The following is a 70,602-nucleotide window of genomic DNA, read 5'->3' as shown; positions in this document are numbered from 1 at the left end:
TTGTATTCACCTCATTTTAATTGAAGGTCCTACAGATGACCAGAAATTTTGCCTCAATTCAATAGAACTTGTAAAATGCAAGACCACCTGCTTCTCTCCTCCTAACCAACTCAACCCATCGCCAAGTCACTGGAGATGTAACCTGGGCCCCTCCGGAGCCTCTGCTCCTATCAATGTCTTACCTGGGCGGGGTGGGGGAGGGCAGTGGCAGGGGTGGGGGCACGGAGCTGCCGAAAAGACCCAAGGGAGAAGCAGCTGCAGTTAAGGCCCTGAGATCAAACTCCTCCCCAGCCCAGCCTCCTCAGAGACGATGTTCCTTCTAATGTTTGTTGTTTGTTTTAACCATATTCTAATTCCTTGAAGTTGCCAACGGCTAACCACACTGCCAACTTGGCTGACATAAACAGATATTAGTGTTGTAAATAAATTGAACTTACCCAACAGTTAATAAGATTTGCAAAATGATATGGAGCATATAGTCATTACTTTGTTTCCTGGTAATTAATCATGGTGGAAATAAATAAGGCCAACCACTGCTTCCCAAGGACTGCATCTCCCAAGCCACAGGCTTCACAGAGGCTTTTCTAATTCCTGGATATTAGCTGTGCTGTCTGGCTTTGTGTTGTCTGTGCAGCTTCCAACTCCTCTTTCCTATTGGATGAGAATCTCCCATTGGATAAGGTCTTGGTAGGTGCCTACTTGGGACACTAAACAGGCCAGGTGCTCCTCTCTGCACCCAGCTGTCCAGGTCATACACCTGAACCCCAGCCTGATTCAATACGCTACTTCTGCCAAGACTTGTCTTGAACAAGTGATGCAAGGCACAGAGGCACTAGAATTCTTTCCCAGTGATGAGGGGTCTGTACCAGGCCATTCTGGCTGAAAAGCTTTTATTTCAAAAGCTCCTGCTGTTTTCTGCCTATTTCCTCCAGGCCCCACCCTATATTTTCTTCCCAATAAATTCCCTTTTTGGCTACAACAGCCAGACACTGTTTCTTTCTCCTGAAAGAAACAGTGTAACCCACCAAAAAGCTGCTCCAAACCTTTCTTGCTAACAGAATCCCAAGTTTTCAATTGTTCGTACATCCATCAGGCCCACATAGATGTATCATGATTGGTCCGTCCCATCCCTTTGTCCAGTGATTGGTTTAAGATTAGACCTGTGACCCAGTTCTGACCAGAGACCCAGAAAGAAGCTACTAGAGCTCTGAGAAAGCTTTTCCTCACTGATTTCACCCTTACCCCTTTTCTTCCTACTTGAGAAGCTGCTACATGAGAATGGAAGCTTGGAGCCACTGCAGCCATCTTGCCGCCATGAGGGAAGACCGCGGCAGCCGTGAAGAAGGCAGAGAGAGAAGGTGGAAGGGCCTGAGTCCTTGATGATCTCTCAGAGATTCCACACCAATCCTGGCATCACCTGTCTCTGACCTGCAGGTTTGCTGTGATTAATCAGCCCGGTCATTTAGTTCTTTATTCCAAGTGTTTTGTTATTTGCAGCTGAAACATCCTGATATACTGATTCATTAAATTTCACTGTTTTCCAAAATAATTACTCACACATTGTTGGAGCTAGAAGAGAAGCTGGCAGATCAACTAGCTTTAAGTCACTTTGTGATAGAAGAACCTGAGGCAGATGTAGAGACAAACCAAAAGGAGAAGCCTGGCCTCCTGGGTCTTGCCCCATAGCAGATTCCCCAACACCCTGAGGAGACTGAGCATCCTGGGCAGGGCAATGGTGAGGAACCAGGGCTCAGAGCCTGGATCCTGGCATCTGAGAGTCATGGGCAAAGGGGCAAAAATGAAGGGCAGAGTGGACTAAGCTTGAGCAGGCTGTGGCCAGAGACACCTGAAACACCAGAGCCTGAGGAAGGGCAAGATGTGTGTCCAGCTCTTTCTGTCAGGGTTCATACACACACACACACACACACACACACACACACTCACACACACACACTCACAGGCACCCATGCACACACACACTCACAGGCACCCATACATACACACACATACACACACACACACTCACACACAGACATACACTCACAGGCACCCATGCATACACACACACAGAGGCACCCATGCATACACATACACACAAACTTTCACAGGCACCCATACACGCACACTCACAGGCACCCACACATACACACACACATACACACCACACACACACACACCCCTTCACCCTGGGCTCCACTTCTCAGCTCCTGGAGCCCAGGGGTCTCTTGTTTCCCCACTGGCCTGGCAATGAGGTCCTCTTCCTCTCACGGATGAGTACTCTTGGTGGTTTCTGGTTGGTTTCATGCCCTGTATTTTGCTCTACTTCACAATTTTTCTTACGGCTGTGCTGGGACCAAAGAGAGCTTGAAGAAAGGCTAGAAATTAACTTTTGTACATACTGTCGGCAAAGCTGGAAAACAGTGAACCAAGCCTAGCAGGAATGTCAGGCAGGGACAGCAGCCAGCTGGCTGAAATGCCAGTGTGCTGTGATTTCTTCACAGGCTTCAGGAATCTGGACCCCTACACCCCACTCAAAATCATATTTCCTTTGCATAGGAAATCAGTGCTGAAATTCCACAATTAGAGTTAAAGTGTAAATATTTCTGGGACGCAAAATGCCCCATTGAAGTCTTCAAGGTGGATGACTTTTTTATGATCCTTTCAAGAGGGCAGACATTGAGAGGAGTATGAGTGGGGTGATGGTTAATTTTATGAGTCAACTTGGCTCAGCCACACGATGCCCAGATATCTGATCAAACATTATTCTGGGTGTTTCTGTGAGGGTGTTGTTTTACTGAGTTGAACATATTAATTGGTAGACTTTGAGCAAAGCAGATTGCTCTTCATAATGTGGGTGGGCCTCATCCAATCAGTTGAAGGCCTGAATAGAGCAAAAGACCAGCCTCTCTCAAGTAAGAGAGAATTCTCCCACTGACGGCCTTTGGAATTCATCTGCAGCATTGGCTTATCCTGATTCTATAGCAGATGGCCTTCAGAATGGATCCAGCATTGGTGCTCCTGGGTCTTCAGCCTGCCAGCTCAGCAGATTTCTGAGTTGCCAGCTTCCATAATTGCATGAGCCAATTCATGTATATATACATACATTCTATATATAAATCTGTTCCTCTGGAGAACCTTGACTGAGTAGACCAGTGTATTGGTGGGTTGAGGGTAGCATCAAAAGATTCCTTTATTTATTTATTTTTTTTGCCTAGGATAGTCTCTACAATCTGTTCTGTTGACAGAGCATACCCTGGGGAGCAAGAGGGTGGTGGGGACAGTGATGTCCCATCCGAGGGGAAGAGTTGGGAGAGGGAAAGGACAGGGAGGAGGGGGGTGGGGTGCATCAGGCCATAGTGTGGAGGACCTGAACCGTCAGGGTGAGGAGTGTGTAGTTACATTAGTAGTGGTCACTGGGGAGTCACCGGAGGTTCCTGAGGAAGAGAGTGACATAATCCAAAAGCTAAATCTGGTGGCTCTGTGGAGAGGGATTGAACAGGAGCGCTGATGTCAGGGGGCCCAGGGAAAACATAACGAAAGGCTGAACTTGGGCATGAGGAGATGGTAGAAAGTTCACACGAGGAAAGAACAGAATAGAATCCAGGTGACCAGACCACCGAGGACATGTAGGAGGAATGCTAACTCCAGTAAGGGAACTAGAAAGTGAGGCCAGGGAGCTGGTTTGTGGGCAAGCAATACTGAGTGTAAGGTACTCGTAGGTCGTCCAAGTAGAGATTTTATTGGAATTATTATTGACTGACACATATTGAGAACATACTCCCTTCTGGGTACCATGTTAAGCCCTTCAAACTCATGATCTCATTGAATCCTCACAGCATCCCATTGGGTAGATATTATTACCCCCCTTTGTAAGATGAGGAAACTGAGACTCTGAGAAGTTAAGTACTTCCCAAGTTCCCACAGCTAGTAAGAGCCCAGGCTCGTTACTCCAAAGCTCCCAACCGCCTCTAGGCTCCGGCAATTGGACAAGAGGTTAGAAGCTAGTTTACGGCCACAGAGATGACGGGGGGGGGGGGGGTCTTAGGAATGTCCTGGGACCTCCAGGAAATTTGGAGGAGGAGAGGGAGAGAAGAACTAGTCTTTATCGAATACCCTTAGACAAGTCACTTCACTGTCACCATCCATCAGGTAGCCTTTACTCAGACCTCAGTTCAGCAGGATGTGAGTGGGGTTTGGAGTTGGTATTGATGTCCCACTACAGCTCACTAGCCACAGTGCCATTAGCTGAATGTGAAAGAGATCCCTTGCTCCTTCCACTTTCCAACTCAAATTCCCAACTTCTTTTTCTTTTCTAATCAATACTTCTTTTCTGGTTGTGAGTGGCGGGCAGAACTTTGAAGCAAAATCTGGACAGCAGATGCAGAGGTGGAGCCAGGGCCGGGGAAGCAATTTTGGCGGTCGCTGTACTTTTCAGTTATTCCTCGGGAGCTTCAGAGGTAGTCTGGGATGGAGAGGCACTGAAGAGATAAGAGGGTAGAGAGGATGGCCAGAGGAAGAGGGGAGATCCTGGAGACAGAGAAACCGGGAAGGAAGGCTCGAGGGAGCTGGGGCCAAGGAAGCATTTCATTTACCCTTTCTCCGTCCTCACTTTTATCCCGCAGTATCCTCACACTGGGCTTCTTGACTCCCTTTTCATCTTCTAAAAGAAAAGAAACTCAAGAAAACAAACTGAAACCAAGTTGATCTTCTCCCCTTCCAAGGCAGTTCTATGGCCGCAGCTGTCAGTGGTACCTTCTCTTGGTCCCCCGGGCACTATCTTCCATGCTTCCTCCTTCCTCATCCCACATCCCTTCAGGAGCCAAGTTCAGCACAATTAACCTCAAACACTTCTCCTTCATCAGGCCTTTCCTGTGACCCCATGAGAAAGGGGGTGAGCCTCGGGAGCCTGGAGGAAAGCTCTGACTCATCCACCCCCCGCCACTCAGAGCCTGATGAGGAGAGGGGGTGATGGGTGGGAGGTCACCCACCTTCAGTCCTTCCCCCCTTCAAGTCTGTCTTCCTCAGCCGGGCCTGTGCTCCCAGGGCCAAGCACATTCTGGGTTCCTGACTAGTGTTTGCAGAATGAATAAATATAAATGAAGGAACATGAAACGAAAGGTGCTGAGAGCAGAGGCTGCTGGATGGAAGAGCCTCCAGTCGCACCGGCTGCCACGGCAGTGAGCCACACGGGGCTCTCAGTGAGTCACACGGCTCTCCACACCTCCAAGGCAAAGCTCTGAAAACCATTAGCAGGCCATTAGCTCTGATTCAAGCCCAGCTGGCACGGAGCAGGCTTCAGTCACCCAGCTGCAGAGCTCACACACTGGGTGCCCATCCCTTGGACCAGCAGCCTCAACCTCCTGAACCCAATGCCCCCAGCCGGGTCCAGTCTCAGACCTCCTGCCATTGCCCCGTTTGGGCAAGACTGTGGGGTAGAAGCTCCTAGCAGGTGGGGTCTTTGTCTCACGGCCTGTGTACCTTCAGGAACAGGCTCACCAAAGGAAGGAAGATGGGGTTATTCACTGCTCATTAGGTGCCAGCAGCTCGAACACACCCATGTCATTCAGCCCGCCCAGCAGCCCTAGGAGGCGGGTCCTCCTCAGCTCTTTGCAAAGGAGGAAACAAATGCAGGCGAAGACGTTGCGACTTCCTTAGACCACAGCTATTTCGGTAGCAGAGACCCAGCGTTGCTTCAGATGACGGCGTTTTGCTCTCAAGCCCCTGTTCCCTCCAGCAACCATAAAAACAAATGGATCTTGGGCTTGGAGGAGGGAACCCTGGCATCCTGAAGTCCGTGCAGTTAGTGCCCCTTTCCTCCCCGACCCAGGCTGAGTGGGGGAGAGCAGCACCTCCATCTGAGCCTCTCGAGATGGCTCGCTACTGGGGTGTTGCTATGGCTGGGTCTCTGCAGCCTCTCAGATGCCCAAGATAGGGAAGGGAGGACTCCTTCTGAGACCTGCAGGGCCTGGTATGTGCTGCTTGCCAAGTGACGGCCTACTGGTTCTACCACAAACCCTGAGGACCTCCTCCTTTTGCTGGGAGCCTTGGAGCCCAGAGCAGACAGCCAGAGGTGAGGACACATGCCACACTCTTAGAAGGACAAAGTGTCCTGTGGGTGAGAAGAGAGGCAGAGCCAATGAGCCTGGTAAGGGCGAGATGATTCGGCCTTTGACCCCAGAGCAGACTCAGCTGGCTAAGAGAGTGTGCTCGCGATGGGAATTCAGACGGGACAGAAGCCGTCAGAGGGCAGGGCCCGAGGCAGGTTCACAGGGGCCCACCCAGCCTCGGCCAAGCATGCTCAGGTGACTGAGAGGCAGCTTGAAAGGGCCCCCATCATAGTCAGCCGGCACCAGCTGCCTGTACTCTGCCTTCCAGAGCTCTGTGCCCTCAGCAATCAGTGGACCTCTCCGAGAGCCCCTTCCTCCTGATCGTCACACACTTCAGAAGGCTAGGATGAGTATCAAATGAGACGGTGCATGTGAGCAAAGCACTGTCCAACGGAGCATATGGAAGCAATGGAGAGAAGACATTCAATTTACGTTTGTTAAATGGAACTCTTCTTACTACTAGCTGGATGTTGGGCTTGCAGCTTTTGCTTGATAGGGTTTGGGTTCACATTCCCCCATATCTTGTCATTCTCCCTTTTGATTTGTACTTGGATGGCTGGGGAGTCCCCGTGAACATGAATTGCAGGTCTAGTATATGCGAGATTAGTCCTTCTCAAAGTTTGGTCCTGGGACAGACTGTAGCAGCATCTCGTGAAATGCAAATTAGAAATGCACACTCTTGAGCCTCACCCCAGATATACTGATTCAGAAACTCAGGGTGGAGCCCGGTTACTAGTATTTTAATAAGTTCTCTGGTGTTGTTAATACATACTAAATCCAGTGTACTAAGCGTTTCACATGAATACCTCATTTAATTCCACAAAGCCTAAGGAATTGGGAGCTAAGATGTCTGACTCACAGGTGAGAGACAGGGGTTTGGAGAAGTTAGTGACTTGCCCCAGGTCCTCACCCGGCAAGTGAACTCTGGGTCTGCGGGATCCCCTGCATTATTGCCTCCCCCTCACCACTGCAACTGCAGTGCCTCTCAGAAGTGGGATGTGTTTGTTCCCAGAGGGCTTCCCTCGGGCAGACGTGGGAGGCAGAAGTAAATGGTGAAGACGGAGCATTCCCCTGGGCTGGTGAACAGATTAGCCAGCTGTTCCTATGTGGTTTGCAAGACCAACTGGACTGTTATCTTTTATGAGAATAGGCAAATATTTAGCCCTGGGGCTATCCCACTATTAAGCTGGCACTAAGAAGGCATTCCTAGTGGTTTGCACCCCGAACACCTGCCGTCTGCCAAGCCTGAGTCTCAGCAGCATTGAGACCTGTTGGGGTGACTGAGGATTATGGCACCATCAATGACACGTTGAGCTCCCACCGCTTGCAGGAGGTGGAGGCTTCTAGAGGCTTCGCGATTTATCTTCCACCAGGTATGATTATGCCCCTTTAACAGATGGGAAAACTGAGGCCCCAAGAGGCTCAGGGACAAAAGCTCCTAAGCAAGGGGGGCAGGGCTCTGGCCCGCCCAGCTCTAATGATCATTCCTTCCAATATGCTACGCTCTGAGAAGCCAGTTCTCAGAGCCAAGCAAATCTGGTCCCGGCCTCGGCAGGCAGGCCCACTTTCCCTCTCGGCTCCCTGCCCCAGAAGACAGCCAACTGAAACCCACCAGCACAGGTGGGTAGAGCGCGGGAGAGCGGAGCCAGAGGAGCCCCAGAGGCACCTGTCAGCGGCCACACGATGGCGCTGTGGTTCAGGAGACTCTGGGTCCTGCCTGACACGGTCTCCGAGGACCGAGGGTCAGGACCCGGGACCCTTGCGGGACGGGACCCACCAGGATAAGAGAGCTGCCTCGCGAACGACTCGACCCCAAGGAGGAAGAAAGAGGTTGTTGAGGACGCTCTCCCAAGCCCACCCGACCGGGATGCCCCTCCCCTCCGTCCTCCTTCCCGCCTGTGACACGGAGGCCGCATCAGGGAGCGCAGGATGCAGAGGCAAGCCTGGGACTCCGCAGCGACACGCAGGCAGCCCCCAGGAGAGCTGCTTCTCCCTCCCGGCCCTCCCTTCCTCTTTGCCCCTCAGCTCCTCCCCTTCCCAGCCAGCCAGCCAGTCCCAGCCCACTGCTCTCGCACTGTATAATTTTTTTATAATTGAAATATAGTTGATTTTAAATATCGTGTTTGTTTCAGGTGTACGGCAAAGTGATTCATATATATAGAGAGAATTATTACAAGATACTGAATATATAATTTAAAACCATGCTCACAAGTTGAGGATTTTAAATATTGCAAAACTAAACATCAGAAACGATCTCTCGACTGTTAAGGCATGCTCCTACTTTAAAACTCAGCCATTGAATTTCCCTGTCTATATCAAAAATAAGTAACAGAAATGGGAGTCAGGGCTTCCCTGGTGGCGCAGTGGTTGAGAGTCCGCCTGCCGATGCATGGGACACGGGTTCGTGCCCCGGTCCGGGAAGATCCCACATGCCGCGGAGCGGCTGGGCTCGTGAGCCATGGCCGCTGGGCCTGAGCGTCCGGAGCCTGTGCTCCGCAACGGGAGAGGTCACGGCAGTGAGAGGCCTGCGTACCACACACACACACACACACACACACACACACAGACACACACACACACACACAGAAAAGAAAAAAGAAAAAAAAAAGTCAGAGTCCTGTGCCTTCTGTTACCTCTCCTTCCCAGAGTCCTTTCCCATCTCTTAAGAAAAACACGCTTGTGGGAGTGATATTTTGAGTTCAAATCCTGGATCTACCATTAAAAATCATGTGACACCAAGTGAATTCTTTAACCTCCTTGAGCCTCACTTTTCTCATCAATAAAATGAGAATACTACTAGTACCCACCTTACGGGTTGTTGGAAAAATTAAGTATATATAAACCATTTAGAATAGCGCTCTGACACATGGGAAGAGCTCAATAAATGTTACCATTATTATTTCTTTTCCTCTGATACACTGCGCACATCAGCCATTTGGCATTGAATGCAGACAGCCTTGTGCTTTTGGTTGACTCTTCATATAGGATGTCCCAAGGCCAGAGAGCTGTCTTATATATCTCTGTGCTCCAAAACGCCCAGCACAGGCCCTCTCCTGGTGCATGATAATTACAGTGGGTCACAGTGGTCACCGCAAACCACAGCCTCCAGCTACAATTCTGCATTCATGTTGTCTTCTCCAGGTGGTGGGTTCTTACACAGATCTGCTGATGCAACTGCTGAGTGCTCCCCTTCTCTGCTGTGGGATGCGTGGTGCCCAGTTTTGAGTGATGAGAGCCTTTTACTCTCCTCAAGGCAGGAAGCCCCTCCTGCTTCCTGGGGCTGGGGGGATGCCTAGAGCGGGTGAGCGGTAGTGCCAAACTTGTTTTGTTTCCACTTAGGATTGGAGATACTGTGTGCTCCATATAAAGGCCTGCTTGGGCAGAGAGGAAGAAGCCGCCTCTAGACCCTTAGCCAGATTAAGACAGTGGGGAACACTTACCTCTGCTGGGCATGACCACACAGGTTAACAAGTCAGGTTGCAGATGTTTGCGTCTGGAGTTCTTTGTGGCTTCCGTTTATATTTTTCCTGACTTCTCCATCTCTAGGAGTCAGGGTCAGGTCTTTCTTTAACATCTGTCTCGGTCTTGCACTAACCAGTGCTTGGCAAAAGGACTTGCTAGCAGTGCACGATCACTCCACGTGTATTGACTGACTTTCTGACAAATTGGCTCGGCGGGGGGGGCTCAACCAAACTGGGTGTCGAGCAGAGCTTTTTAAAAGCTGCAATCCAACTCATTGCATTCCATTAGTGGACCCTGCTGAAGCTATTCACAGATCACTCAGCTGTCAATAAAATCTAATGGCATATGCAAATGAGGGTGTTGGAGGTGTGAGCGGGACCTGGGGTGGAAATGGCTTCTAGTTCATCTAGGAAGTCTTCCTGGTTATTGGGGTAGGAGATAAAGCTGTGAGTAAAATGGAGGCAGTTTGACAAAGTGAGAGGAGAGTGTGGTTTTAGGCCATAACCCACCCTTTCCTGGTTCAGGTCCTCACTTGGGTCATTCCAGGGTTCCCCTGCCAGCCCCTGAGAACATTCCAGTGTATGACATCTTTCAGGAAGCTAGCTGAGTTTCCTGGAGAACATCACCCACAGAGAGCCAGTCCACCACCTCCACCCCCCAGATCTTTCTTAGAAATCCTACCTGTCTGCAGCTAGAAATGGACGGAATAGAGGTGGAGGATTAAGCAATAACCAAATAGTGGGTTTGGGGTGCCGTGTTTACTATCTGGTTTCTTGTCAGGGCCCCTCGATGGCATCTACTCTCTGGGACAGGACACATTCAAATGAGAAATGTGAGTTGAGCCCAGGGGAAGGATGTCTGAGGGGCTCTTGGACACTCTGATCTCTCGCTCAGCTGGTGGAGTGGGGCTGGCACAGCCAGGAGCTCCTCAAATCCTCACCTTCCTGTTTCTCTCTTGGGACTTTGAGAGAGAAATCTAAAGCGTGTGTCTCTGATTCATTTACTATGAACTCATCAAGCTGGTGCTTGGCAAGAGTCCTTGGATGTCTCAGAAAGGGCTTTTGGTTTGGTTTCATTTGTTTTTTGTGGTGCTTTTCCTTTGAAATAGGAAGTCTGTTTTTGCCAAGAGTACAGTGAAACACTAGATTTGAGGTTGGATCAGAGCACAAGAAGAAATTAAGATTTTCTCCTTTGTGCTTCCCAGTTTTTAACTGTGCAAAACAAGTGATAGATAACATTTAATTTTGCAAATTGGGTCCTATTATTATCCTCATTTTACAAATGAGAAAACTAAACCAGAGAAGTTAAGTAAATTGCCCAGTCCACATAGCTAGCAAGCAGCAGTCTTATATACCTGCCGAGTACCAAGTACTACAGAATTTTGGGAGACTTACAAAAATGCTGCAATTTTTTTTTAATCAGAAGAAAACAATTAATTTTAGGTCTGAAGAAGATGTTTTGACATATGATATTAATATATTTGACTTATACCAACATGGCCGTAAAAGTTTGAATTATTTTAGAAGCTGGCACTGTGTTAGGTACCAGGCAGAATTAGAGCATAACGGTGGCAGTTATTTGGTGCCACTGCCCTAGTGTAGGCTGACCATTAAGTGCAAAGTGATTCAGACACCACGTTATCCCCTCCCTGGGGGAGCCAGGCCCGCATCCTAACTCAGAGCAGCCTGTGCTTGACATAGTGCTACAAGGTTTGGACTAGGTAGCTTACAAGAGGCTTCATGGAGTTGGGAGTTGAGAAGAAAGAGGGTTAAACCCTCTTTAAGGAGGGAGACCAGACAGTGGAGGCATTTTGAGGAATGGGGAATTCACTGGTATGGGGGAGACAGAGGCAGCTGATAGAGATGTTGTGTCAGTTATCAGTTAAAACTCTGTTCCATCATGACTTCTGAAGTTTTTTCTTCTACATTTCACATGAAGGAGCCACATTTAACTGTGACATTCCATCAGTAATATTTAAGACCAAATTGTTACTTAAACTCACAATGATTATCTTTTATAATAGAAGAGTTAATAAGACTTTTATTTTTTTTGGTACACGGGCCTCTCACTGTTGTGGCCTCTCCCGTCACGGAGCACAGGCTCTGGACGCGCAGGTTCAGCGGCCATGGCTCACAAGCCCAGCCGCTCCGCGTCATGTGGACTCTTCCGGGACCGGGGCACGAACCCGTGTCCCCTGCATCGGCAGGTGGATTCTCAACCACTGCGCCACCAGGCAAACCCCAAGACTTGTTTTCGTTCACAGTTCTTTTCTGTTAGATACTAGTGAATTCTTTAGCATTTCATTCTTTAGCATTCCACCACTAGTTAGCAAATTGTCCAAAAGGTCATAAGAAACCATCTCACTTCCTTATTTTTTGCATCAAAATGACATACTAAGTATTGCAGCATGTTTTCCATGGAGCAGACTGGTGGTTTACAAACAGGGATCCCCAGAGCTAAGGCTTGGTAAGGATGCCTCAAAAAAAGGGAACGGCCAGGGCCTGGGTGCTCCGGGTCCTTCTCCTGCTTTAACTGAGCAAGATATATATATACACATATATATGGATATATATATATATATATACACATACATATGTATATATATATATATATATACACGTATATTATATATCGTTTTATTTTTTATTGCGCTTCACAGATATTGTGTTTTTTACAAACTGAAGGTTTGTGGCAACCTGGCATCAAGCAAGTCTATTGGTGCCATTTTTCCAATAGCATTTGCTCGCTTCATGTCTCTGTGTCACATTTTGGTAATTCTTGTAATATTTCAAACTTTTTTGTTATTATTACACTATGGTGATCTGTGATCAGTGATCTTTGATGTTACTATTGTAATTATTTTGGCACTTTTTAGTGATAAAATATTTTTAATAAATTTTTATTTTCTCTCTCTCTCTATTTTTAAATAAATTTGTTTATTTACTTATGGCTGCATTGGGTCTTCTTTGCTGCTTGAGGGCTTTCTCTAGTTGCGGCGAGCAGGGGCTACTCTTCATTGCGGCGGGCAGGCTTCTCATTGCGGTGGCTTCTCTTGTTGCGGAGCACGGACTCTAGGCGCGTGGGTTTCAGTACTTGTGGCACGTGGACTCAGTAGTTGTGGCTCGCGGGCTCTAGAGCACAGGCTCAGTTGTTGTGGCACACGGGCTCAGCTGCTCAGCGGCATGTGGGATCTTCCTGGACCAGGGCTCGAACCCGTGTTCCCTGCATTTGCAGGCAGATTCTTAACTATTGCACCACCAGGGAAGCCCCTTATATATTTTTAATACATTTTTTTAGACATACTACTTTGGCTTAATAGACTGCAGTACAGTGTAAACATAACTTTTCTATACACTGGGGAACGCCCAAAATTGTGAGACTCGATTTATTGCAATATTCACCTTATTCTGGTGATCTGGAACCGAGCCCACAATACCCGAGGTATATATAATATATGTAGAGCTTCTATGAAATCTTTCTTTCTTTTTAAATTTATTTATTTTTGTGTGTGTGTGCGGTACGCGGGCCTCTCACTGCCGTGGCCTCTCCCGTTGCGGAGCACAGGCTCCGGACGTGCTGGCTCAGCGGCCATGGCTCACGGGCCCAGCCGCTCCGCGGCATGTGGGATCTTCCCGGACCGGGGCACGAACCCGTGTCCCATGCATCGGCAGGCGGACTCTCAACCACTGCACCACCAGGGAAGCCCGAAATATTTCATTTTTGAAGAAGGATTTCTCGGGGGCTTCCGTGGTGGCTCAGTGGTTAACAATCCGCCTGCCGATGCAGGGGACACGGGTCCGAGCCCTGGTTCAGGAAGACCCCACATGCCGTGGAGCAGCTAAACCCGTGCGCCACAACTTCTGAAGCCCAAACGCCTAGAACCCATGCTCCGCAACAAGAGAAGCCACCACAATGAGAAGCCTGCGCACCACAACAAAGAGGAGCCCCCGCTCGCCGCAACTAGAGAAAGCCTGTGAGCAGCAGTGAAGACTCAATGCAGCCAAAAATTTAAACAAAAATTTTTTTAAAGGATTTCTCGGAACTTCCCTGGCAGTGCAGTGGTTAAGACTTTGCCTTCCAGTGCAGGGCGTGTGGGTATGATCCCTGGTCGGGGAGCTAAGATCCCACATGCGTCATGGCCAAAAATCCAAAACATAAAGCAGAAGCAATATTGTCACAGATTCAATAAAGACTTTAAAAACGGCCCACATCGGGTTTCCCTGATGGCGCAGTGGTTGAGAATCGCCTGCTAATGCAGGGGACACGGGTTCGAGCCCCGGTCTGGGAGGATCCCGCATGCCGCGGAGCGGCTGGGTCCGTGAGCCACAATTACTGAGCCTGCGCGTCTGGAGCCTGTGCTCCGCAACAGGAGAGGCCGCGATAGTGAGAGGCCCGCGCACCGCGATGAAGAGTGGCCCCCGCTTGCCAAACTAGAGAAAGCCCTCGCACAGAAACGAAGACCCAACACAGCAAAAATAAATAAAATAAATTAATAAACTCCTGCACCCAACATCTTCTTTAAGAAAAAGGTGCACATCAAAAAAAAAAAAAAAAAAAAAAAAAGCGGAGGTGGGGGATTTCTCTGAAAAAAATGTTTGAAAATCACTGCTGTAAAAACTTGAAGAAAGGTAAACGAGAACTCCAGGAACAAGTTTATTTATTTATACTCTGCCTATTCCAAGAGCAACCTAAAGTGACTTACAAGACTAGATATGACACAACAAGGGTTTTTTGCTTGTTTGTTTGTTTGTTTGTTTTGTTTCAGTAAAGAAGGAACACGAAAGAGGGGAAAGTCGTGGTGGGAAAAGTCAGATGTTGCCAGGGTAAGGTTTAGGCACCAGTGCCTGGGCTGAGGGGCTGCTGGCGGGTTGGGAAGCAGAGGCTGCAGCTGGTGGGCATGGTGCCCCAGAAGGGTCATGTAGACACAGCCATTCTCCACCTGCAAGAGGAGATGACACCTTGGGCAGGGCCCCGAGCTCCTCATGGATGTTCCTAGAAAATTCGTTAGAGTCCTTTAAAGGAACTTTAAGACCCTGGACAAGCACATCCTCCTCCCTCCTGGCAAGCAGCCTTATCCTCCCCTTCCCTGACAACCCACAGACCAGGGCAAAGGCAGGGCTCTGCCTGCCCACATGGGTGTATTCAGTCCTCTGCCGCCACAACCCCCCTCACACTACCATACACAGGCCAGCCACCTCCCCAAAAATTATCGCAGAGGGACAAAACCCAGAACGTCATACCCAAGGATCTCTGCTAAATAAGAATAGCAGGGACTTCCCCGGTGATCCAGTGGGTAAGATTCCACGCTCCCAATGCAGGGGGCCGTGGTTCGATCCCCGGTCGGGGAACTGGATCCCACATGCGTGCTGCAGCTAAAAGTCCACGTGCCACAACTAAAGATCCCGCGTGCCACAACAAAGATACCGACGCGGTGCAGCCAAAATAAATAAATAATTTTTTATTTTTTTTTAAAGAATAGTGTGTTGACTTCATGCCAGACACTGTTCTGACCCCTTTGTATGTGTTAACTTCTCTGATTCTCACAACAACACTATGATTATTTCCATCTGACAGATCAAGGAACAGACATGCAGCGAGGTTAAGGTCACTTTCCCAAGGGGATATGAATGGTGACAGTGCTGAGATTTGAACCCGGTTTGGCCCTATGCTCGTAACTACTCATCATGCAACCTCTCAGTCCGCCAACCCGTTCCAGCCAGCTGGCTGGGGGTAGAAAGTGAGTGATGCTCTCTGTCCCTGAGGTTGCACTTCTGACGTTTACCCTCAAGTGGACCTCTCAGCCTCATTCTGTTCTATCCTGTTTGGTGGCCACAGATGGCACTTTGCCCTCTGTCCAGCCATTCACTGGTGCTGTCGATTCCAAGGAAAACCCAAGGTTTGAGGGAGTGAGGGAGCTCAGGGCAGGCCTTCCTCACAGTGGAAGGCTAAATGTGAAAGACAGCATCATGGTTGGTCCGCGGTTCCATCCTATTGACAATAATAATTGTGACAGATGCCACTGACAGCAGGTGCTGCTCCAGACATCTTATATGCATTCTGTCATTTAATCCTCCAAGCAACTGAGCTGGCAGTTGCTGTGGGATTTCGCTGTGGGATGTGGGGATGGGGGTGGGAATTAAAGCCTAGAGAGGTTAAGTAACTCCCTAGAGGACACAGCGAATTCCCCTCTGCTTCCCCCCGCCCCCTAGGGCTGCAGCACCTCTGCTCTCTCCACGGTCACCGCCCCGTGCCCTTGTGCTTCCTAAACCCATTTGCACAGAAGTTCCTTCATGATTTCTCAGGATCTTTCTTTGCTTCTCCTCCTGCCTCAGACTGTCAGTTCCTCAAAAACCAGGGCTGTATTTACCAGTTCTCTTTATGGCCTCTCCTCTCCAACGCCAAGGGCCCCACGTGAAGCTTTTCATAAGGTGGACCCTAGTGAGATGCTCCAGCTTCTAATGCAGCTATCACTGCATTAGCAGCTGGCACCACTGGTAGAAATGCACAAATTAAGAAACAGCCAAAAATCTGCTCATCACTCCAAAGAACTCTTCACTTGCCTAGATAGGCATAAAGCATGTGTCTGTCTAAACCTTTCAGAAAAACGCCTACCCATGAGTGTCTAAGACCCAACCATGTAAATCATGATGCAAATGAGGCAGTAGCCACGGGGCTGGTTGCCAGTCCACACAGCCAATTGCATCTGCTCATACCCAGAGACACCACAATACTGGCAGGAAAACCCCACTCCTCCAAGCTCGTCCCTGCCCTGATGACTCAGAGATAACCGTGCAGCACTTTACTTGGCAGCCTCTCAAAGCAGCCTCTTAGCTTCCCTGCCAATCCTCCTGCATCCCCACCCCGACCCGGCACAGGCGGGGAGAGGTGATCACAGAAGAGCTGTTTCTGGCTGTCCTTGCAGGACAGCAACAGTGACTGCCCAGCCTTGCTCAGGAAAACACATTCATGTAACCCCGAGCAACCCCTGGGCAAGCAGCAGCGATAGAAGGAAACAGGTGTGAGCCTGGCTTAGGTTTGGGGAAAGCATCATTAACTTGAACAGTGCACAGACTTTGTGACAACGTAGTGATGGGACCAGAGTTTACTTTTGTACAGTGAGGAAACTAATTTCTTAGCAAACTAATCCAATTCTTTGTTCATTTGTTCAATGCATAGATAAGAACACACTCAAGGAGGGTTAGAAAGCGCCCTAAAAATGGCCAAGAAAAAAAAAAATGGATAAGAGAATCCGTCATAGCACCCTGGTCTATGGGTGAGAATCAGGCATTTTCAAGCTGTTTCGAAGCCCTCACATGTAGCAGGAAAACAGACCTGTGAATCTTAGTGCTTCCCTCTTTGTTGCGGCAGAGTCACAGGACCCTCTTTTTTAGCCCTCTGTCACTCCACTCCATGATAATACGTATCCTTGAAAGAAATAAAAGCCCTTGTGCTTTACAATATTTAAATAATTTATTTTTAATTTTATTTATTTTTGAGGATGTATCTTTTAAAAATATTTATTTACTTATTTATGTATTTTTGGCTGCATCGGGTCTTAGTTGCAGCACACGGGATCTTTGGTTACGGCGTGTGGACCTCTCTCTAGTTATGGTGTGCGGGCTCCAGAGCACATGGGCCCTGTAGTTGCAACACGCGGTCTCACTAGTTGTGGCGTGCGGGCTTAGTCGCCCCGCGGCACGTGGGATCTTTAGTTCCCAAATCAGGGATCAAACCTGCGTCCCCTGCATTGGAAGGCGGATTCTCAACCACTGGACCACCAGGGCAGTCCCAGTAATTTATTTTTAATTCTGTTTGCTCTCTCTACCTATGAGATGACCCCAAAGAATGACTTTTTAAAAGTCACTTTGGCTTTGGAATGTCCTAAGTCTTTGCCAATCAAAGTCTGGTCCACAGACTAGCAGCACTGGCATCACGTGGGAGCTTGTTAGAGATGCACACTTTCATCATCCAGATATCCTGGGTCAGGGTCTGCGGTTCAGCAAGATCCTCTGATGCTTCCAATGCAAATTAAAGTTTGAGAAGCACCTTGTTGGATATTATCTTCATGGGCAGTGACTTTCCTTGCAGAATTTTGCTTTGCTCCCAAGGATGCTAACAGGGGCTCGTCTTCTCTGAGCGTATGCCTTGTTCTGGGGACAGCCAGCCCTGGGCAGAGTTGAGGGCGGGAGGAGCAGAGAGAAAACAACCCAAGGACTGCAAGGACAGATCACGTAGGGAGTGTGTGCATGTCATGACCTTGGCAACTGGCCTCTAGATCAAGAGGAGCAAATGAGGGGAAAGAAGCCCAGAAAGCAGGCTCTCCCGGGAGGGCAGCAGCGGGGTGAGAAGAAGCACCTGTCTTGATGCAGGTGGGAGGAAGGAAGAGAGAAGCCCTTCAGGCTCAGCACAGTGACCCACAGGGTCTCTATTTCAGCCCAGCCCACAGGGTAGGTGGGCTAGGGGCCGAAGAATGGTCAAAGGCAAGGAGCCAGCCTGAGAACTGGACCCAGACCTTATCCAGATGTCCTGGCCTGTCCGCCCCTGACTTGTGCTGAGCATATGAGAGAAACAGGTTGTGATTCATGGGCAAAGAGGTCAAAGCTGGCCTTGCCTCCAGCTGACAGACCAGAGGAAGCCAGTGGGAGGGGGAGGGGGGTGTAGATGGCACCGACTTAGAGCCAACTGCTGCACGGGAAAACTTGTGTAATTTTCTCTGGAAAAATCCTGAGCCCACAGGATGAGCACAGCAGGAGCCACACCACTTTATACCCTTAAGAGATCATTCTAGTATTTCTTTCCTCCTCGGTGTTTCCTAGACAGAAGTCAGACCCCTGACTGTAGGGACGTATACTGAGCCCTTTGAGTTACCTGTTGAAGAAAGTCTTTCTTGACCTTAACGGGTGGGGGAAGCCCTCCCAAATCCCTTCACAATCTCTTCCCTCTCCACCCTTTTATATCCTCAGCTTAGCTGAGAGGTTTCAATGATCATGTGACAAGCTCTCAGCTACTTTTGTGGTACATTTTGCATACAGGCTAGCACTGCCTTTGGAATGTGGCATCTACTGTAAATTGATAGCTGAGTCAAAACTTCAACATTATACCTTGTGGTATGGGAAACAGAAAAAAAAAACCTGGGAAAACCCTAAGTGCTTATCAATATTGGTTCAGTACACTGTAGAATACATGCAGTGGTTAAAAAGAACAAGGCCCCTTTTGATGTATGAACATGAGATGGTAACCAAGCTATATTATGGGCAAAAGCAAGCATCTTGTATTGTCTTAGTTATGTCTAAAAGGAGAGGGAAAGACATTCACATCTTGTCTTTATATGCATAGAATATTTCTGAATGTACATACTAGAAACTGGATTGTCCACTACTTCTAAGTAAGGGGCCTTAAAGGTCAGAGTTCAGGGGAAGAGTTAGCTCTTACTGTGTAGGGGGTCTCCGAAGTTTGTTTGTTTGTTTGTTTGTTTTTTTACTGTAAGTATAGATTACATTTTCAATTCCCAAAAGATTATAGAGTCATTTAAAATGGTGATTATGAAAATTAATGAAGCAATATGGAAAATTTTATGATGTAATGTTAAATGAAAAAAGCAAGATTCAAAGTCATTAGGTACGTTCTGATTTCAGTCATGCAAAGGTAAGCAAACGAATGAAGACATGACGGACATGAACAAACTTTAAGAGTAGTTTTGTTATGGTTGCTGAGATTTTCCAACCTTATAAAAATTAACTTTATTGAAGTATATACACAAAAACACACCCATTTTAAGTATACATTTGGATGAATTCTGACAAATTCATACACCCATGTAATCAAGTTACAGAACATTTCCATCATTCCCCAAAGTTCCTTTTTGCCCCATCCCATTCAGTCCTGACCTGCAATCAGTAATGTCACTAGAAATTAGATTTGGCTTTTCCAGAGTTTCCGATAAATGGAATCATACAGTGTGTACCCTTTTTGTGTCTTGGCTTTTTTGCCTCAGCATAATGTTTGTATCCATCCTCCTCTTCTTCCTCAGTAAATCCTGGGCAATGTACCTAGCTAAAAGATTACACTTCCCTGCATTCCTTGCAACTAGATGTGGTCATATGATACAATGATGGCCAAAGAAACATAACTAGAAGGGTCATGTGGGACTTCTGGAAGGCTCTGTAAAAGTGAGAGGCAGACCACCTTTCTCTTTCCTTCCCCTTTCTCTTGCTGATGGCCTGGAATATGGACTTGATGAATGGGGCTCCAGCAGCCATCTTGGAATATGAAGTGACCCTAAGGATAACCAGGAAAAGACAATGAGCCTAGGTCTCTGATGACACAGTGGAGCTGCCATACCAGCTTGACTCCCTCCCTTTCAGACTGCTTTTAAATGAGACTACATATATATCTTGTTTAAGTGCAAATCTTTGGCGTTCCAAATTATCTGTAGTTGAAACTAATGCTACTTACTCCATCAGCCTTCTAGCACTATCTGATGATTTTAAATTATGTATAAGTTTGATTAAAAAATAAATTTTAATTAAAAACAAGCTTTTATATCAATTCTGGCAAAAACAGTTCAAGAAAAACATCACAGCCCGACATCGTTCATAAATACAGATACAAAAATTCCTGACAAAATTCTGGCCAGTTGAATCCAGCAATATGTTCAAATAATGCACCATGACCACATGGGGTTTCCCAGGAGTGAATGGCCAACTCAGCATCTAAACAACAATCAGTGTACTTGACCACATTAACAGAATGAAGGATTAAAAATCAAGTAATCAGGGCGTCCCTGGTGGCGCAGTGGTTGAGAGTACGCCTGCCGATGCAGGGGACGCGGGTTCGTGTCCCGGTCCGGGAAGATCCCACATGCCGCGAAGCGGCTGGGCCCGTGGGCCATGGCCGCTGAGCCTGCGCGTCCGGAGCCTGTGCTCCGCAATAGGAGAGGCCACAGCGGTGAGAGGTCCGCGTACCGAAAAAAAAAAAAAAAAAAAAATCAAGTATTCAGCTCAATAGATGCAGAAAAAGCATTTGAAAAACACCAATAATCCTTCACGATAAAAATGCCAGAAAACTAAAACTAGAAGTGAATTTCTTAAACTTGACAAAAGTCAATTCTGAAATAAAACTACAGCTAACAACATACTGTATGGTGAAAGATTGAAGATTTCCCCTGAGAGAGGGAACAATGAAAAGATAACTGCTCTTAACCCATCTATTCAATTCTAGGCTGGAGCCTTTAGCTAATGCATAAAGAAAGAACATGAAATAAAAGTCACACAGTTTGGAAAGGAAAAAGTAAAACTTTCTTTACAGGCAGCATCATTGTCTACAGAGAAAATTCCAAGAAATCCTTAAAAAAAAAACAAACAAAAAAACACCAAAACTAGAATTAGTAAGTGAATTTAGCAAGGTGAAAGGACACATGATCAACACACAAAAACCAATAAACCAGCACGAACAACTGGAAAATTACAATCTTACAAATCCCATTGACAATAATATCAGAAAGCATCAAATATTTAGGGATAAATTTACTGGAAGATGTGCAACACATCTACAGTGAATTTTTATAATACATTGTATAAGCCGAGAGATATTTAAAATGTTTAAATAAAAGACTAGATAGTATCACCTGCATGGATTAGAAGGTTTAAGATTATCAAATGTCAATTCTCCCCAAATTGACCTATAAATTTAATGCAACCATATTTGAAGACAACTGTGGTTTCTAGACAATGACAAGATAATTCTAAATTAATATGAAATTTTAAAAATAATACAGTAAATTTAAAATTGAATAAAATAAGATTAATGCTGTAAAAGAGACACATATGAGATTGTACAATAGCACAGAGGAAGGAAGAATAGGTTCGATTAGGTAATTCAGGGGAGGCTCCTCAAAGGAGGTACCATTTGAACGGGCAGTTGAAAGATGACTGAGGACTTCCCACGTGGGCATTGATTTACTTAGGCTTTGCTGAGCATAAAAAACTACAACCCATCTCACTCAGTCAGGTAAGGGGCTTGCACGTGCAACTGTCCAGGAGAGAAGTCTCATAGAAATCTCTGGTGAGGACTTCCCTGGTGGCACAGTGATTAAGAACCCACCCGCCAATGCAGGGGACATGGGGTTCGATCCCTGGTCGGGGAAGATCCCACACGCCGTGGAGCAACTCAGCCCGTGCACCACACCTACTGAGCCTGCGCTCTAGAGCCCAGGAGCCACAACTACTGAGCCCACGCGCCACAATGACTGAAGCCCACCTACCCTAGAACCCGCGTGCTGCAACTACTGAAGCATGCACACCTAGAGCCCGTGCTCTGCCACAAGAGAAGCCACCACAATGAGAAGCCTGCACACCACAACGAAGGGTAGCCCCCGCCTGCCGCAACTAGAAAAAGCCTTCGTGCACCAACAAAGACCCAACGCAGTGGAAAAAACAAAAAAAAACAAGAAGAGAAATCTTTGGTGAGACCTCACGGTTTCTGGGCTTGGAGGGCAGTTCTGGATCTGAGGTTCCTTTCCTGATCTTAGCAGCCAGAACCCCTAAATAGTTAATGTAGTCTTCTGTCTGTCTCTATCTTTTCTTGCCTCCTCCTACCAATTTTTAATGTTATTATTAAAAATCACCATCGATGTTTACTGAGATTTTATGAAAGGACAGACTAAGGATCGCCACTGCCAGCTCTACGTTATTCGATACAATTAAACCATGGGCTTAAATGGTTCAAATTTAGCCCATCATCATACATTCCTATAGATTTCATCCAGTAGCTAGATCTGGGGGAGGAAAAGAAAAAGGACCCACACAAAATTTTCCCAGTTGAAGACATTTTTATTCTAGTAGCCACCTCAGTCGCTGGCAGGATGGGCCTGTCCTCCGCGGGGGCAATAGCGCGTTTGGGAGAGGATGGGGGCCCTGCACTGGGCGGGCAGGGCGGGGCAGCTGGGGGATGAGGCAAAGAGCTATGTGACAGTGATAGGTCACAAAGGGCATCAGAGGATAAATAGGCTGTGCCAGGGCCTTTGGCCGAGAAAGTGGTTACTTCTCTCACTAGGACTGACGTTCACAGCCGCTTGGGGAGATAAAAACCCAGAAGCGGAAGTGAGCTGAGGCCGAGGGGGAGCCTACCATACCTCTCTACACACTTGAAGAGATTCAGCCTGGGGTCCAGCCGCCCTACAGAGTCCCCGCTGTGACCATCGGTGCCCCTACCCACACCCCTGCCTCTGGGAGACCCTGAGGCAAAGGTGGGGGCCTGTAGGCTGGGCTTGGAAGACCTGCCATAAGGCCGCCTGCGTGACGCAGGAGCACTACAGCTCGCTCTGCTCTTCGGCCCATTAGGCCGAGGGAGGGAAGAGCCAGGGGCCCGCCTTAACCACGCTGCCTGGCAGTGATCGAAGACAGCCATGAGTGGGGACTCTCTGCTCCCGTATCACACGGCCCAGAGCAGCACCGGGCTGGGCCTGTTCAAAAGCACCTTGGGGGAGCTGCAGCAGCAACTGCACAACGGCGAATACGACATATTCAAGTACGCGCCGATATTCGAGAGCGACTTTATCCAGATCACGAAGAGGGGACACGTGATTGACGTGCACAACTGTGACTGCACGGTGACCGTGGGCATCGCATCCACCAGCCCCGTCCTCCCACTCCCAGACATCATGCTGCTGGCCCGACGGGCCACCGGCTGTGAACAGCACGCTGAGCACAGCCAGCTCACCAAGGGGAAGAGCCACAAGGTTGCCAAGACCTTAGAGCTCACCAGGCTCCTTCCCTTGAAGTTTGTGAGGATCTCCACGCACGATCGTGACAAACGACAGCTGCGCGTGAAGTTTGCCACTGGCCGCTCCTTCTACCTGCAGCTGTGTGCCCCTCTGGACGCGCAGGAAGACCTCTTCGCCTACTGGGAAGAGCTGATTTACCTCCTGCGACCACCATTGGACGGTCACAGCCGCACCTACGCTGTTCCAGCCGGGGACATGATCTGCAGGACTCTGTTCGAGGAGGAGGAGGAGGACGGGAGGAGCCCGGCAGTGGAGGATTTCCAAGGAGAGTGGGATGAGGACCAGGTGAGCATCAGGAGCCTCCACACGCCCTCTGAGGTGGCCGCGGTCAGGTCTGCAGCTTTTGCTGGCGGGGAGGGGATCCAACTGGACTCCCACAAGCCCGATACCATGTCCGATGTGGCCACTGCCAAAGCAAAACCTACAGTGCTTGACAAAGAGTCAGCATCGCGGGCAACGACAAAGGTGGAGACAGCAGGGGTGGCAGGGGGCACCGCAGCGGGTGCTTTGAGCGTGGCAGAGATCAACTCTCCTGCCCCCGAAGAGCAGAGCACGGCCATAGCAGACACAGCCAGCAACGGTCCAGGAGCAAGTAAAACCAACACAGCCACTGGGGGCACTGCGGGGAACAAGACCATCCAAAAAGCAGCCGGCCCGGGCTCAGGCAGCCGGAGAGCCACTAGAGACGACCAAAAGGAGAAAGGCCACGGCAGCCCGGGGGACAACAAGCAGGGCACTGCTCACAAAGCCATCAGCCGTGCTCCCATCACCAACGAGTCCAGGACCTCGCACAAATCGGGCAGGAGCTTACCTACAGCAAGTTCAGGTTCCATCACCAAGAGACTCAGCAGGATCGGCTCTTTCTTCAGGAATGTCAGAGCCAAGCTTACGACAAAGACAGTGTGGCCTCATCACGCGAGGAATATGTGAGCATCCCGCCGAAGGCAGTGGAAGGGACCCGAATGGAGGCCATCACAGAGACAGCAGAGAGTGGCCAGGGCCTGGAAATCACTGGTGGTGTGACATCTGAGACCACGGAGCCAGCGACCGTTGAAGGACCTAGAGCTGGGAGCTGCAAAGGGAACCAGGGCTCAGGGAAATACCCCTCGAGAGCCCATTGCAGCTTCCTACGGAAATTGAAATAAAAATCTGAGAATGCATGCCGTGTTCTGTCTGACTTTCTAGGTCCCGAAGCCCAGACGGAGCCTCACAGTGGATTCTGGGAGGTCAGCTGCGCCACAGTCTGAGACCCAGTGTCCAGTCAAGCGCAGCCCCACCTCACACACATGCTCAGCGCCAACAGCGGTGCTCCATCTGGCCTCCACTCCTTTCTGGCTTTGCCCCCCCGCCCCACAGCCATGGTGGAAAGTCAGACTATGGCCTGGGAAGCTCTCCTTCACTATGCCCGGATTGTTTTTTATAAATGCTTATTCCCTCTGAAGGCCTGTAAACAAAGCAAGAACAGGGACTCATGTCCCCTCGGGCTATTCAGTGGACAGAAATAAGGGCAGCAGTAGTGGCTAGCAATCAGAACAGCAAGCACTCTCACCTAGACTTAGCCGTTCCCTTCCCAGGTATATACCCTGGAGAAACACACATGTTCTAAGGAACAACTGTGAGAATGTGTATAGCAAAAATAACTTAACAGCAAAACACAGGAAACAGCCCAAATTTCCATCAACAGAATTAATACAGCAGACTATGAAGTGAGTGCAATATTCAATAGTGAAAAATAAATGAGCTACACACATTAGCATAGATCAACTTCTCCTGGTTTTTAAAAACATCAAAAGAATGGGATACAATTCCACTCACGGAACCATTCTGAAACAAGCTCAAACAATGTATTGCATAGGGTACATGTTTTAAAAACAACTGTAGCTAAACGTGAGGGAAGAGTAAACACAAAATTCGGGACAGTTTTCTCTAGGGTGGAAAGGCTAGGTCAAGGAGGTTGACACAAGGCTGTCAGTGCTGCTGGGAATCGCTCCGTCTCTTAGGCAAGATGGTAGGTACACAGGTGGTGTATTTTTCACATTTTACTAACTCTGAAATCAGCATCGCGGCACTTGTGATGAAGTTATTGCCAATGCCTTTCTCTATTTTTCACTTTTCTTTATGCACAAAGGTTATGTCAGAAAGGTTTGGCATCTTTAAATTACATTTATTTAAGGTAAAGTACAAGAACGCTGGTTTGGTTATTAGGAAAAGAAGGAACGATATGCCTACTTTCCAGATAAGAACACTGAGGCTCAGAGAAGGTAACCTGCTCCAGTCGCACATGGGATCTTTGCAGAACAGTCATCCACCAGCCCACTTCTTTACGCAAAGCCCTGTCCGGGGCACGGGAAGGAGGCAAGCAAACAAGCCTGAGATAGGACCGGCACAAGAACCCGAGGCACCAGCATTCTTACCATCATGTTCCAAAACTACAGAGATGAGCATCAATTTTACTAGACTGAGCGGAGGGAGGGGTGGGGGCTGGGAGCCGGTTATCGGACTTCAGTGAGCTCACAGCTCTTAGCTGGCCTTCTCTCGAGAGCATCCAGACCACCCCTGAGCTGCGTCTGGCTCCCTGGCTTCTACCTCTAGCCTCTGGCATGACCCGCGCTGCAGCCATAAACACGCTCCCACCTGGAATTCCAGCCTTCACTCCTGGAACACCCAGCGTCCAGTCCTCCTGCAGCCACTAATTAAACTTTCGAATGCCCTACTCAGAAGGGTTTCTCCATACCAAATCTGATGGTGGTTCCTCTTCTTGGTGATTAAGAAATTCAGAGGGAGAAGGCTCAGGACGATAGCGATGGCGGTGAGGGCCGAGGGTCCTAGAAGCTGGAGACAAAGGGCAGGATGTCACGAGACAATTCCAGAAGCCCAGCTGTCATTACGGGGGTGGGGGGAGGCTCAGACTTGGGCCCTAAGGCAGGGAGGTGTCAGAGAGTCCAATGAGGGCAGCTACCAGGTTATAGAGACCAGGACTCATGGGCTCCTCAGATGGAAATACCTGTGGAAGATGGAGTCCATCTCCGTTAGGGATGGGAGAGAGGGGGAATGATGCACCTCACAAAATGGAATGGGGGCAGGGTCACAGTCAAGACGGGTCATGCATGTAGATGGGCCGCGCCTGGCTAGAACGGTGAAGACAGACTCTGGAATCGGGATCTGGGTTCAAATGCTGACTTTACACACACTGGTGTGGCCTTGGGCAAGTTACTGACCCTCCCTAAGCTGCAGTTGCTCACATTAAATGGAAATAGAGCTATTCCCAGTCTGCCTGTAGTGAGTGCTGGTGTCATACAATCAATGATTATCCCCTGACAAGGGTTGCCAGATTTAGCAAATAAATATATTAAACTGCCTGCCCAGTGACATTTTCATTTCAGATAAACAGCAAATAAGTTTTTAATATAAGTATATCCCATGTCATGTTTGGGATATACTTATAATAAAAATTCTTCTGTTTATCTGAAATTCATCTTTAACTGGACATCCTGTATTTTGTCTGGCAGCCCTACCCCCCAGCTCTGTGACTTGGGACATTTATCTTCCCTCCCTCTTTCATTTCTCTATCTGGAAAATGTGGAGGTGGACAGTAGGGTAAATGATTTTTAAGTGGCTGTAATGTGAGATTCCTCCTGACGTCATTTGGGTCCATTCTCTAGACGAGCCCCACCCCCCTCTTCAGTCTGTGGGCCTCATTTTCAGCTCTCAGCCCCTAAGAATGTTTAGTTTCTAATCTTGACACCCTAGCAAGCCAGTGTTTCATTTATGCCGCAACTGCGCCCCCCAGTGGCCAAATGGAGAGGTGCCCAGAAGGCAAACACCTGCCTACAGCTGGGGCTGGGAGAATAGTCAAAGGAATGTGAACAGAAGGTTAAATACACTCTCTCTGGCAAAAATGCTACAAATGTTAACGGTAGCAACCCCAATTCCTACCGCTCCCCCTTTACCAGGGTCTCATGGTGACTTTCTGATGTTAGGACCACCTGCCAAGAGTCAGGGAAAGTGATGGGTGTGTTGTCTGCAGTTTCACTTGAGTCACGGGTCGGCCTGTTTAACTGCCCTGCATTTTCCCCAGTGTCCTTCCTCCCTTTCTCTCTAATAATAACAGCCAACAGTTATGCACTTGCTGAGCACCCTCTGTATGCTAGGTCCTAGACTGCAAGGTAGCAAGTCCAAAAGTGTCCAGGCCCCAAGCCCTTATTGTGGGGACACTGGAGCAGTAGCAGAGGTACAATAATGATGATAACACACAGCTGGTATTCTGGAGCATTCCACACTCACTCACAATCAATATGCCGTTGATACACTCACCCAGGGGCCTGTGAAACACAGCACATGGGCCAGATCTCTCCACCTGTTTACATGCCGACCTCAAGCCATGCAAAGATTGTTTATCGTTCTTACATTTTAAAATGATTGAAGAAAATCAAACGAAGATGATTTCATGATATGTGTAAATTACATGAAATTCAAACTTCAGTGTCCATAAGCAATTTTATTGGAACACCACCAGGCCTGTTTGATTAGTATTGCCTGTGGCTGCTTGTGCACTAGAAGGGAAGAGTTAAATAGTTTTGAGAGAGACCCTATGGCCCCTAACATCTAAAATATCTACAATCTGCTCCTTTACAGAAAAGTCTGTGAGCCTGGAACCAGCCCTCATGGAGCAGAGCTGAAGAAGATCTTCAGATGAACTGCCCCACCCCCATGCATAACCAACAAGACAATTAAACACCTATAGGGTATAGCTGTGTCCCAGATGCTATCTAAGTGCTTCACAGGTATTAGCTCATTTAATTCCTCAGCAACTCAAGGGCTGGGGCACTTCAGTTAATTACAGTCCTCACTTTGCCAATGAGGAAATGACGCACGGAGAGGCTAAGTTACTTACTGGAAGGTTTTACAACTAGCAAGTGCTGAAAGCAGGTTTCGAACCCAGGCAGTCCCACTACAAAGTCTGTGATTTTAATTAAAAAGAAAAAAGAAAATCCTGCACCACAAAACAGATATAAGAAAGTTAGAAAAAGTTCTGATTTTTTTTTTTTTGGCCTGGTTGGCTTCTTAATGCTTTTAGAAAACCAAGTAGTAAATTCTTTCCCCTAAATTTTCTTTCCCTTTTTTTTGTTGTTGGTAGTGGTGGTGGTGATGGTGCCCTACCATTACTGGTAACTTCAAAACATGCCTAATCTGCTCACTTGTTACCCCGATATCACACCCAAAAAGTGCCAATGTCATCACCATCATCATCATACAGATGAGGAAACTGAGGCCCTGAGAGGTGAGCATCCAGCCCAAGGTGAAGTGAAGGTCATCCTCGTCTAAGACTTTGCCCATTACATCAGCCCGCAGTGTGCAGATGGAGATAGGATTGAGGAGGAGGAGTGGGTGGAGGAGAGGAAGGAGGAGGAGGAGGAGGAGGGGGAGAACGAGGAGGAGGAGGGGGAGGGGGGGTGAGGAAGATTCAACTCAAATCCCAGCTCTCTCTGCCCCAGAACACCTGCCAGAGGTAGAGAAAGCAGATGATGATCCAGATGAGCGGCAGCCACAGCCCGTTGAGGTAGGTGATGCTCTCAGTCAGCCGCTGCACATCCACAGACACCAGGTTGACCACGTCCCCCACTGCGCCGGCCTTTCTGGAGCTGCTGGACAGAGCCAGGACCTGGGAGGGGCAGAAGATGGAGACCTGAATCAGGAGGGAGGGAAGGAGGGGGTGAGGGGCAGTTAGGGAGGACCACGAGGGAGGAAGGGCCCAGGAGGGAGGGAGGCCCACGGCTTGGACCGAGCAAGAGAACAGCCACCCAGCAGGCCGGGGTCTAAGCTGTGCTGCCCCTGCTGGCTGAGGCAGATTTCTTTACCATCTGAGCCTCAGTTCACTCATCTGCAAAGTGGGCTAATAAAATCTCCTCAGCTAACCTCCCATTGTGAGACTCCAGGGAGAAGACAAAAATGAAAATACCCTGAAACCCCTAAAGCACTGGACTAATAACAATTAATAACATACTACTAGCGAGTGGTGAAAGCAATAGTTGATAATGGTGATAATGCTGATAATGGTGGTCATCTGCTGAGCGCTACAGCCTAGGCACTGTGCTCAATAAACTAACAGTTTCACCATTTTCCGTGATGGGGCACATCAGACAACTGTATGGAGCAGGTACTGCCATATTTCATTCAATCTAAAACACTGTGGATAAAGTACTCTCTACTTTTGTATCACTATGGGAAAAAACATCAATGCCAACTAAATTAAAACATCTTGATTTCAGAAGTTAAAAAGAGAAAAAAAAGTGAGACTAGAATCAGTGAGATGCAGAATTATTAACCCCATTTCACAGCTAAGGAAACTGAGGCACAGAGAAATTGACCAATTTGCCCAAAGCCAGAGGGCTCCTAAGTGACTGGGCCAGGATTGGAATCCAGGATGACAGAGGCACGACATGGGCTAGACAGGGTGTTAGACTGACCCCTGCAGGCATTCAGTGTGCCTCTCAGACACCAAGCTGGTTTTCTGGCAGCCCCAAATTTGCCCTAACTCTGGGGTCACAGTGGACCCCTTCCAACCTGTTGAATGCTACGTTCTACTTGCAGTCCCCTCTCTCTCTCTGCTGAGTGTGTCAGGGAAGAAGTGAGGGGGTGAAGTGGTGAGCTGGCAATGATTGAGTGTAGAAATCTGAAAAAAAAATCTTCAAATCTTTACCGAGCACCTGCTCTGGGCCTCACTCTGAGGTGAGTACTGTGATCAAGAGGCAGGGCACTTGCTCTCTTCGGAGTGGAGTTTGAGCTGGGGGACAAAATTAAATAAAGATGTACATAGTTCATCCTTTAATAGTAATTATGATGAGTGCCATGAAGAAGTGTTTTCAAATATAGGTTTTTATCATTATTCAGGCACGGCAAGCCCACAGATCAGAGAAGACTGCCCTTGACAAGAGGGTTTATTATACTCACAGATCTCAAGAGGAGGGGGCACCCCACGCTATGAGGGGGCCACTGGGGAAGCACCAGGATGCTGCAGGGTTGGGGGGACCACAGGCAAGAGCTTGTTGTGGTTTTCATGGGAAGGTCAGGCAGGGTAAGCAGGTTTAGGATTGGCTAGTTTGAATAATTCCACCGGGCTCTAGGCATAGGAGCTGGGCCTCATTGTCTGGTACCCTGCCCCGGGGCGATTAAGGCAGGGGATAGTGGCCTAGAGTGTTAGGGCCCAAAAAGGAGGCAGTTGGGGTGTGAGCTCTGGATTGGTTGGCTTGCATGTGAAAGAGATGCTTTCAGATGAGTCTCTTAGCATCTCTGGGAACTGGCTGATCCTGGGAGGGACAGAGGGGCAGTCCCTCCAGGGTCAGCAAGACCCCAGATGTCAAAGCACCAGATACAGAAAGTAAGAAGACACAGTTAAAACAGAAGCAGCCCAGAGGGCAGAGTGGAGGGGTATGACCTCATCAGGTGATGAAGGCGGCTGCCCCAAGGGTGGGGATGGGAAGAGCAAAGCCTTCGGGTCATCTTCCTGCAGCTCCATGTGTGGACTCCCGAGACCGGACAGGCCACACCAGCTCCAGTGTGCTCAGGGGGATGTGGCCTGAAATTCAGGAGCTACACGGCCACCCAGGAGCTGATCCCTTTGCCCCCTTCTTTCCCAAGTGACAGCTCAGGTGTGAGAGAAAGGGGCTTACACAGGACTGCCTTGCTCAGATGCTCCAGACCCCAGAGGGGCCAACATCTCTTAGAGCAGCAGCCTCACAGGTTTCGGTTCCAAGGTCCCCCAAGGGGACAAGAATCACTGCAGAGAGAAGCCCAAGCCCAATGCTATGGCTTACCTCCGGGTATCATAGTTCATTGGCAGAACTTTCAGCCCAGATGCAATTTACCAAGGGGTCAGGGGTCATTTTAATTGTAAGCAGTGTTACCGGGTAAAATAGCTGACAGTCCACCTTTATCCAGTTTCCACAGAGCCCGTAGGTTAGCCCTTTATCCTCAGGGGGGTGAGTGTTCACTACATGAAGAGTTGTGGAAAGGGTGCCCAGGCAGTGGGAACAGCAAGTGCAAAGGCCCTGAGGTGGGAGATTGTTTGGCGTGCTTGAGGAACTGAAAGAAGACCTGTGGGGCCGGAGGAAAGTGAAAGAAGTGTGAAGGAAGTGTGTGACGTAATCAGCTAGAAGAGGTGCCAGGGTCAGATCACGCAAGCCTTACAGAAATAGCCAAGAAGGTGAGGGTGTGGTGTGGGCAAACATGAGTAAAGTGATGAATGAGTGTGGTTTTAGGCACTGATGACAGTAACGGTTCAGGAACATTCCACTTCTTGGCTGGAACATTTGTCTGTGAATTGGGACAGGATGGAGAGAGAGGAAAGGCCACGCCTCTCCCCTGCGGCTCACCTTTCTGTACACCAGGCCCATGATGGCCATTCGCAGCCTCATCTGTAGCACCTTGAGTCTGTACATGTGCTGCTGCTCGAACAGTGTTTGCAGGCAGGCAGAGAGGAACATCAGCATGGCGAGAAGACAGCCCTTCCAGGCCGGGGTCTTGGGGTCACCAATAAACTCCAGGAAGAGGCTGGTGAGAAAGGGCACCCATGGCTATTGCCTCTGCCTAAGCCTGGCCAGGTCTGGAGGACCAGACAGTATGGGGTTCTTTTTTGTTTTCTACAAAAATGGTTGCAATCATTTCCCCCACTGTCCACACTCATTTTCAGCGTGACTTGCGTCTCCACCAATCAACAGGTGAAGTTTTTACCGCCACCTGTTAGGGGCTGAACTGTGTCCTCACAAAATTTATATGTTAAAGTCCAAACCCCCAGTACCTCAGAATACGACTGTGTATTTGAAAATAGGACCTTTAAAGAGGTGATTCAGTTAAAATGAGGCCGTTAGGATGGGCCTTAATCCAATACAACTGGTGTCCCTGTAAGAAGAGGAAATTTGGACACATAAGGAGACACCAGGGGTGCATGTGCTCAGAGGAAAAACCACGTGAGGACACAGCGACAAGGCAGCTGTCTGGGCAAGGAGAGAGGCCTCAGAAGAAACAACACTGATCTTGGACATCTAGCCTCCAGTAACGTGAGGACAAAAACTTCTGTTGTTTAAATGGGACCTAATTAAACTTAAAATCTTTTGCACAGCAAAGGAGACCATAAACACAACGAAAAGACAACCTACAGAATGGGAGAAAATATTTGCAAACGATGTGACCGAGAAGGGATTAATCTCCAAAACATACAAACAGCTCATACAGCTCAATATCAAAAAAACAACCCAATTGAAAAATGGGCAGAGATCTAAATAGACATTTCTTCAAAGAAGACATACAGATGGCCAAAACGCACATGAAAAGATGCTCAATATCGCTAATTATTAGAGGAATGCAAATCAAAACTGTAATGAGGTATCACCTCACACCGGTCAGAATAGCCATCATCAGAAAGTCTACAAATAATAAATGCTGGAGAGGGTGTGGAGAAAAGGGAACCCTCCTACACTGTTGGTGGAAATGTAAATGGGGGCAGCCACTATGGAGAACAGTATACGGAGGTTCCTTAAACAACTAAAAATGGAGTTGACCTATGATCCAGCAATCCCACTCCTGGGCATATATCTGGAGAAAACTCTAATTTGAAAAGAAACGTGCATCCAAGTGTTTACTGCAGCTCTATTTACAATAATAGCCAAGACATGGAAGCAACCTCCAGGTCCACTGAATGGATAAAGAAGATGTGGTATAGGTATGCAATGGAATATTACTCAGCCATAAAAAAGAATGAAATAGTGCCATTTGCAGCAACATGGATGGACCTAGATATTATCATACTAAATGAAGTAAGTCAGAGAAAGACAAATATCATATGATGTCACTTATATGTGAAATCTAAAAAAAATGATACAAATGAACTTATATACAAAACAGAAATAGACCCATAGACATAGAAGAGAAACTCATGGTTACCAAAGAGAAAAGGGGTGGGGATAAATTAGTTTGGGATTAACATATATACACTACTATTATAAAATAGATAACCAACAAGGACCTACTGTATAGCACAGGGAACTTTACTCAATATTTTGTAATAAGCTATAAGGGAAAAGAACCTGAAAAAGAATATATTGACATATGTATGTACAATATAACTGAATCGCTTTGCTGTATACCTGAAACTGACACAACATTGTAAATCAACTGTACTTCAATTAAAAAAGAAAAGAAAGAACAGTAGAAAAGATAAGCACCAGAAAAAAATTTCTGTTGTTTAAAGTCACCCAGTTTGTAGTGCTTTGTTATGGCAGCCCTAACACACTAACATGCCACCTCTTGAATCTGGGCTGGCTGTGCAACCAGCTTTGGCCTCACGAGAAAATGCAACTTTTGCTTTGTCTTGGAATCCTGCCAAATGGCCCCGTGCACAAGCCGGATTTAGCCTTTTGAGGATGAGAGACCACCGAAGCAGAGACAAGATATCCCAGCTGGGACTGTCTTGGACCAGCCAGTCCCCAGCCAGCCCCACAGGTGACTGCAGACAGATGAGTGAACCCAGCCAAGAAAAGAAGAATCACCCAGCTGAAGCCAGCTTGAATTGCTGACCCACAGGATCATGAGCTAAAGAAGTGGCTTTAAGTCCCTCACTTTTTTTTTTTTTTTTTTTTGAGATATGCAGGCCTCTCACTGCTGTGGCCTCTCCCGTTGCAGAGCACAGGCTCCGGACGCGCAGGCTCAGTGGCCACGGCTCACGGGCCCAGCCGCTCCGCGGCATGTGGGATCTTCCCGGACCGGGGCACGAACCCCTGTCCCCTGCATCGGCAGGCGGACTCTCAACCACTGCGCCACCAGGGAAGCCCTAAGCCCCTCACTTTTGAGGGGCTTTGTTGTATAGCAAAAGCAAACGGATAGAGTCAGGCTAGAATTCACTCGTTTTCCCTCCCCAAGGTCACTCACTTTCTTGTTTAATTGGTCCTTCCTGAGTATCCTTTTCACCCACCCTCAGTGCCCTGAGCACCAGAGGTCTAGGCAGAGGCAGGAGGAGGGCTGAAGGTCCCCTGGCCCTGGAAGGACGCCGTTAATGGGACCACCAGCCTCAGCGAGGCACCCAAGGCCTGGACCCACCTGAGGAGCTTGGGCACCGTGAACCTGAAGACATCACTGATGATGAGGCTGAGGGTCCCCAGGAGGAAGGTGGAGCGGCCCACCTGCCAGATGGCCCTCAGCAGTGGGCCCCTCTTGCCCCCTTGTTGCTGCAGGAGGGTCTCCGTCTCTGGGGTCTCCGCACCGTGGTTTCCTTTCCTTTTAAATGGTGTCGCCTTGGTGTGCCTTAGGGGAGAGGAGAAATCAGCTCTGGGTCCTTGTAAAAGATTGAATGTTTAGGTCTCCCCCACCCCCCCCCCACCACCACCACCCAAATTCATGTTGAAACTAATCGCCAGTGTGATGGTATTAGGAGGTGAGACCTTTGGGAGGTGATTAGGTCATGCAGGTGCAGCCCTCAGGAATGGGATTAGTGCCCCTATCAGAAAAACCCTGGAGAAGTGCCCTCAGGTGTAACCCCATTTCATACATGAGGAAACTGAGGTTCAGAAGGTCAACTTGTCCAAGGGCACACAGCTGAGAAGTGTAAGAACTGGGATTTGATCCCAACCTTCAGAGCCCAGAACTTTTTGATCCCTTACGCAGCCCTCCCCTTCTTCCACAACCAGCCAGCCCTGAGGTAGTTTAGAACTGGTTCAGAATGGGTTTAGAATCACAGATGAGGTCTGTGGGCCTGGCACACCTGGTCTGAGTGAAACCACAGATGGAAGCTCAGGCAGCCATGATGCCTAAGATCCCTCCCTGGCCCATGATCATCATCAGAGGCCACAGGGAGAGGAAGGGGGAAGGAGGGAGGGGAGGAAGCCAGAGGGCCTTTCTGGAAGCAGGCTGGTTCTAGGCCATAGGGAGAGGCTGGCAGTGATGCAGCTACTGACAGTGCAGTTGCTGTGTGGCCTTGGGCAGGCTGCTCCCCTCTCTGTCTTCACATGCAAAAGGATGGGGCTGGCCCCACTCTCTGAGTCCCTTCCAGCTCTGACAACTTACAGGGTTATCAGAATTTCAGTGCTGTTTTCAGAGCTGGGACCCAGGGCCAGGCACTGGGATCAGCCCTTTACACACACAAGCTCATCAACTCCTCTCAACCTCCCTGCCCCATGGGTGTCATGGGGTCCCCATTTTACCTTGGAGGAGACTGAGGCTCTGAGAGGTGTGACAGGTGCCCGAGGTCACACATAGAGGACAGAGCAGGGATTTAAGCCCAGATCTTGACTCACGATTCACAGACAGCCTCTTTGTGAGCCCCAAGCCCCCCACCCAAAAATTAAAAAGAAAGGAAAAAGGAAAAAAAAAAACCCTTGATGAGTGCAGGTACCCAGACCCTCATTAACAAGGTCAAGGTCTTGCCCCTCACCCCTTGACCCGGCTTGTTGTTTAGTTTGGCATCTCTGGAGAGTTGTGACTTGGCCTCCTTCGTGAGCTGGGCATGCCTGCCGCTCACGTCTTGCTATTTGGGTCTTGAATGCCAAAAGGATGCTACCTTCTTATAAAGGCTACCCCTGACCACCCCTCCCCATCGTATCACACCATTTAATTCATTGCCTTCATAGCCATGTTCACTGTCTCCAACTCTCTCCTTTTCTTATCTGTTCTGTTAGACCTCCAGGTGGGTGGACTTTTTTTTTTTTCTTCTCCCATAAAACCCTTCAATGGTTTTATAAAAACTCTCCATTCCTAGACACAGTCTTGCACGGCCTGGCCCCTGCCCACCGCCCCACTTCATCCTGGTCCTCTCTGGTTTTCTTTTTTCTTTGTCTGTTTTTAAATTTATCTATTTATTTATTTATTTTTGGCTGCGTTGTCTTCCTTGCGGTGCGCAGGCTTCTCATGGCGGTGGCTTCTCTTGTTGCGGAGCACGGGCTCTAGGTGCACGGGCTTCAGAAGTTGTGGCACTCGGGCTCGGCAGTTGTGGCACACAGGCTTAGTTGCTCTGCGGCACGTGGGGTCTTCCCAGACCAGGGCTCGAACCCGTGTCCCCTGCATTGGCGGGCGGATTCTTAACCACTGCACCACCAGGGAAGTCCCTCTCTGGTTTTCTTTCAGCTCCTTGACACATCCACAACTTACCTTTCTCAGGACTTCAGCACAGACTCTCCATGGTCTGGAATGTCTCTGCCCCGCTCTTCCCAAGGCTTGACTTCAATTTCAACATCACCTCCTCAAAGACACTTTCCCTGCAGGCTACAACTAAAGGAGCTCTGGTCCTCTATCCCAGTCCCTTGTTTTTTGTCCCAGCATTTACTTCAACTTGCAATTATCTGTCTTCTCCACCAAAAAGCAGCTTTCTGGAACAAGAGGCCACGGCTGTCTTGTTTACTGCTGTATCCCCAGCATCAGAACAGGGCCTGGCACAGATCAGGCACTGAATCAAGCACTCACTACCTGGGAATAGACTGAACTTTTCAAGATCTCCTCGTGACACTGGACTTAACCTGTTGGTTGCTTTCACTAGGACCAGGTGCAACTAGTCTCTTGGCCCAGTTTAAACAGATACAAGTTTCCTGTTGTCCAGCAAAGCAAACCGCCTAGTCCCACTCCACCTGAACTAGCTGAAGGATCGGTGGTGTGCCTGGGCCTCCTTTTTCAGAGAGGTGGGTTGAGACCCCGGAAGTCAGCCTTTTTACCCCCAAGGCCCAGCCAGCAGTGTGAATACCCCTCCACCACAAGCCAGATGTCCAGTCCCTCCCTCCCTTCCCCTCAAGAATCCTCTCAGCATCTCCTCAGGATGGAGGGGAGGGACAAATCTCAGCAGGCAGTCCAAAGGAAAAGTGGTATTTTTAGCACAAGAGGCTATAAGGAACCAGTCTTTACCACCCGGTTTGCTAAGAAATAGGCAAATGTTAACTTTCTACCCCTGTCTTGAAGCCTACCCCCACCCCCCAGCCTCCCCTTCCGGGATTTGCAATTCAGCCATTTTTCTAACCCTGCGCTCACCTCTCTCCCTTGTCACCTCCGTAGCCCTGAGATGTGGCCTCTCCTTGGCACCCACAATTTGCCCGGGGTCGGTCCGGGTCGGAGGCAAGGCCAGCGCGGCGTCCGCACCGTGCCTCGATGCCCGATGTTGGGTGCTGGTCCTGGCTCAGCTGCTGCTGCACACCCACTGGGCTGGGCAAGTGCCAACCAGGGCCAACCCCGCCGCCCCGCCCCGCCCCGCCCCGCCCCCGCCGCCTCCGGCCCCGCCTAAAGTGGGACCCAGGTGGGTAGGCTTCCTGCTTGTATTTTCTTTTTACTCGTATTTCCCCCAGCACCGAGTTCAGCACCTGAATGCATAAGTGGCTCAATAAATACTTGTCCAGTGAATGGGAAAAAACAGAGGGAGTGATGTGTGCAAAGGGCCTACTGCTTGCTATTAATAAAGATTTGTGGAAGGAAGCAAAGGAAGGAAGGAAATGATTTGGTTTGGTTGATAGAACCTGGCCTTTGAGCAGGAAAACCGAGGTCCAAATGCCCTTCCCTCTGAGCCTCGGTGTTCCCATCCATAAAATGGGGTGGGTGAAGAGGCCACTGTGAAAGCCTCTTTCCCGCTGGATGTTTTGCTCTGTTCTGTTCTAGCTGCTCACACCAAAATTCTGAGTCACTGTGTTCAGCCTGCAGGCTTGGGAACAAACTTCTTCCTTTCTAGCTGGTCTCACTTTCCATCAGGGAAGGTCTCTAGACTGGTGGCTGGTCTTTGGTCTGTGGCCCCAAAGCCATTTAGTGCAGGACCCAAAAATGACCACAGGCCAAGGCAGGGGGCGTGAGTGAGTGGCCAGGTGCAAGCTGGGGGATATCAAAGGGAGTGGTGGCGACTGCAGCTCACATGCCCTGTTCAATGGGGAAGCTGCTACCCAGATCCACCCTCCTGTTGCCATGCAGGGATGTGGCCCAGTACTGCCATTCTACTGTAAGAGAGGCCAAAATTCCACATTTTCCTGTGACATCTCCAACATTTTAAATGTTGGTGACTTCTCCAAAAACAAAACAAAGAAAAAAACCTTAAACAACAAGACACCATGCTGGCCAAACACACCTGTGACCCTGACTTGGCCAGCAGACAGATTGGTCTGTGACCTCTTAAGACGACATCCTCTCCCTTCCCCCAAAGGCTGCAAAATAGTTTAGAAATAAAACCAAAGTTCTCTTGGTGTGTAATGAGTCAGCTTAGAAAATGCCTGAACCAGATCTCTCTACAACCCTGCCATCCTCCTCTCTTTCTGTCAGTTGTTCACGGATTCTCAAACTGTTCTGGAGAGTGTTTCTATGTGCTAGCTCTAACACTGGGTGACTATCATTCCCAGGCTGGCAGGGGAGGCCAGAGCTGGGAGAGGGTGGACAAGACCTCCAGGGTCCTTTGGAATTAATTCTGCCACTCAAAAGTCACTTCAGCTGTACTTAAACTCACCGTACAGCAAGATATGCCCGGGGTGAGAGCGAGAGCTGCTCTTTTGATTTGCTCATATTACTTACCCCTTTTGCAAAACATACTCCCTTCCTTTGGGGAGCAGCTCTTCCCCTCCCTGTGTGGCTCTGAAGGGACGACCAATTATGGGGCCTGCTCTCCAGCCATGGGATTGGCCCCTGAGAGGCACAGGATTCAAGCCAGCTAACAAATGGCCTTCCTTGGGATTGTCTATGTGGATGGTAGTAGGGGTTGCTGAGTTGGCATGATACAGGACAGGCATTTATAGAGAGACCAGTGCCCAGACAACAGCTAAGCTGAGAGATGGAGGGAAAGAATTTGGACGTCATTCAAGTCCTGGATCCAGCCACACCTGAAGCCAGACCTACCTTCTCAGCTATGGGAGCCAGCAGACTCGGTCTCTCTCTGGCTCCTTCTAATTTGTGGGATTTAGCCACCTATAACAATCACCACAAAATAATAGAGTATGCAGGGGAACCCTGTAACTTTCCACAGAGCTACTTTTGTCTGTGCCCTGAAACACCTGGCTCCGGGGAGGTCAAGCGACTTGTCCAAGGTCATCAACTACTCGATGGCAGGGCTGTGTTTAACCCGGGTTTAATTAATCCTATTAGAGAGCTTATTTCTCTAGACCAAAGTTTCACAAACCAGGTTCCTCAGGCTCTGAGCACTTCACAGAAGTTTCCAGAGATGCCAGAGAGGGCAAGAGTGAGGCAAGTGGGCAGGACTAGAAAGAGACTGAAATCCTATGGGTAACTGATATTGCTGGAAATTTTACCATTTTTAAGAAATTCGCTAAGTTCTTTTCTATAAATCTTTTTTTTTTTTCTCATCTCACACAAGCTATGAGGAGCTAGGGCTAATGGCATCCCCCCCCCACCCCTTGAACAGATAAGAAAACTAAAAGCCAGGAAACTAATCACTCAGGTTAAGTAGTAAGTGAGTAGTTGCCTGCATGTTATGGACCATACCTACCTCTCCACCCCCAGTCTTAAAATAGTCCTTCTGTTCCCTGCCTCCATCCCACCATCCGAGCTTCCTTCTGGGAGCCTGGAGAGGTTCCCCCTCTGTCAATATCCTTTTGGAACCTGCAAAGCATCTGGGAGGAAAAGCATCTTGAGCCCGACCTGCTAATGCTTAGTGAGGTCAGCTGACAGGGAGGGGACTGTGGCGGTGGAGCCTGGAGTAGGGGCGTGGTTGTATTTGGGGTCCAGTGATTTGCTGACCCAGCTTTGGGCTGAGCGCCCATCTTCCACACACTCACCGCTGGGCTGCGCTGCGGTTCCTTGTCCATTCCTTTTCAAGCTGGGAAACAAGTTCTTCTGAGGAGTTTTCTCTCCCAAGCGACCAGAGGTCTTTTGGTCCCAGCGGCTTCCATCCATTAGCCCCTCCAAACTAACCTGTAAAAGAGGATCACCAGAGCAAGCTCCTCCTGTGTCCATCCCTGAAGGGTCTTGGCTTGGTAGCTGTGTGATCCTAGTAAGTCACTTCACCTCTCTGCACCTCTGCTGGCCCCTCGGCACAAGGAAAGCAATTTACCTAACTGCGCTAACACTGGAGGGCACTTCTTGGTCTACAAAGAACATCTCATTTAATTCTCATGTGAGCCTATACAGTAGATTACTATTGATCCATTTTACAGAAAAGAAAGAAAACAGAGGCTCAGAGAGATTAAGTGACTTAACCAAAGGGTGACGTGTGACAGGGGAAATAAACCTCCCTAGGAGTCAGAAGTCCAGAGTTGAAGAAAACTATTGCTGTGGAGGAAACCTGAACTCCTTCCTCCCTCAGCTTTAAATGTACCCATTCTCCTCCTCCGTCACTGCGCCAGCCACCTGGCCTCGGGACCTTTGCACATGCACGTCACTCTGCTTAAAACATTTTCCCTGCCACTTCTTACTTGTCCTTCACCTCTAGCCTACATGTGATTTCCTTAAGAGCCCACTTGATGACCCCCCCACACCCAAGTCCAGGTAGATTCTCCCATTGCAAGATCCTCTAGTTTCCTGAGCTTTTTCTTTATAATGCTTGCTGCAATTATCATTATTTAATTTTTCAGTCTGATTATTTATTTAGTCCTTCTCCTCCACTGGACAGTAAGCTCCATAGGGGCAAAGAAAGTACTTGCCTTCATTCTCCCTCTTCTGGATCCTCACATCCTGGCTCGGGGCACAGGATTTGTCAAATAAAAGTCACTACTTTTCAGCCCTGTGACCTTGGGCAAGTCACTCACTGCCCAGCAATGGACCTCAATTTTCTCACCTTAAAATAATAGCGTTTCCCAGTGCTTGGGACTGGTATATGAGATGACTGTAGTGGGTGCATTGTTGGAAGAGGTCACCGAGAGGATGTGACCACTTGTGGACCTGTGACCTGGACCCAGGCAATCTGAGGCTCCTCCCTCCCCTGTCCTTGCAATGTACATTCCACCCACTGTTCTCACACTAGGAGCTACTTCAAGGATGCAGCAGTTAAGTGTTATACCATCTGGACGGTGTATATGTGTCTGAATCCTGTTAAGGCCTCTCTGTAAACTGTTGAGATTCTGGTGGGCAAGTGCAGAGATGTACTCATATTGCAGCACTCAAGACAAGCCTCATATGTAAGTTCTCTTGCGCTTTAACCCTGCCTCCTACCAGTCTGGAGTGGCTGCCTCTTTCTTCCGTCTCTCCAAGCCTACCGTCTATTGGGGCCAGTTTTCAAACCAACACGCACGCACAAGAAATTAACGACTGCAGACTTCCACAGCAGGAGTGTTCTTATCTTTTTAGGTCTCTTTCTTCTCCTGACACCAAGGAGAAGGTCTTGTTTGGAGCTGGTCTTGAGCTCCTCTTTGAGACTTTCCAGTTCCCTTTTCTAATGCAGAGCAAACTCAGGCAAGCAACAGTTTGGATCCAGAAATTATTCACAGTACTTGGTTTTCACTAAAATTATTTCTGGTGTTCTACATGGCAAGGGATTCTAGATTTTTCTGATTTTGGTAGCGATAGAAAGTTTCCTTTTTTATTTTATTTTATTTTATTTTTTTACAGTACGCGGGCCTCTCAGTGTTGTGGGGAAATAAACGCCTTTGCCTTAACGATGGTGGGGGAGAGAGTGAGTTTGGGGTGCGAGGTCTAGGAGGGGCAGGACAGTCTGGAAAGGAGTCTTCGAAGAAAGCAGGACTTCACGGGGTCATTGAGAAGGTTGGGTTTGGTGGATAGATGGAAACTGAGCTGTCACACACAGCCATGGCTCCACCTGGGCAAGGCTGTGCTGTGCTCCGCAACGGGAGACGCCACAATGGTGGAAGGCCCGCGTACCACCAAAAAAAAAAAAAAAAAAATCCAGGCCATTACCTCAGCAGACTCCGTGGCTTCATCCTCTCCAGAAGAAGGAACAGCCGGCACAGGAGTCTCAAGGCTGACTAGACTGGCACCAGGACCCAATTTCACTTCAACGAACATCGCAGGAGGCCGGCGCTGACTGGACCAACCGCCCACGCACACGGTTTCCGCCGTTCTGGGCAGCGGTGACTGTGCGCACGCGCATCACTGGCTGTCCGCCCTCTTTTTTCTTTTTTTCTTTTTGCGGTACGCGGGCCTCTCACTGTTGTGGCCTCTCCCTGAGCCTCTCTCCTGAGCCTGGCTCCGGATGCGCAGGCTCAGAGGCCATGGCTCACGGGCCCAGCCGCTCCGCGGCATGTGGGATCTTCCCGGACCGGGGCATGAACCCGTGTCCCCTGCATCGGCAGGCGGACTCTCAACCACTGTGCCACCAGGGAAGGCCCTGTCCGCACTCTTGCCCCATCCTTTCCTCCATCCCAGACCCAGGTCCTTGCATTCAGGGCTGATGAAACAGGGCTGTGTAAACTTGTATTCACCTCATTTTAATTGAAGGTCCTACAGATGACCAGAAATTTTGCCTCAATTCAATAGAACTTGTAAAATGCAAGACCACCTGCTTCTCTCCTCCTAACCAACTCAACCCATCGCCAAGTCACTGGAGATGTAACCTGGGCCCCTCCGGAGCCTCTGCTCCTATCAATGTCTTACCTGGGCGGGGTGGGGGAGGGCAGTGGCAGGGGTGGGGGCACGGAGCTGCCGAAAAGACCCAAGGGAGAAGCAGCTGCAGTTAAGGCCCTGAGATCAAACTCCTCCCCAGCCCAGCCTCCTCAGAGACGATGTTCCTTCTAATGTTTGTTGTTTGTTTTAACCATATTCTAATTCCTTGAAGTTGCCAACGGCTAACCACACTGCCAACTTGGCTGACATAAACAGATATTAGTGTTGTAAATAAATTGAACTTACCCAACAGTTAATAAGATTTGCAAAATGATATGGAGCATATAGTCATTACTTTGTTTCCTGGTAATTAATCATGGTGGAAATAAATAAGGCCAACCACTGCTTCCCAAGGACTGCATCTCCCAAGCCACAGGCTTCACAGAGGCTTTTCTAATTCCTGGATATTAGCTGTGCTGTCTGGCTTTGTGTTGTCTGTGCAGCTTCCAACTCCTCTTTCCTATTGGATGAGAATCTCCCATTGGATAAGGTCTTGGTAGGTGCCTACTTGGGACACTAAACAGGCCAGGTGCTCCTCTCTGCACCCAGCTGTCCAGGTCATACACCTGAACCCCAGCCTGATTCAATACGCTACTTCTGCCAAGACTTGTCTTGAACAAGTGATGCAAGGCACAGAGGCACTAGAATTCTTTCCCAGTGATGAGGGGTCTGTACCAGGCCATTCTGGCTGAAAAGCTTTTATTTCAAAAGCTCCTGCTGTTTTCTGCCTATTTCCTCCAGGCCCCACCCTATATTTTCTTCCCAATAAATTCCCTTTTTGGCTACAACAGCCAGACACTGTTTCTTTCTCCTGAAAGAAACAGTGTAACCCACCAAAAAGCTGCTCCAAACCTTTCTTGCTAACAGAATCCCAAGTTTTCAATTGTTCGTACATCCATCAGGCCCACATAGATGTATCATGATTGGTCCGTCCCATCCCTTTGTCCAGTGATTGGTTTAAGATTAGACCTGTGACCCAGTTCTGACCAGAGACCCAGAAAGAAGCTACTAGAGCTCTGAGAAAGCTTTTCCTCACTGATTTCACCCTTACCCATTTTCTTCCTACTTGAGAAGCTGCTACATGAGAATGGAAGCTTGGAGCCACTGCAGCCATCTTGCCGCCATGAGGGAAGACCGCGGCAGCCGTGAAGAAGGCAGAGAGAGAAGGTGGAAGGGCCTGAGTCCTTGATGATCTCTCAGAGATTCCACACCAATCCTGGCATCACCTGTCTCTGACCTGCAGGTTTGCTGTGATTAATCAGCCCGGTCATTTAGTTCTTTATTCCAAGTGTTTTGTTATTTGCAGCTGAAACATCCTGATATACTGATTCATTAAATTTCACTGTTTTCCAAAATAATTACTCACACATTGTTGGAGCTAGAAGAGAAGCTGGCAGATCAACTAGCTTTAAGTCACTTTGTGATAGAAGAACCTGAGGCAGATGTAGAGACAAACCAAAAGGAGAAGCCTGGCCTCCTGGGTCTTGCCCCATAGCAGATTCCCCAACACCCTGAGGAGACTGAGCATCCTGGGCAGGGCAATGGTGAGGAACCAGGGCTCAGAGCCTGGATCCTGGCATCTGAGAGTCATGGGCAAAGGGGCAAAAATGAAGGGCAGAGTGGACTAAGCTTGAGCAGGCTGTGGCCAGAGACACCTGAAACACCAGAGCCTGAGGAAGGGCAAGATGTGTGTCCAGCTCTTTCTGTCAGGGTTCATACACACACACACACACACACACACACACACACACTCACACACACACACTCACAGGCACCCATGCACACACACACTCACAGGCACCCATACATACACACACATACACACACACACACTCACACACAGACATACACTCACAGGCACCCATGCATACACACACACAGAGGCACCCATGCATACACATACACACAAACTTTCACAGGCACCCATACACACACACTCACAGGCACCCACACATACACACACACATACACACCACACACACACACACCCCTTCACCCTGGGCTCCACTTCTCAGCTCCTGGAGCCCAGGGGTCTCTTGTTTCCCCACTGGCCTGGCAATGAGGTCCTCTTCCTCTCACGGATGAGTACTCTTGGTGGTTTCTGGTTGGTTTCATGCCCTTTATTTTGCTCTACTTCACAATTTTTCTTACGGCTGTGCTGGGACCAAAGAGAGCTTGAAGAAAGGCTAGAAATTAACTTTTGTACATACTGTCGGCAAAGCTGGAAAACAGTGAACCAAGCCTAGCAGGAATGTCAGGCAGGGACAGCAGCCAGCTGGCTGAAATGCCAGTGTGCTGTGATTTCTTCACAGGCTTCAGGAATCTGGACCCCTACACCCCACTCAAAATCATATTTCCTTTGCATAGGAAATCAGTGCTGAAATTCCACAATTAGAGTTAAAGTGTAAATATTTCTGGGACGCAAAATGCCCCATTGAAGTCTTCAAGGTGGATGACTTTTTTATGATCCTTTCAAGAGGGCAGACATTGAGAGGAGTATGAGTGGGGTGATGGTTAATTTTATGAGTCAACTTGGCTCAGCCACACGATGCCCAGATATCTGATCAAACATTATTCTGGGTGTTTCTGTGAGGGTGTTGTTTTACTGAGTTGAACATATTAATTGGTAGACTTTGAGCAAAGCAGATTGCTCTTCATAATGTGGGTGGGCCTCATCCAATCAGTTGAAGGCCTGAATAGAGCAAAAGACCAGCCTCTCTCAAGTAAGAGAGAATTCTCCAACTGACGGCCTTTGGAATTCATCTGCAGCATTGGCTTATCCTGATTCTATAGCAGATGGCCTTCAGAATGGATCCAGCATTGGTGCTCCTGGGTCTTCAGCCTGCCAGCTCAGCAGATTTCTGAGTTGCCAGCTTCCATAATTGCATGAGCCAATTCATGTATATATACATACATTCTATATATAAATCTGTTCCTCTGGAGAACCTTGACTGAGTAGACCAGTGTATTGGTGGGTTGAGGGTAGCATCAAAAGATTCCTTTATTTATTTTTTTTTTTTGCCTAGGATAGTCTCTACAATCTGTTCTGTTGACAGAGCATACCCTGGGGAGCAAGAGGGTGGTGGGGACAGTGATGTCCCATCCGAGGGGAAGAGTTGGGAGAGGGAAAGGACAGGGAGGAGGGGGGTGGGGTGCATCAGGCCATAGTGTGGAGGACCTGAACCGTCAGGGTGAGGAGTGTGTAGTTACATTAGTAGTGGTCACTGGGGAGTCACCGGAGGTTCCTGAGGAAGAGAGTGACATAATCCAAAAGCTAAATCTGGTGGCTCTGTGGAGAGGGATTGAACAGGAGCGCTGATGTCAGGGGGCCCAGGGAAAACATAACGAAAGGCTGAACTTGGGCATGAGGAGATGGTAGAAAGTTCACACGAGGAAAGAACAGAATAGAATCCAGGTGACCAGACCACCGAGGACATGTAGGAGGAATGCTAACTCCAGTAAGGGAACTAGAAAGTGAGGCCAGGGAGCTGGTTTGTGGGCAAGCAATACTGAGTGTAAGGTACTCGTAGGTCGTCCAAGTAGAGATTTTATTGGAATTATTATTGACTGACACATATTGAGAACATACTCCCTTCTGGGTACCATGTTAAGCCCTTCAAACTCATGATCTCATTGAATCCTCACAGCATCCCATTGGGTAGATATTATTACCCCCCTTTGTAAGATGAGGAAACTGAGACTCTGAGAAGTTAAGTACTTCCCAAGTTCCCACAGCTAGTAAGAGCCCAGGCTCGTTACTCCAAAGCTCCCAACCGCCTCTAGGCTCCGGCAATTGGACAAGAGGTTAGAAACTAGTTTACGGCCACAGAGATGACGGGGGGGGGGGGGTCTTAGGAATGTCCTGGGACCTCCAGGAAATTTGGAGGAGGAGAGGGAGAGAAGAACTAGTCTTTATCGAATACCCTTAGACAAGTCACTTCACTGTCACCATCCATCAGGTAGCCTTTACTCAGACCTCAGTTCAGCAGGATGTGAGTGGGGTTTGGAGTTGGTATTGATGTCCCACTACAGCTCACTAGCCACAGTGCCATTAGCTGAATGTGAAAGAGATCCCTTGCTCCTTCCACTTTCCAACTCAAATTCCCAACTTCTTTTTCTTTTCTAATCAATACTTCTTTTCTGGTTGTGAGTGGCGGGCAGAACTTTGAAGCAAAATCTGGACAGCAGATGCAGAGGTGGAGCCAGGGCCGGGGAAGCAATTTTGGCGGTCGCTGTACTTTTCAGTTATTCCTCGGGAGCTTCAGAGGTAGTCTGGGATGGAGAGGCACTGAAGAGACAAGAGGGTAGAGAGGATGGCCAGAGGAAGAGGGGAGATGCTGGAGACAGAGAAACCGGGAAGGAAGGCTCGAGGGAGCTGGGGCCAAGGAAGCATTTCATTTACCCTTTCTCCGTCCTCACTTTTATCCCGCAGTATCCTCACACTGGGCTTCTTGACTCCCTTTTCATCTTCTAAAAGAAAAGAAACTCAAGAAAACAAACTGAAACCAAGTTGATCTTCTCCCCTTCCAAGGCAGTTCTATGGCCGCAGCTGTCAGTGGTACCTTCTCTTGGTCCCCCGGGCACTATCTTCCATGCTTCCTCCTTCCTCATCCCACATCCCTTCAGGAGCCAAGTTCAGCACAATTAACCTCAAACACTTCTCCTTCATCAGGCCTTTCCTGTGACCCCATGAGAAAGGGGGTGAGCCTCGGGAGCCTGGAGGAAAGCTCTGACTCATCCACCCCCCGCCACTCAGAGCCTGATGAGGAGAGGGGGTGATGGGTGGGAGGTCACCCACCTTCAGTCCTTCCCCCCTTCAAGTCTGTCTTCCTCAGCCGGGCCTGTGCTCCCAGGGCCAAGCACATTCTGGGTTCCTGACTAGTGTTTGCAGAATGAATAAATATAAATGAAGGAACATGAAACGAAAGGTGCTGAGAGCAGAGGCTGCTGGATGGAAGAGCCTCCAGTCGCACCGGCTGCCACGGCAGTGAGCCACACGGGGCTCTCAGTGAGTCACACGGCTCTCCACACCTCCAAGGCAAAGCTCTGAAAACCATTAGCAGGCCATTAGCTCTGATTCAAGCCCAGCTGGCACGGAGCAGGCTTCAGTCACCCAGCTGCAGAGCTCACACACTGGGTGCCCATCCCTTGGACCAGCAGCCTCAACCTCCTGAACCCAATGCCCCCAGCCGGGTCCAGTCTCAGACCTCCTGCCATTGCCCCGTTTGGGCAAGACTGTGGGGTAGAAGCTCCTAGCAGGTGGGGTCTTTGTCTCACGGCCTGTGTACCTTCAGGAACAGGCTCACCAAAGGAAGGAAGATGGGGTTATTCACTGCTCATTAGGTGCCAGCAGCTCAAACACACCCATGTCATTCAGCCCGCCCAGCGGCCCTAGGAGGCGGGTCCTCCTCAGCTCTTTGCAAAGGAGGAAACAAATGCAGGCGAAGACGTTGTGACTTCCTTAGACCACACAGCTATTTCGGTAGCAGAGACCCAGCGTTGGTTCAGATGACGGCCTTTTGCTCTCAAGCCCCTGTTCCCTCCAGCAACCATAAAAACAAATGGATCTTGGGCCTGGAGGAGGGAACCCTGGCATCCTGAAGTCCGTGCAGTTAGTGCCCCTTCCCTCCCCGACCCAGGCTGAGTGGGGGAGAGCAGCACCTCCATCTGAGCCTCTCGAGGTGGCTCGCTCCTGGGGTGTTGCTATGGCTGGGTCTCTGCAGCCTCTCAGATGCCCAAGATAGGGAAGGGAGGACTCCCTCTGAGACCTGCAGGGCCTGGTATGTGCTGCTTGCCAAGGGACGGCCTACTGGTGCTACCCCAAACCCTGAGGACCTCCTCCTTTTGCTGGGAGCCTTGGAGCCCAGAGCAAACAGCCAGAGGTGAGGACACATGCCACACTCTTAGAAGGACAAAGTGTCCTGTGGGTGAGAAGAGAGGCAGAGCCAATGAGCCTGGCAAGGGCGAGATGATTCGGCCCTTGGCCCCACAGCAGACTCAGCTGGCTAAGAGAGTGTGCTCACGATGGGAATTCAGACGGGACAGAAGCCGTCAGAGGGCAGGGCCCGAGGCAGGTTCACAGGGGCCCACCCAGCCTCGGCCAAGCATGCTCAGGTGTCTGAGAGGCAGCTTGAAAGGGCCCCCATCATAGTCAGCCGGCTCCAGCTGCCTGTGCTCTGCCTTCCAGAGCTCTGTGCCCTCAGCAATCACTGGACCTCTCCGAGAGCCCCTTCCTCCTGATCGTCACACACTTCAGAAGGCTAGGATGAGTATCAAATGAGACGGTGCATGTGAGCAAAGCACTGTCCAACGGAGCATATGGAAGCAATGGAGAGAAGACATTCAATTTACGTTTGTTAAATGGAACTCTTCTTACTACTAGCTGGATGTTGGGCTTGCAGCTTTTGCTTGATAGGGTTTGGGTTCACATTCCCCCATATCTTGTCATTCTCCCTTTTGATTTGTACTTGGATGGCTGGGGAGTCCCCGTGAACTTGAATTGCAGGTCTAGTATATGCGAGATTAGTCCTTCTCAAAGTTTGGTCCTGGGACAGACTGTAGCAGCATCTCGTGAAATGCAAATTAGAAATGCACACTCTTGAGCCTCACCCCAGATATACTGATTCAGAAACTCAGGGTGGAGCCCGGTTACTAGTATTTTAATAAGTTCTCTGGTGTTGTTAATACATACTAAATCCAGTGTACTAAGCGTTTCACATGAATACCTCATTTAATTCCACAAAGCCTAAGGAATTAGGAGCTAAGATGTCTGACTCACAGGTGAGAGACAGGGGTTTGGAGAAGTTAGTGACTTGCCCCAGGTCCTCACCTGGCAAGTGAACTCTGGGTCTGCGGGATACCCTGTATTATTGCCTCCCCCTCACCACTGCAACTGCAGTGCCTCTCAGAAGTGAGATGTGTTTGTTCCCAGAGGGCTTCCCTCGGGCAGACGTGGGAGGCAGAAGTAAATGGTGAAGACGGAGCATTCCCCTGGGCTGGTGAACAGATTAGCCAGCTGTTCCTATGTGGTTTGCAAGACCAACTGGACTGTTATCTTTTATGAGAATAGGCAAATATTTAGCCCTGGGGCTATCCCACTATTAAGCTGGCACTAAGAAGGCATTCCTAGTGGTTTGCACCCCGAACACCTGCCGTCTGCCAAGCCTGAGTCTCAGCAGCATTGAGACCTGTTGGGGTGACTGAGGATTATGGCACCATCAATGACACGTTGAGCTCCCACCGCTTGCAGGAGGTGGAGGCTTCTAGAGGCTTCGCGATTTATCTTCCACCAGGTATGATTATGCCCCTTTAACAGATGGGAAAACTGAGGGCCCAAGAGGCTCAGGGACAAAAGCTCCTAAGCAAGGGGGGCAGGGCTCTGGTCTGCCCAGCTCTAATGATCATTCCTTCCAATATGCTACGCTCTGAGAAGCCAGTTCTCAGAGCCAGGCAAATCTGCTCCCGGCCTCGGCAGGCAGGCCCACTTTCCCTCTCGGCTCCCTGCCCCAGAAGACAGCCAACTGAAACCCACCAGCACAGGTGGGTAGAGCGCGGGAGAGCGGAGCCAGAGGAGCCCCAGAGGCACCTGTCAGCGGCCACACGATGGCGCTGTGGTTCAGGAGACTCTGGGTCCTGCCTGACACGGTCTCCGAGGACCGAGGGTCAGGACCCGGGACCCTTGCGGGACGGGACCCACCAGGATAAGAGAGCTGCCTCGCGAACGACTCGACCCCAAGGAGGAAGAAAGAGGTTGTTGAGGACGCTCTCCCACGCCCACCCGACCGGGATGCCCCTCCCCTCCGTCCTCCTTCCCGCCTGTGACACGGAGGCCGCATCAGGGAGCGCAGGATGCAGAGGCAAGCCTGGGACTCCGCAGCGACACGCAGGCAGCCCCCAGGAGAGCTGCTTTTCCCTCCCGGCCCTCCCTTCCTCTTTGCCCCTCAGCTCCTCCCCTTCCCCGCCAGCCAGCCAGTCCCAGCCCACTGCTCTCGCACTGTATAATTTTTTTATAATTGAAATATAGTTGATTTTAAATATCGTGTTTGTTTCAGGTGTACAGCAAAGTGATTCATATATATAGAGAGAATTATTACAAGATACTGAATATATAATTTAAAACCATGCTCACAAGTTGAGGATTTTAAATATTGCAAAACTAAACATCAGAAACGATCTCTCGACTGTTAAGGCATGCTCCTACTTTAAAACTCAGCCATTGAATTTCCCTGTCTATATCACAAATAAGTAACAGAAATAGGAGTCAGGGCTTCCCTGGTGGCGCAGTGGTTGAGAGTCCGCCTGCCGATGCATGGGACACGGGTTCGTGCCCCGGTCCGGGAAGATCCCACATGCCGCGGAGCGGCTGGGCTCGTGAGCCATGGCCGCTGGGCCTGAGCGTCCGGAGCCTGTGCTCCGCAACGGGAGAGGCCACGGCAGTGAGAGGCCTGCGTACCACACACACACACACACACACAGACACACACACAGAAAAAAAAAAAAGAAAAAAAAAAAAAAGAGTCAGAGTCCTGTGCCTTCTGTTACCTCTCATTCCCAGAGTCCTTTCCCATCTCTTAAGAAAAACACGCTTGTGGAAGTGGAATTTTGAGTTCAAATCCTGGATCTACCATTAAAAATCATGTGACACCAAGTGAATTCTTTAACCTCCTTGAGCCTCACTTTTCTCATCAATAAAATGAGAATACTACTAGTACCCACCTTACGGGTTGTTGGAAAAATTAAGTATATATAAACCATTTAGAATAGCGCTCTGACACATGGGAAGCGCTCAATAAATGTTACCATTATTATTTCTTTTCCTCTGATACACTGTGCACATCAGCCATTTGGCATTGAATGCAGACAGCCTTGTGCTTTTGGTTGACTCTTCATATAGGATGTCCCAAGGCCAGAGAGCTGTCTTATATATCTCTGTGCTCCAAAACGCCCAGCACAGGCCCTCTCCTGGTGCATGATAATTACAGTGGGTCACAGTGGTCACCGCAAACCACAGCCTCCAGCTACAATTCTGCATTCATGTTGTCTTCTCCAGGTGGTGGGTTCTTACACAGATCTGCTGATGCAACTGCTGAGTGCTCCCCTTCTGTGCTGTGGGATGCGTGGTGCCCAGTTTTGAGTGATGAGAGCCTTTTACTCTCCTCTAGGCAGGAAGCCCCTCCTGCTTCCTGGGGCTGGGGGGATGCCTAGAGCGGGTGAGCGGTAGTGCCAAACTTGTTTTGTTTCCACTTAGGATTGGAGATACTGTGTGCTCCATATAAAGGCCTGCTTGGGCAGAGAGGAAGAAGCTGCCTCTAGACCCTTAGCCAGATTAAGACAGTGGGGAACACTTACCTCTGCTGGGCATGACCACACAGGTTAACAAGTCAGGTTGTAGATGTTTGCGTCTGGAGTTCTTTGTGGCTTCCGTTTATATTTTTCCTGACTTCTCCATCTCTAGGTGTCAGGGTCAGGTCTTTCTTTAACATCTGTCTCGGTCTTGCACTAACCAGTGCTTGGCAAAAGGACTTGCTAGCAGTGCACGATCACTCCACGTGTATTGACTGACTTTCTGACAAATTGGCTCTGGTGGGGGGGGGGGGCTCAACCAAACTGGATGTCGAGCAGATCTTTTTAAAAGCTGCGATCCAACTCATTGCATTCCATTAGTGGACCCTGCTGAAGCTATTCACAGATCACTCAGCTGTCAATAAAATCTAACGGCATATGCAAATGAGGGTGTTGGAGGTGTGAGCGGGACCTGGGGTGGAAATGGCTTCTAGTTCATCTAGGAAGTCTTCCTGGTTATTGGGGTAGGAGATAAAGCTGTGAGTAAAATGGACGCAGTTTGACAAAGTGAGAGGAGAGTGTGGTTGTAGGCCATAACCCACCCTTTCCTGGTTCAGGTCCTCACTTGAGTCATTCCAGGGTTCCCCTGCCAGCCCCTGAGAACATTCCAGTGTATGACATCTTTCAGGAAGCTAGCTGAGTTTCCTGGAGAACATCACCCACAGAGAGCCAGTCCACCACCTCCACCCCCCAGATCTTTCTTAGAAATCCTACCTGTCTGCAGCTAGAAATGAACGGAATAGAGGTGGAGGATTAAGCAATAACCAAATAGTGGGTTTGGGGTGCCGTGTTTACTATCTGGTTTCTTGTCAGGGCCCCTCGATGGCATCTACTCTCTGGGACAGGACACATTCAAATGAGAAATGTGAGTTGAGCCCAGGGGAAGGATGTCTGAGGGGCTCTTGGACACTCTGATCTCTCGCTCAGCTGGTGGAGTGGGGCTGGCACAGCCAGGAGCTCTCTCAAATCCTCACCTTCCTGTTTCTCTCTTGGGACTTTGAGAGGGAAATCTAAAGCGTGTGTCTCTGATTCATTTACTATGAACTCATCAAGCTGGTGCTTGGCAAGAGTCCTTGGATGTCTCAGAAAGGGCTTTTGGTTTGGTTTCATTTGTTTTTTGTGGTGCTTTTCCTTTGAAATAGGAAGTCTGTTTTTGCCAAGAGTACAGTGAAACACTCGATTTGAGGTTGGATCAGAGCACAAGAAGAAATTAAGATTTTCTCCTTTGTGCTTCCCAGTTTTTAACTGTGCAAAACAAGTGATAGATAACATTTAATTTGGCAAATTGGGTCCTATTATTATCCTCATTTTACAAATGAGAAAACTAAACCCAGAGAAGTTAAGTAAATTGCCCAGTCCACATAGCTAGCAAGCAGCAGTCTTATATACCTGCCGAGTACCAAGTACTACAGAATTTTGGGAGACTTACAAAAATGCTGCAATTTTTTTTTAATCAGAAGAAAACAATTAATTTTAGGTCTGAAGAAGATGTTTTGACATATGATATTAATATATTTGACTTATACCAACACGGCCGTAAAAGTTTGAATTATTTTAGAAGCTGGCACTGTGTTAGGTACCAGGCAGAATTAGAGCATAACGGTGGCAGTTATTTGGTGCCACTGCCCTAGTGTAGGCTGACCATTAAGTGCAAAGTGATTCAGACACCACGTTATCCCCTCCCTGGGGGAGCCAGGCCCGCATCCTAACTCAGAGCAGCCTGTGCTTGACATAGTGCTACAAGGTTTGGACTAGGTAGGTTACAAGAGGCTTCATGGAGTTGGGAGTTGAGAAGAAAGAGGGTTAAACCCTCTTTAAGGAGGGAGACCAGACAGTGGAGGCATTTTGAGGAATGGGGAATTCACTGGTATGGGGGAGACAGAGGCAGCTGATAGAGATGTTGTGTCAGTTATCAGTTAAAACTCTGTTCCATCATGACTTCTGAAGTTTTTTCTTCTACATTTCACATGAAGGACCCACATTTAACTGTGACATTCCATCAGTAATATTTAAGACCAAATTGTTACTTAAACTCACAATGATTATCTTTTATAATAGTAGAGTCAATAAGACTTTTTTTTTTTTTTTTGGTACACGGGCCTCTCACTGTTGTGGCCTCTCCCGTCACGGAGCACAGGCTCTGGACGCGCAGGTTCAGCGGCCATGGCTCACAAGCCCAGCCGCTCCGCGTCATGTGGACTCTTCCGGGACCGGGGCACGAACCCGTGTCCCCTGCATCGGCAGGCGGATTCTCAACCACTGCGCCACCAGGCAAACCCCAAGACTTGTTTTCGTTCACAGTTCTTTTCTGTTAGATACTAGTGAATTCTTTAGCATTTCATTCTTTAGCATTCCACCACTAGTTAGCAAATTGTCCAAAAGGTCATAAGAAACCATCTCACTTCCTTATTTTTTGCATCAAAATGACATACTAAGTATTGCAGTATGTTTTCCATGGAGCAGACTGGTGGTTTACAAACAGGGATCCCCAGAGCTAAGGCTTGGTAAGGATGCCTCAAAAAAAGGGAACGGCCAGGGCCTGGGTGCTCGGGGTCCTTCTCCTGCTTTAACTGAGCAAGATATATATATACACATATATATGGATATATATATGTATATATACATACATAGGTATATATATATATATACACGTATATATATATATCATTTTATTTTTTATTGCACTTCACTTTATTGCGCTTCACAGATATTGTGTTTTTTACAAACTGAAGGTTTGTGGCAACCTGGCATCAAGCAAGTCTATTGGTGCCATTTTTCCAGTAGCATTTGCTCGCTTCATGTCTCTGTGTCACATTTTGGTAATTCTTGTAATATTTCAAACTTTTTTGTTATTATTACACTATGGTGATCTGTGATCAGTGATCTTTGATGTTACTATTGTAATTATTTTGGCACTTTTTAGTGATAAAATATTTTTAATAAATTTTTATTTTCTCTCTCTCTCTATTTTTAAATAAATTTGTTTATTTACTTATGGCTGCATTGGGTCTTCTTTGCTGCTTGCGGGCTTTCTCTAGTTGCGGCGAGCAGGGGCTACTCTTCATTGCGGCGGGCAGGCTTCTCATTGCGGTGGCTTCTCTTGTTGCGGAGCACGGACTCTAGGCGCGTGGGTTTCAGTACTTGTGGCACGTGGACTCAGTAGTTGTGGCTCGCGGGCTCTAGAGCACAGGCTCAGTTGTTGTGGCACACGGGCTCAGCTGCTCAGCGGCATGTGGGATCTTCCTGGACCAGGGCTCGAACCCGTGTTCCCTGCATTTGCAGGCAGATTCTTAACTATTGCACCACCAGGGAAGCCCCTTATATATTTTTAATACATTTTTTTAGACATACTACTTTGGCTTAATAGACTGCAGTACAGTGTAAACATAACTTTTCTATACACTGGGGAACGCCCAAAATTGTGAGACTCGATTTATTGCAATATTCACCTTATTGTGGTGATCTGGAACCGAGCCCACAATACCCGAGGTATATATAATATATGTAGAGCTTCTATGAAATCTTTCTTTCTTTTTTAATTTATTTATTTTTGTGTGTGTGTGCGGTACGCGGGCTTCTCACTGCCGTGGCCTCTCCCGTTGCGGAGCACAGGCTCCGGACGTGCTGGCTCAGCGGCCATGGCTCACGGGCCCAGCCGCTCCGCGGCATGTGGGATCTTCCCGGACCGGGGCACGAGCCCATGTCCCCTGCATCGGCAGGCGGACTCTCAACCACTGCGCTACCAGGGAAGCCCGAAATATTTCATTTTTGAAGAAGGATTTCTCGGGGGCTTCCGTGGTGGCTCAGTGGTTAACAATCCGCCTGCCGATGCAGGGGACACGGGTCCGAGCCCTGGTTCAGGAAGACCCCACATGCCGTGGAGCAGCTAAGCCCGTGCGCCACAACTTCTGAAGCCCAAACGCCTAGAACCCATGCTCCGCAACAAGAGAAGCCATCACAATGAGAAGCCTGCGCACCACAACAAAGAGGAGCCCCCGCTCGCCGCAACTAATGAAAGCCCGTGAGCAGCAGTGAAGACTCAATGCAGCCAAAAATTTAAAAAAAAATTTTTCTAAAGGATTTCTCGGAACTTCCCTGGCAGTGCAGTGGTTAAGACTTTGCCTTCCAGTGCAGGGGTTGTGGGTTTGATCCCTGGTGGGGGAGCTAAGATCCCACGTGCGTCATGGCCAAAAAACCAAAACATAAAGCAGAAGCAATATTGTCACAGATTCAATAAAGACTTTAAAAACGGCCCACATCGGGTTTCCCTGATGGCGCAGTGGTTGAGAATCGCCTGCTAATGCAGGGGACACGGGTTCGAGCCCCGGTCTGGGAGGATCCCGCATGCCGCGGAGCGGCTGGGTCCGTGAGCCACAATTACTGAGCCTGCGCGTCTGGAGCCTGTGCTCCGCAACAGGAGAGGCCGCGATAGTGAGAGGCCCGCGCACCGCGATGAAGAGTGGCCCCCGCTTGCCAAACTAGAGAAAGCCCTCGCACAGAAACGAAGACCCAACACAGCAAAAATAAATAAAATAAATTAATAAACTCCTACACCCAACATCTTCTTTAAGAAAAAGGTCCACATCAAAAAAAAAAAAAAAAAAAAAAAAAGCGAAGGAGGGGGGATTTCTCTGAAAAAAATGTTTGAAAATCACTGCTGTGAAAACTTGAAGAAAGGTAAACGAGAACTCCAGGAACAAGTTTATTTATTTATACTCTGCCTATTCCAAGAGCAACCTAAAGTGACTTACAAGACTAGATATGACACAACAAGGGTTTTTTGCTTGTTTGTTTGTTTGTTTGTTTGTTTTGTTTCAGTAAAGAAGGAACACGAAAGAGGGGAAAGTAGTGGTGGGAAAAGTCAGATGTTGCCAGGGTAAGGTTTAGGCACCAGTGCCTGGGCTGAGGGGCTGCTGGCGGGTTGGGAAGCAGAGGCTGCAGCTGGTGGGCATGGTGCCCCAGAAGGGTCATGTAGACACAGCCATTCTCCACCTGCAAGAGGAGATGACACCTTGGGCAGGGCCCCGAGCTCCTCATGGATGTTCCTAGAAAATTCGTTAGAGTCCTTTAAAGGAACTTTAAGACCCTGGACAAGCACATCCTCCTCCCTCCTGGCAAGCAGCCTTATCCTCCCCTTCCCTGACAACCCACAGACCAGGGCAAAGGCAGGGCTCTGCCTGCCCACCTGGGTGTCTTCAGTCCTCTGCCGCCACAGCCCCCCCTCACACTACCATACACAGGCCAGCCACCTCCCCAAAAAGTATCGCAGAGGGACAAAACCCAGAACGTCATACCCAAGGATCTCTGCTAAATAAGAATAGCAGGGACTTCCCCGGTGATCCAGTGGGTAAGATTCCGCGCTCCCAATGCAGGGGGCCATGGTTCGATCCCCGGTCGGGGAACTGGATCCCACATGCGTGCTGCAGCTAAAAGTCCACGTGCCGCAACTAAAGATCCCGCGTGCCACAACAAAGATACCGACGCGGTGCAGCCAAAATAAATAAATATTTTTTTATTTTTTTTTAAAGAATAGTGTGTTGACTCCATGCCAGACACTGTTCTGACCCCTTTGTATGTGTTAACTTCTCTGATTCTCACAACAACACTATGATTATTTCCATCTGACAGATCAAGGAACAGAGATGCAGCGAGGTTAAGGTCACTTTCCCAAGGGGATATGAATGGTGACAGTGCTGAGATTTGAACCCGGTTTGGCCCTATGCTCGTAACTACTCATCATGCAACCTCTCAGTCTGCCAACCCGTTCCAGCCAGCTGGCTGGGGGTAGAAAGTGAGTGATGCTCTCTGTCCCTGAGGTTGCACTTCTGAGGTTTACCCTCAAGTGGACCTCTCAGCCTCATTCTGTTCTATCCTGTTTGGTGGCCACAGATGGCACTTTGCCCTCTGTCCAGCCATTCACTGGTGCTGTCGATTCCAAGGAAAACCCAAGGTTTGAGGGAGTGAGGGAGCTCAGGGCAGGCCTTCCTCACAGTGGAAGGCTAAATGTGAAAGACAGCATCATGGTTGGTCCGCGGTTCCATCCTATTGACAATAATAATTGTGACAGATGCCACTGACAGCAGGTGCTGCTCCAGACATCTTATATGCATTCTGTCATTTAATCCTCCAAGCAACTGAGCTGGCAGTTGCTGTGGGATTTCGCTGTGGGATGTGGGGATGGGGGTGGGAATTAAAGCCTAGAGAGGTTAAGTAACTCCCTAGAGGACACAGCGAATTCCCCTCTGCTTCCCCCCGCCCCCTAGGGCTGCAGCACCTCTGCTCTCTCCACGGTCACCGCCCCGTGCCCTTGTGCTTCCTAAACCCATTTGCACAGAAGTTCCTTCATGATTTCTCAGGATCTTTCTTTGCTTCTCCTCCTGCCTCAGACTGTCAGTTCCTCAAAAACCAGGGCTGTATTTACCAGTTCTCTTTATGGCCTCTCCTCTCCAACGCCAAGGCCCCACGTGAAGCTTTTCATAAGGTGGACCCTAGTGAGATGCTCCAGCTTCTAATGCAGCTATCACTGCATTACCAGCTGGCACCACTGGTAGAAATGCACAAATTAAGAAACAGCCAAAAATCTGCTCATCACTCCAAAGAACTCTTCACTTGCCTAGATAGGCATAAAGCATGTGTCTGTCTAAACCTTTCAGAAAAACGCCTACCCATGAGTGTCTAAGACCCAACCATGTAAATCATGATGCAAATGAGGCAGTAGCCACGGGGCTGGTTGCCAGTCCACACAGCCAATTGCATCTGCTCATAAGCAGAGACACCACAATACTGGCAGGAAAACCCCACTCCTCCAAGCTCGTCCCTGCCCTGATGACTCAGAGATAACCGTGCAGCACTTTACTTGGCAGCCTCTCAAAGCAGCCTCTTAGCTTCCCTGCCAATCCTCCTGCATCCCCACCCCGACCCGGCACAGGAGGGGAGAGGTGATCACAGAAGAGCTGTTTCTGGCTGTCCTTGCAGGACAGCAACAGTGACTGCCCAGCCTTGCTCAGGAATACACATTCATGTAACCCCGAGCAACCCCTGGGCAAGCAGCGGCGATAGAAGGAAACAGGCGTGAGCCTGGCTTAGGTTTGGGGAAAGCATCATTAACTTGAACAGTGCACAGACTTTGTGACAACGTAGTGATGGGACCAGAGTTTACTTTTGTACAGTGAGGAAACTAATTTCTTAGCAAACTAATCCAATTCTTTGTTCATTTGTTCAATGCATAGATAAGAACACACTCAAGGAGGGTTAGAAAGCGCCCTAAAAATGGCCAAGAAAAAAAAAATGGATAAGAGAATCCGTCATAGCACCCTGGTCTATGGGTGAGAATCAGGCATTTTCAAGCTGTTTCGAAGCCCTCACATGTAGCAGGAAAACAGACCTGTGAATCTTAGTGCTTCCCTCTTTGTTGCGGCAGAGTCACGGGACCCTCTTTTTTAGCCCTCTGTCACTCCACTCCATGATAATACGTATCCTTGAAAGAAATAAAAGCCCTTGTGCTTTACAATATTTAAATAATTTATTTTTAATTTTATTTATTTTTGAGGATGTATCTTTTAAAAATATTTATTTACTTATTTATGTATTTTTGGCTGCATTGGGTCTTAGTTGCAGCACACGGGATCTTTGGTTACGGCGTGTGGACTTCTCTCTAGTTATGGTGTGCGGGCTCCAGAGCACATGGGCCCTGTAGTTGCAACACGCGGTCTCACTAGTTGTGGCGTGCGGGCTTAGTCGCCCCGCGGCACGTGGGATCTTTAGTTCCCAAATCAGGGATCAAACCTGCGTCCCCTGCATTGGAAGGCGGATTCTCAACCACTGGACCACCAGGGCAGTCCCAGTAATTTATTTTTAATTCTGTTTGCTCTCTCTACCTATGAGATGACCCCAAAGAATGACTTTTTAAAAGTCACTTTGGCTTTGGAATGTCCTAAGTCTTTGCCACTCAAAGTCTGGTCCACAGACTAGCAGCACTGGCATCACGTGGGAGCTTGTTAGAGATGCACACTTTCATCATCCAGATATCCTGGGTCAGGGTCTGCGGTTCAGCAAGATCCTCTGATGCTTCCAATGCAAATTAAAGTTTGAGAAGCACCTTGTTGGATATTATCTTCATGGGCAGTGACTTTCCTTGCAGAATTTTGCTTTGCTCCCAAGGATGCTAACAGGGGCTCGTCTTCTCTGAGCGTATGCCTTGTTCTGGGGACAGCCAGCCCTGGGCAGAGTTGAGGGCGGGAGGAGCAGAGAGAGAACAACCCAAGGACTGCAAGGACAGATCACGTAGGGAGTGTGTGCATGTCATGACCTTGGCAACTGGCCTCTAGATCAAGAGGAGCAAATGAGGGGAAAGAAGCCCAGAAAGCAGGCTCTCCCGGGAGGGCAGCAGCGGGGTGAGAAGAAGCACCTGTCTTGATGCAGGTGGGAGGAAGGAAGAGAGAAGCCCTTCAGGCTCAGCACAGTGACCCACGGGGTCTCTATTTCAGCCCAGCCCACAGGGTAGGTGGGCTAGGGGCCGAAGAATGGTCAAAGGCAAGGAGCCAGCCTGAGAACTGGACCCAGACCTTATCCAGATGTCCTGGCCTGTCCGCCCCTGACTTGTGCTGAGCATATGAGAGAAACAGGTTGTGATTCATGGGCAAAGAGGTCAAAGCTGGCCTTGCCTCCAGCTGACAGACCAGAGGAAGCCAGTGGGAGGGGGAGGGGGGTGTAGATGGCACCGACTTAGAGCCAACTGCTGCACGGGAAAACTTGTGTAATTTTCTCTGGAAAAATCCTGAGCCCACTGGATGAGCACAGCAGGAGCCACACCACTTTATACCCTTAAGAGATCATTCTAGTGTTTCTTTCCTCCTCGGTGTTTCCTAGACAGAAGTCAGACCCCTGACTGTAGGGACGTATACTGAGCCCTTTGAGTTAACTGTTGAAGAAAGTCTTTCTTGACCTTAACGGGTGGAGGAAGCCCTCCCAAATCCCTTCACAATCTCTTCCCTCTCCACCCTTTTATATCCTCAGCTTAGCTGAGAGGTTTCAATGATCATGTGACAAGCTCTCAGCTACTTTTGTGGTACATTTTGCATACAGGCTAGCACTGCCTTTGGAATGTGGCATCTACTGTAAATTGATAGCTGAGTCAAAACTTTAACATTATATCTTGTGGTATGGGAAACAGAAAAAAAAAAACCTGGGAAAACCTTAAGTGCTTATCAATACTGGTTCAGTACACTGTAGAATACATGCAGTGGTTAAAAAGAACAAGGCCCCTTTTGATGTAGGAACATGAGATGGTAACCAAGCTGTATTATGGGCAAAAGCAAGCATCTTGTATTGTCTTAGTTATGTCTAAAAGGAGAGGGAAAGACGTTCACATCTTGTCTTTATATGCATAGAATATTTCTGAATGTACATACTAGAAACTGGATTGTCCACTACTTCTAAGTAAGGGGCCTTAAAGGTCAGAGTTCAGGGGAAGAGTTAGCTCTTACTGTGTAGGGGGTCTCTGAAGTTAGTTTGTGTTTTTTTTTTTTTTTTTTACTGTAAGTATAGATTACATTTTCAATTCCCAAAAGATTATAGAGTCATTTAAAATGGTGATTATGAAAATTAATGAAGCAATATGGAAAATTTTATGATGTAATGTTAAATGAAAAAAGCAAGATTCAAAGTCATTAGGTACGTTCTGATTTCAGTCATGCAAAGGTAAGCAAACGAATGAAGACATGACGGACATGAACAAAATTTAAGAGTAGTTTTGTTATGGTTGCTGAGATTTTCCAACCTTATAAAAATTAACTTTATTGAAGTATATACACAAAAATGCACCCATTTTAAGTATACATTTGGATGAATTCTGACAAATTCATACACCCATGTAATCAAGTTACAGAACATTTCCATCATTCCCCAAAGTTTCTTTTTGCCCCATCCCATTCAGTCCTGACCTGCAATCAGTAATGTCACTAGAAATTAGATTTGGCTTTTCCAGAGTTTCCGATAAATGGAATCATACAGTGTGTACCCTTTTTGTGTCTTGGCCTTTTTGCCTCAGCATAATGTTTGTATCCATCCTCCTCTTCTTCCTCAGTAAATCCTGGGCAATGTACCTAGCTAAAAGATTACACTTCCCTGCATTCCTTGCAACTAGATGTGGTCATATGATACAATGATGGCCAAAGAAACATAACTAGAAGGGTCATGTGGGACTTCTGGAAGGCTCTGTAAAAGTGAGGGGCAGACCACCTTTCTCTTTCCTTCCCCTTTCTCTTGCTGATGGCCTGGAATATGGACTTGATGAATGGGGCTCCAGCAGCCATCTTGGAATATGAAGTGACCCTAAGGATAACCAGGAAAAGACAATGAGCCTAGGTCTCTGATGACACAGTGGAGCTGCCATACCAGCTTGACTCCCTTCCTTTCAGACTGCTTTTAAATGAGAATACATATATATCTTGTTTAAGTGCAAATCTTTGGCGTTCCAAATTATCTGTAGTTGAAACTAATGCTACTTACTCCATCAGCCTTCTAGCACTATCTGATGATTTTAAATTATGTATAAGTTTGATTAAAAAATAAATTTTAATTAAAAACAAGCTTTTATATCAATTCTGGCAAAAACAGTTCAAGAAAAACATCACAGACCGACATCGTTCATAAATACAGATACAAAAATTCTTGACAAAATTCTGGCCAGTTGAATCCAGCAATATGTTCAAATAATGCACCACGACCACATGGGGTTTCCCAGGAGTGAATGGCCAACTCAGCATCTAAACAACAATCAGTGTACTTGACCACATTAACAGAATGAAGGATTAAAAATCAAGTAATCAGGGCGTCCCTGGTGGCGCAGTGGTTGAGAGTACGCCTGACGATGCAGGGGACGCGGGTCCGTGTCCCGGTCCGGGAAGATCCCACATGCCGCGAAGTGGCTGGGCCCGTTGGCCATGGCCGCTGAGCCTGCGCGTCCGGAGCCTGTGCTCCGCAATAGGAGAGGCCACAGCGGTGAGAGGCCCGCGTACCGAAAAAAAAAAAAAAAAAAAAATCAAGTATTCAGCTCAATAGATGCAGAAAAAGCATTTGAAAAACACCAATAATCCTTCACGATAAAAATGCCCAGAAAACTAAAACTAGAAGTGAATTTCTTAAACTTGACAAAAGGTAATTCTGAAATAAAACTACAGCTAACAACATACTTTATGGTGAAAGATTGAAGATTTCCCCTGAGAGAGGGAACAATGAAAAGATAACTGCTCTTAACCCATCGATTAAATTCTAGGCTGGAGCCTTTAGCTAATGCATAAAGCAAGAACATGAAATAAAAGTCACACAGTTTGGAAAGGAAAAAGTAAAACTTTCTTTACAGGCAGCATCATTGTCTACAGAGAAAATTCCAAGAAATCCTTAAAAAAAAAACAAACAAAAAAACACCAAAACTAGAATTAGTAAGTGAATTTAGCAAGGTGAAAGGACACATGATCAACACACAAAAACCAATAAACCAGCACGAACAACTGGAAAATTACAATCTTACAAATCCCCTTGACAATAATATCAGAAAGCATCAAATATTTAGGGATAAATTTACTGGAAGATGTGCAACACATCTACAGTGAATTTTTATAATACATTGTATAAGCCGAGAGATATTTAAAATGTTTAAATAAAAGACTAGATAGTATCACCCGCATGGATTAGAAGGTTTAAGATTATCAAATGTCAATTCTCCCCAAATTGACCTATAAATTTAATGCAACCATATTTGAAGACAACTGTGGTTTCTAGACAATGACAAGATAATTCTAAATTAATATGAAATTTTAAAAATAATACAGTAAATCTAAAATTGAATAAAATAAGATTAATGCTGTAAAAGAGACACATATGAGATTCTACAATAGCACAGAGGAAGGAAGAATAGGTTCGATTAGGTAATTCAGGGGAGGCTCCTCAAAGGAGGTACCATTTGAACGGGCAGTTGAAAGATGACTGAGGACTTCCCACGTGGGCATTGATTTACTTAGGCTTTGCTGAGCATAAAAAACTACAACCCATCTCACTCAGTCAGGTAAGGGGCTTGCACGTGCAACTGTCCAGGAGAGAAGTCTCATAGAAATCTCTGGTGAGGACTTCCCTGGTGGCACAGTGATTAAGAACCCACCCGCCAATGCAGGGGACATGGGGTTCGATCCCTGGTCGGGGAAGATCCCACACGCCGTGGAGCAACTCAGCCCGTGCACCACACCTGCTGAGCCTGCGCTCTAGAGCCCAGGAGCCACAAATACTGAGCCCACGCGCCACAATGACTGAAGCCCACCTACCCGAGAACCCACGTGCTGCAACTACTGAAGCATGCACACCTAGAGCCCGTGCTCTGCCACAAGAGAAGCCACCACAATGAGAAGCCTGCACACCACAACGAAGGGTAGCCCCCGCTTGCCGCAACTAGAAAAAGCCTTCGTGCACCAACAAAGACCCAACGCAGTGGAAAAAAAAAAAAAAAAAAAAAAAAAAACAAGAAGAGAAATCTTTGGTGAGACCTCACGGTTTCTGGGCTTGGAGGGCAGTTCTGGATCTGAGGTTCCTTTCCTGATCTTAGCAGCCAGAACCCCTAAATAGTTAATGTAGTCTTCTGTCTGTCTCTATCTTTCCTTGCCTCCTCCTACCAATTTTTAATGTTATTATTAAAAATCACCATCGACGTTTACTGAGATTTTATGAAAGGACAGACTAAGGATCGCCACCGCCAGCTCTACGTTATTCGATACAATTAAACCATGGGCTTAAATGGTTCAAATTTAGCCCATCATCATACATTCCTATAGATTTCATCCAGTAGCTAAATCTGGGGGAGGAAAAGAAAAAGGACCCACACAAAATTTTCCCAGTTGAAGACATTTTTATTCTAGTAGCCACCTCAGTCGCTGGCAGGATGGGCCTGTCCTCCGTGGGGGCAATGGCGCGTTTGGGAGAGGATGGGGGCCCTGCACTGGGCGGGCGGGGCGGGGCAGCTGGGGGATGAGGCAAAGGGCTATGTGACAGTGATAGGTCACAAAGGGCATCAGAGGATAAATAGGCTGTGCCAGGGCCTTAGGCCGAGAAAGTGGTTACTTCTCTCACTAGGACTGACGTTCACAGCCGCTTGGGGAGATAAAAACCCAGAAGCGGAAGTGAGCTGAGGCCGAGGGGGAGCCTACCATACCTCTCTACACACTTGAAGAGATTCAGCCTGGGGTCCAGCCGCCCTACAGAGTCCCCGCTGTGACCATCGGTGCCCCTACCCACACCCCTGCCTCTGGGAGACCCTGAGGCAAAGGTGGGGGCCTGTGGGCTGGGATTGGAAGACCTGCCTTAGGGCCACCTGCGTGACGCAGGAGCACCGCAGCTCGCTCTGCTCTTCGGCCCATTAGGCCCAGGGAGGGAAGAGCCAGGGGCCCGCCTTAACCACGCTGCCTGGCAGTGATCGAAGACAGCCATGAGTGGGGACTCTCTGCTCCCGTATCACACGGCCCAGAGCAGCACCGGGCTGGGCCTGTTCAAAAGCACCATGGGGGAGCTGCAGCAGCAACTGCACAACGGCGAATACGACATATTCAAGTACGCGCCGATATTCGAGAGCGACTTTATCCAGATCACGAAGAGGGGACACGTGATTGACGTGCACAACTGTGACTGCACGGTGACCGTGGGCATCGCATCCACCAGCCCCGTCCTCCCACTCCCAGACATCATGCTGCTGGCCCGACGGGCCACCGGCTGTGAACAGCACGCTGAGCACAGCCAGCCCACCAAGGGGAAGAGCCACAAGGTTGCCAAGACCTTAGAGCTCACCAGGCTCCTTCCCTTGAAGTTTGTGAGGATCTCCACGCACGATCGTGACAAACGACAGCTGCGCGTGAAGTTTGCCACTGGCCGCTCCTTCTACCTGCAGCTGTGTGCCCCTCTGGACGCGCAGGAAGACCTCTTCCCCTACTGGGAAGAGCTGATTTACCTCCTGCGACCACCATTGGACGGTCACAGCCGCACCTACGCTGTTCCAGCCGGGGACATGATCTGCAGGACTCTGTTCGAGGAGGAGGAGGAGGACGGGAGGAGCCCGGCAGTGGAGGATTTCCAAGGAGAGTGGGATGAGGACCAGGTGAGCATCAGGAGCCTCCACACGCCCTCTGAGGTGGCCGCGGTCGGGTCTGCAGCTTTTGCTGGCGGGGAGGGGATCCAACTGGACTCCCACAAGCCCGATACCATGTCCGATGTGGCCACTGCCAAAGCAAAACCTACAGTGCTTGACAAAGAGTCAGCATCGCGGGCAACGACAAAGGTGGAGACAGCAGGGGTGGCAGGGGGCACCGCAGCGGGTGCTTTGAGCGTGGCAGAGATCAACTCTCCTGCCCCCGAAGAGCAGAGCACGGCCATAGCAGCCACAGCCAGCAAGGGTCCAGGAGCAAGTAAAACCAACACAGCCACTGGGGGCACTGCGGGGAACAAGACCATCCAAAAAGCAGCCGGCCTGGGCTCAGGCAGCCGGAGAGCCACTAGAGACGACCAAAAGGAGAAAGGCCACGGCAGCCTGGGGGACAACAAGCAGGGCACTGCTCACAAAGCCATCAGCCGTGCTCCCATCACCAACGAGTCCAGGACCGCGCACAAATCGGGCAGGAGCTTACCTACAGCAAGTTCAGGTTCCATCACCAAGAGACTCAGCAGGATCGGCTCTTTCTTCAGGAATGTCAGAGCCAAGCTTACGACAAAGACAGTGTGGCCTCATCACGCGAGGAATATGTGAGCATCCCGCCGAAGGCAGTGGAAGGGACCCGAATGGAGGCCATCACAGAGACAGCAGAGAGTGGCCAGGGCCTGGAAATCACTGGTGGTGTGACATCTGAGACCACGGAGCCAGCGACCGTTGAAGGACCTAGAGCTGGGAGCTGCAAAGGGAACCAGGGCTCAGGGAAATACCCCTGGAGAGCCCATTGCAGCTTCCTACGGAAATTGAAATAAAAATCTGAGAATGCATGCCGTGTTCTGTCTGACTTTCTAGGCCCCGAAGCCCAGACGGAGCCTCACAGTGGATTCTGGGAGGTCAGCTGCGCCACAGTCTGAGACCCAGTGTCCAGTCAAGCGCAGCCCCACCACACACATGCTCAGCGCCAACAGCGGTGCTCCATCTGGCCTCCACTCCTTTCTGGCTTTGCCCCCCCCCCCAGCCATGGTGGAAAGTCAGACTATGGCCTGGGAAGCTCTCCTTCACTATGCCCGGATTGTTTTTTATAAACGCTTATTCCCTCTGAAGGTCTGTAAACAAAGCAAGAACAGGGACTCATGTCCCCTCGGGCTATTCAGTGGACAGAAATAAGGGCAGCAGTATTGGCTAGCAATCAGAACAGCAAGCACTCTCACCTAGACTTAGCTGTTCCCTTCCCAGGTATATACCCTGGAGAAACACACATGTTCTAAGGAACAACTGTGAGGATGTGTATAGCAAAAATAACTTAACAGCAAAACACAGGAAACAGCCCAAATTTCCATCAACAGAATTAATACAGCAGACTATGAAGTGAGTGCAATATTCAATAGTGAAACATAAATGAGCTACACACATTAGCATAGATCAACTTCTCCTGATTTTTAAAAACATCAAAAGAATGGGATACAATTCCACTCACGGAACCATTCTGAAACAAGCCCATTCTGAAACAAGCCCAAACAATGTATTGCATAGGGTACATGTTTTAAAAACAACTGTAGCTAAAAATGAGGGAAGAGTAAACACAAAATTCGGGACAGTTTTCTCTAGGGTGGAAAGGCTAGGTCAAGGAGGTTGACACAAGGCTGTTAGTGCTGCTGGGAATCGCTCCATCTCTTAGGCAAGATGGTAGGTACACAAGTGGTGTATTTTTCACATTTTACTAACTCTGAAATCAGCAAGGTTACCGCGGCAGTTGTGATGGAGTTATTGCCAATGCCTTTCTGTTTTTTTCACTTTTCTTTATGCACAAAAGTGATGTCAGAAAGGCTTGGCATCTTTAAATTACATTTATTTAAGGTAAGGTACAAGAACGCTGGTTTGGTTATTAGGAAAAGAAGGAACGATATGCCTACTTTCCAGGTAAGAACACTGAGGCTCAGAGAAGGTAACCTGCTCCAGTCGCACATGGGATCTTTGCAGAACAGTCATCCACCAGCCCACTTCTTTACGCAAAGCCCTGTCCGGGGCACGGGAAGGAGGCAAGCAAACAAGCCTGAGATAGGACCGGCACAAGAACCCGAGGCACCAGCATTCTTACCATCATGTTCCAAAACTACAGAGATGAGCATCAATTTTACTAGACTGAGCGGAGGGAGGGGTGGGGGCTGGGAGCCGGTTATCGGACTTCAGTGAGCTCACAGCTCTTAGCTGGCCTTCTCTCGAGAGCATCCAGACCACCCCTGAGCTGTGTCTGGCTCCCTGGCTTCTACCTCTAGCCTCTGGCATGACCCGCGCTGCAGCCATAAACCGGCTCCCACCTGGAATTCCAGCGTCCACTCCTGGAACACCCAGCGTCCAGTCCTCCTGCAGCCACTAATTAAACTTTGGAATGCCCTACTCAGAAGGGTTTTTCCGTATCAAATCTTCAGGAACTTTTTTCTTCTTGGGGCTCCAAAATCAAATCCTTAACCCTCACGTGAGTGAGATTATTTGTTAGGTCAGAGCATCCTTGTTGATTGGACCTTCAGTTTGTGACTTCCACAGACCTCATCACGGGAGGGTGGGGAGAGGTCTCTTCTGTTGGTGGAGGGAATGGAGGGCACTTGGTGGGGAGCACTGATGAGAAAGCGAGACAGCCCGAGACCCACACATAGGCACTGTTGCCCCTGGCCAGACAAGGTTCCTGACCCCAGAATTAACCCAGAGCTTCCGAGAAGACTAGGAGCTGCAGGGAGACACAATGAATGGTTTACTCTCCACCAGCTTTTCCTTGGACCCAAGGTGGAGAAATTACGAAAAGATCACATCACATGCCTTTGATCTTCTGATTTCCACACAGGCAAGTGCAGCTAAACACTAGTCTGAAGGAAGAAAAAGTGTTAAAACCATGTGCATAGCCCTTAGTCGTTTATAAAGTTCTTGAATGTGTGTGCCCCCTTCTGATGCTCACATCTTTCTATTTTGCAGATAAGCAAACGGAAGTTCAGAGCATTTAAAGGACTTGCTCAGGGTGGGAGGTGATGGTGCAGAGAGGGAGCTACCTCAGTGCAACAACTTTCAGACAGTGTGCCACCCCGGTCCCGCATAGAGGTACACGGATGGTGGAGGAGACAGGACAGCACGAGTAATTATCACAACTCTGAGTGACAAATACAATCAGAGACGTGTGTTTGGGGACTGGATCTATTCAGAGGAGGGGTTTTGGGGTTAGGGAAGGCTTCACAGGGGAATTGGCACTTTTAAGGATGAATAGGGCTCAGCCAGGAGAAGGAAGTATGAGGAGCAACGGTAAAGGTGGGGGAGGGGTGGGAGATGATCAGGCCACAGGAAAGAGCGCGTGCAAAGTACAAAGGCTTGAAACGTCACGGTGTGTTAAGCAACTACAGGTATGTCAGTACCACTGGTTGGAGGGCAAGAGAGGAGGGACGTGAGGCTGGAGAATCAGGCAGCTGGGTCTTGGGGAGCCTGGGGTACTATTTGAGTGTATGGGACTTGCGGAACCACTGAAGGCCAGCGTCTGATGGGAGTAAGATCCCTCTGGCTCCAGGGTGGAGAGTTGATGGGCAGGGGGCTGTCTGGAGACACGGGGTCCTCCAGGAAGCCACTGCATTAATCCTGGCAGAGTTGGGGAGCCCTGAACCTGGGTGGCACTGGGGAGACAGAAGGGGGCAGAGTCGGGAGGTGTTGAAGAGATGGAACAGGACAATTTTCCAGCCCACATCCTGAAAGACGGGGAGCTCATGGTGTAGGTCTGGCCCTCATCTAAAGGAAGTAGACCTGACAGAGGTGGAGGTGACTTGCCCCTGTGGCGGCTATTGGTCAGTAGAGTGGGTGGCCAGAAAAGAGGCTCAACGGGAAAGCAAGGAGTAATGTGTTCAGATAGAAAACAACAGCTGCTAGACGGCTAAGGGTAAAACATCAGGATAAGGCAGCCGAGGCGGTCAGTGGGGCTTCAGCACTTGGAGAGGGGCAGAGCCCCTGAGAAGTTCCTTGTTTATCTGGGCAGTACTTCCCACAGAGCCCTCCTCCCCTGGGCAAAGAGTCGCCCCAGAGAGCCCCTTGTGGCCACATGCTGGTACTGCAGGTTGGCGCTTGAATGAGGGGAGTCAGCACTGAGGCTGAGTCACCGTGACCCTTTCCCTTTGTCACACCACAATTAGTCTAATGCCAACCCCAAAGGTGTGAGCTAGGGGAGGTGGGGGGGTCTGGGCAATGAG

General features: G+C 48.8%; 2 protein-coding genes across 2 annotated transcripts; one reads left to right on the top strand and one right to left on the bottom strand.

Annotated features, from left to right (window-relative positions):
• Positions 1-22,974: 22,974 nt before the first annotated feature.
• On the top strand, positions 22,975-28,809 carry LOC131754334 (Golgi-associated RAB2 interactor protein 4-like). The gene is made up of 2 exons (XM_067024793.1): positions 22,975-24,016; positions 28,679-28,809. Exons 1-2 carry the CDS (start codon positions 22,975-22,977, stop codon positions 28,807-28,809), a joined length of 1,173 nt encoding a protein of 390 aa, XP_066880894.1.
• A 7-nt stretch (positions 28,810-28,816) lies between these two features.
• On the bottom strand, positions 28,817-42,349 carry LOC131754241 (ATP-binding cassette sub-family C member 6-like). The gene is given in 6 exon segments (XM_059059745.1): positions 28,817-29,038; positions 31,725-31,902; positions 34,444-34,647; positions 40,083-40,201; positions 40,203-40,218; positions 42,294-42,349. Coding segments are annotated over 6 exon segments (795 nt in total).
• Between the last annotated feature and the right edge of the window lie 28,253 nt (positions 42,350-70,602).

Source organism: Kogia breviceps, chromosome 1, assembly GCF_026419965.1.
Source record: "Kogia breviceps isolate mKogBre1 chromosome 1, mKogBre1 haplotype 1, whole genome shotgun sequence".
NCBI classification, from domain to species: Eukaryota; Metazoa; Chordata; class Mammalia; order Artiodactyla; family Physeteridae; genus Kogia; species Kogia breviceps.
This window is presented reverse-complemented; position numbering and strand designations above follow the sequence as displayed.

Coding starts and splice junctions, on each gene's coding strand:
- LOC131754334 (XM_067024793.1), top strand. CDS start 22,975: ATGAGTGGGGACTCTCTGCTCCCGTATCACACGGCCCAGAGCAGCACC. Junction 24,017..28,678: donor AGCAGCCGGCCCGGGCTCAG/GCAGCCGGAGAG, acceptor TCCTCGTCTAAG/ACTTTGCCCATTACATCAGC.